This window comes from Oxyura jamaicensis, chromosome 4 (assembly GCF_011077185.1).
Source record: "Oxyura jamaicensis isolate SHBP4307 breed ruddy duck chromosome 4, BPBGC_Ojam_1.0, whole genome shotgun sequence".
Classification (NCBI taxonomy): Eukaryota; Metazoa; Chordata; class Aves; order Anseriformes; family Anatidae; genus Oxyura; species Oxyura jamaicensis.
Genome location: NC_048896.1, coordinates 89254588 through 89321075, shown reverse-complemented (window position 1 = coordinate 89321075; position 66488 = coordinate 89254588). Strand labels below are relative to the sequence as shown.

The 66488-nt window shown below is 41.1% G+C and overlaps 2 protein-coding genes across 3 annotated transcripts in view; one reads left to right on the top strand and one right to left on the bottom strand.

Moving 5' to 3' along the window:
• Nucleotides 1–756, bottom strand: part of CTBP1 (C-terminal binding protein 1) — a 226608-nt gene extending 225852 nt beyond the window's left edge. Inside the window, exon 1 of one of the 2 annotated variants that reach the window (XM_035326460.1) lies at nt 671–756. The gene's annotated coding sequence lies outside the window, so the exon portion shown is untranslated. The remainder of the gene's footprint in view (nt 1–670) is intronic. The other variant, XM_035326464.1, reaches the window with a different exon arrangement.
• A 5201-nt stretch (nt 757–5957) lies between these two features.
• On the top strand, nt 5958–55440 carry MAEA (macrophage erythroblast attacher, E3 ubiquitin ligase). Its single transcript, XM_035324838.1, has 9 exons — nt 5958–6112; nt 21451–21633; nt 25158–25361; nt 39545–39667; nt 42521–42597; nt 48963–49071; nt 52815–52948; nt 53610–53805; nt 54224–55440. The coding sequence occupies exons 1-9, from the start codon at nt 6044–6046 to the stop codon at nt 54317–54319; spliced, it is 1191 nt and encodes a 396-aa protein (XP_035180729.1). The 5' UTR covers nt 5958–6043; the 3' UTR covers nt 54320–55440.
• Nucleotides 55441–66488: the final 11048 nt, after the last annotated feature.

Here is a 66488-nt window from a genome sequence, read left to right as displayed (position 1 = left end):
AAAAAAAAAAACAGTAGCAAACAAATGAGATCTGGACCAGCCACACTGCACCGGGAACGTGCTCACTTCATCTGTTTATGCGAAAATTCAAGTTACAATGGGCACATTTTGAAATTACAAGCTCGCTAGTTAAAGCAGATGCTTCCTTACGTTCCTTCATATGCACCGTATCCCTCTGCCAATATCGGCGAGCCCAAGAACTAAAGTATAAACATCTGCACCACCTCGCTGTTTTGTTAACATTCTTTCACACATTTTCTCACTAACTCCAAAAAGGCACAACAGTGTAAAAACGGGGAAATGGGAAACATCTGTGCGATAGCTACAGCAAAGGGAATGAAACATGAATAAACAAAAACATGGCGAAAGTGGCCTGGGGTTGTTACACTGTCAGATCATTTTTCCAAGCCCAACATCAAGGCTTTTGTTACAACCAAAGCGGTCATTTGCATGGAGAACCAACAGGGTTTCTTCTTCTTCAGCGTTTCCCCGCTCGCAACACACACTCGCTCTCGCCGGCATACACACACACAGAGGCAAATCTTCTCTCTGGCAAACCACCCCCGCCGCTAAACATACACGTATCGAAGCCACAGATCGCCAGCAACGCTCCGCACGCCGAATACTTCGCGACTAAGGCGTAATTTTGGTATAAAAATAACAGACAAACCTTTGGAGCGCTGCCCCAGCCGGAGTTCCTCTCCCTCTCCCTGTGCTCTGCTGCTACTGACAAGATCAGGCTGAGATGAACAAGTCCATGCTCCTCCAGCCCCGCTCCTCGGCGCTGCCCACCCGCTCCGGGCTTTAAATAATCGCAAACTTTCACAAAGTTAAAAATGCACCCAGTTGAAGGAAGGCGAAGCACAAGGCCAGGGGAGCAGGCAGCGCTGCCTGGGCAGTTGCTGCGGCAGCACCGAGGGCACCGCTCTGGAGCTGGGGCTGTGTCAGCGCTTTCTTTTTAAGCCCCCCCATTTTTCAGCAGGCTGCAACTCGAAGTGAAAAGAAATCCCTCCTGGCTTTAAAAAAAAAAAAAAAAAAGCCCCCCCTCCCCTCGGGATTTTAAACCACCCATTTAGACCACTCTGAAAGTTGCTGCGCTCTGGCAGCACAGCACGTCCCACATGCTTCTGGGGGGTGGAGGGTGTAATGTAAACAGAGCCCTATTCAAAATATAATTTCATAAAATTGATCTGTATTGTGTATTTTGACCCCCCTTTTTCATTAATTTGTGGGAGCAAACTAACAATGAGGCTGCTTTGAGTGACACCACAGAGCAGCAGGCACCGCGCGGCCCGGGGCGGCCCAGGGCCTGCTCACGCCGCTGACTCGGCCCAGGCCAGGGCCTGTGCTGAGCGCCTGGCCACAGCTCCTGAGGGCAATGAGGTCCTGTCCTGGGACCCCACTGCTGAGCCCATAGCCAGGTAGCTCTCAGAAGTGTCCTTATAATCATTCTGACTCAAGAAAACAACATGCATTTGCCCTCAGTTAGTGCTTGATGCGGTGCCACAGCAGCGCAACCTCTCCCAGTGATCACCCAATGGTGCAACCGGAGTGGGGTCTGCTGGCTGTGGGATTTTGGGGGTCTGCTCATCATGTTTTTTTTGTGGTCTGCTGGGGTTTTTACACGAAAGGGGTGTAAAATTTCCTGTCAGGTACAGAAATAAAACCACCTTCTCCCACCTGTTTACACAACCAATACACAATTATAAGCTCAACAGGTACAATACCAAAACAAGTGGTACAGACATATTAATTTCTTTTAAAGTAAAGATGTGCATTTAATGTAAAAGCATTCAACAGGCTAAGTCTGCTGGGCAAGAAACCAAAGCCCAAGTTTTGCCCCTTGTGACTGAAAAATATCTAAGGCAACAGGCAGCTCATTTGATCCTGACAAAAGCCAGCCCATCAACACTTGTTCATTGAAAGGAGTTTCTCTGCTCTCTATGAATATCTGACTCTGCAGTTCTGTTTCACATCTATTCTATAAAACCAAACAATATCCATTTACATGGAGCAATCCCTTCAAAATGCTTTGTTGCTGTGAATAACTCAGTAAAGCAACAATTTTCCCAGTAGGGTTGGTCTCAAAATACTCGAGGCAAGCATTTCCCAAATCCTCATTCATCTTCTAAAAATTGTAACACTTTACAAATATCTAAAGGTATCTGAGATTAGTATAGGTCATCTCACATTCCTGTCTTACTAACACAAATTAACTGCTATGCATATTTTTGAAGATGAGCTACCTTGATATTAACACTGTGTACAACAGACCAAAAAAAAAAAATATTCCATCTTCAAAAGAAGAGAGTAACAGACATGAAAAGTGAGGTCTTCAATATATCATAACTCACCAAAAGAATACAATGAAGGCTTCTACTTCTACATTATAACATGGACAGTCACACCACCACCCATGGAAAAGATAGCTCTTCCTTGCCCATGGGGCAAGGAAACACATGCTCCTACCCTGCCCAGCACAACACAACTTCCTACCACTGGCTTACACCAGCCTCATGTGCTATAAGTGATGGGGGCATACATTCCTTTCTGCCACCCTGCTATAGAGGCTATGATGTCCACAACAAGGAAAGACAGGCAAGTGTAATAAGCCTCAATCCACAGGAGTATTCACAGCACTCAGGTTTCCACTTTGCTCTACCAAATAACATACAGAGTATTTAAAATTTTGATAAACACATAATTTGCAAAAAAAAGCTTAACAGTAGACATCTACCTCTTACCCTTAACCTGGAACAAAGTGGAAAAAAGCAACTGGAAACACTGAAGATACCTTCACACAAGTAAAGCTCTCCTGAAGGTTTGGAGGAATCTGTACAAATTGCTCAACTGTAACTAATACACATTAAAATACTAAGCAAGGACAAACAACATAAGTCATGATTCAACTGGACAACAGCAATAAATACAAAATGGAAGCTGATTTTGATTCTGTTTACACCACTAGGGGACATTGGAAAAATAATGTTATCTTACACAAGCCTTTAGTAAATGCAATTTTCTCTTTCCTATTTAAGAGTGGATCAGTAGAATTTACAAGAACTGTAAAAGTGAAGTTGCATTAGTAATTAAACTAAAGTTAATTAAATTAAACCTGGGCTTTATAACTTTGTAAGGTAGGTTAAGCAGAAGACATTTATTAACCTAATACGAAAGAACAAAGTACAACCTCCATATATGAATAACCATACCCTTGAATAACAATAGCCATAAATATTTTGTTAAATTCAGCAGGAATCTACAGATTTTAACAAGTTTGAAAGATCATCAGTGTAGTTTTCATCTCCACATTTACCAGGCCAGCATTCGTATTACAAATCAACAGCTACAACCTGAAGTTGAAAACATGCCAGAAATACGGATAGGTTGTATCAATATTTGCACACGGAGCCTAGAACATAAATTAGCTGACACTCAACAATTAAAGCTTCCTCTCTGAAGTTGCAATATTTAAAGGTTAAAGATTAGACATGCTCCCTCTTGTGTTAAACTAAGAATACATGGAATACATGCTGTTTTCTCTGACATGATGGTTGCTTGGCCATCTGTTCCATTCAGCAAGCCCTCTACCTTTGGCTACTAACATCTGACAAACCATTGCCAATAATTTCCCGGTGCTAAGACAGGTACAGTCTGAGCACATAACCTATATTCACAAAATATCTGTGTAACACCACAAATGCTAGTGTATTAATCAATAAGGACCACTGACATTTTACCTCTCAAAAATCTGTGTAAATGCGATTTTTGTACAAATACATACGCAACTCAGCGAGCTACACACAAGTCACAGTCATGTTCCTTCAGTCCCTGCACGTGCCATACACAGTCCTAAGAGAGTTCAGTGCTAGTTCAAGCTGTTCAGTAACATCAATGGCAAGGAACACTAGACAGCAGATTCCTCTGTAAATATTAACCTACAGAATATGTAAAGCAGACAGGAACAACAGGAAGAATGCACAGCGCTCCATAATTAAGTCTGTAAATACAGCAACAACGGAGCTTTTCCATCCTCCCCTCGATGAGCCCAGGTGAACCATTCCCCGTGCAGAGCCTTCGTGGAGGCAAAATCCTCCTTACACAAATCCTCTTGCAGAATCTGGCCCCAAGATCATGCCTAGACATGAACGTTAATCCCAGGTGTAACTAATGCAAACGTTTTCACTAATACACCTTTTAAACCAAGACTTCGCACCTGGTGCAGGCTTGGCAAATTAGGTTTAGGCATAAGTCTGCTGATTACGGGCAGTGGGAGCCTGAAGGCCAGCTGAGAGTAAACACAAATAGTTTGCAGGCAAAAACTGAAGAGATCTAACACCCAGCTGTACGACTGCACACATTTTCTTTTATTTACCACCAGCCCTTTTGTGTGGGATAGATGTGCTCAGTGCAATCAGGCCTATGGTAACAGGTGACGCTACCAAAGACCCTAAAAAAGCCACACCTCTGCTAAAACAACTTGCTTTTTCCAACCATAAAAGTTAAATGCGCTTTATCCTCCTAGATACACTTGTGGTCATCTTTCTCGCTTCCTGCAGCCTGGAAATTGCATCACAGAAACTTAGGAAATAGCAGAACCACGGTGACTGCACCTGCATCCAGCTCTGGGGCTCTTCATGGCCCCAAACCCCAAAAGGACACAACCTGAAACATCTCTGCTGGGCACAGCAAAGAGCCTGCAAAGAACCAAGTGAACACCTGGCGCTCCCCATGCTGTTTGCCACCAGCAACTTCACACTTTTTTTTATTATTTTTCCTCATACGAGCAGCTCCCGTGGGACACCGAGGAGGGCACACTGCCACGCGTCTCCCCTACAACACCACGCGAGCAGCCTTTACACCAACCACAGGGACTCCAAGGGGGCTTTACTCCCCCTTTACACCAACCACGGGGACTCCAAGGGGGCTTTACTCCCCCTTTACACCAACCACGGGGACTCCAGGGGGGCTTTACTCCCTCTTTACACCAACCACGGGGACTCCAGGGGGGCCTTGCTCCCCCTTTACACCAACCACGGGGACTCCGGGTGCTTTACTCCCCCTTTACACCAATCACGGGGACTCCAAGGGGGCTTTACTCCCCCTTTACGCCAACCACCGCCACTCCGGGTGCTTTACTCCCCGGACGCCCCGCAGGATCGGGCCCCTTCCTGCCTGCAGGGGGTTCTGTGGGGTCTCGGGCGGCCCGGGGAAGGGGAGAAGAAGCCGAGGGGAAGGGGACTCACGCTATTTAAACCTCCTCCTCCCGCCGCCTCACCGCCTCTCACCCGCTCCCTCCTCCCCGCGGGACCAGGGGCGGCCCCCTCCCTCCATCCCCTCCCATATACACACCGCCGCCCGCCGCCCCGCCCTCTCCCCTCAACCGCGCCGCCCCATTCGCTCAGACGTCTGCCCGTCGGAGGGACGGCGCCACGTCATTGGTCGGATGGCCCGACCGTCAAGGGCCCTGCCCCGCTTCGCCCCGCCCCTCCCCTTCCCGGACACCTCATGGGGGTGTTCAAACGGCCGTTTCAAGTCACCAGGAAAATTTACTTTTAGGCGCCGCCCTCTCCTTTCCACGGCTTATTCTGGTTGGGTGGGGAGTGCGCACTGCTTATTCCGATTGGGCAGCTCGCTGTCCGTCACCGCCCAAAATCCCGCCTATCCTAGTGCCGTAACCCTCATCTCAGACATTTGATTTGTCCGCGTTTCCGCGCAGCCCCGCCCTCTTCCACAACGCCACCCAACCAGCCGCGCTTTCTCATCCCGGAAGGCGGCGCCAACGAGCATCCGAAAGGCCCGCCCCCATTGGCTCTCCCCACTCCGCCTCCTCTCTCCACCCCTCCCAGCGGAGCGTACCACCTCACCGCGGCTGTGGGGGGGGGGTGCGGGAGGAGGGGGGGGGGATCGGCGTTGGTTCGTCTCTCCCGTGCGGGAGGGGGCGGCGGGCGGCCGCTGTTACCCGGCATGCTCCGCGCGCCGGGGGGAGGCGGGCGGGAGGGAGGAGGAGGAGGAGGAGGGGGCGGCTGGTGCCTGCTCCAAGATGGCGGTGCAGGAATCAGCTGCTCAGCTCTCAATGACTTTGAAGGTGCAGGAGTACCCCACTCTCAAGGTGGGTGGCCGGCCTCCCCCCCTTTCTTCCTCCTCCTTCCCTTAGTTAAGAAGGGGAGGGCGAAGCTTGCCCGGTTGGAGCGGCTGTGAGGGGGCAGAGGAAGGCTCCAGGCGAACGGCGGTGCCCCCCCCTCCCCTACATCTCCTCACAGAACCCCCGGGGGGGAGGCAGGGAGGCTCCAGCCTCGGCTCCAGCCTCAGCCCCGGCCTCCGTCGGCCTCCAGCTCGCTGCCACCGCCGCTTCTCCCCGTCCCCTCCCCCTGCGGCGGGGCTGAGGGACGTGCCCGGAATATTCAGCCCTCCCCGAGAGCTCCCAGGGGACGGGAGAGGTCCTCCGGTGTTCCCCCCCCTTGTCCCTATCCTTCTCCGTGTCCCCCAAATTGTCCCCATCCTCCCCCCAGTCCCCTCCCCGTGTCCCGTCCCCGTCCCCCCGAGTGACGGCGGGGACAAAATGGGCGCCGGGAGCCCCCCGGGAGGCCGTTGGGGTCTGTGGGGGGAAATCTGGGCGCTGTGGGGTTTATCTGGGGGGACCGAGGGGGTGCGGTTGGGCTGGGGAGGCTGCTGGGGACGGGGGGGGAGCGAGGGAGGGAGGGCGGCGGGAGAGGGCGTGCTGCTTTGGGGTTGGGGGGGGGGGGGGAAGATGGATCCTTGGCTCCTCGGCTCCCCGAAGGTGGGGATGAGCTGAAAGACAAAAAGGGACGGACGTGCTGCAGGCCTGGGGAGGCGGCTGAGCACAGGGAGCGAGGATCTGAGAGCTCGGAGGGTTCCTTGAGGTGCTGAGCAACATCCGAGGGCCGGTAGGTTCCCCTGGCTGCTCCCCGGCTCTCCCTAGGTGTTGTGAGGCGAATGAAGGACTCGGTGCTGAGCGCTAAGGTCATCGCCTCCGAGAACTGTCGAACTGGAAGGAAGATGCTCGCAGGAATCAATGGAAACCTTTGTTTGAAGTCTGGTGTCGTCTGTGCTGGAGGTCTACCAAATTAATAGCTCTGGCTGTGGGAGGGAGCTAGGAGAAGGCTCTGTACTGCAAAATGCTTATTTAAGCATCTCCCAGGTTGGCATATCAACGCTTTTTTTTCATGCATAGAAGGTGCTTTGCAGACTAAACTTTGTTATGCTGAGCTCATGCTGCACTTTCACACAGTAAGTGCTGTGTGCTTTCTGCAGTGTTTGTTTTGCAGGCTTTTTAGCCATGTTCTTCCTGTGCATGTCCTCATTCTCCACCCTCCTGGCTTTCTACTTAGTTCCAAGAAGCAGGACAACGACAAAATCTCGATTCTCGTTTTCTCACGTGAAGGCTTCTTTCTGTTGTTCCTTAAAGCTGACACTGTCAGACTTAAGATTTAAATTAGGTTTAGAGACCACTGTAGCACCTTCCACGGCCAGAACAATGTGAAGGCCTTTAAAGTTAAGATCGTTTTATGGCCGCGTTTCAGATGTGTTCCAGTTGTTATCACAGCTTTTCTTGTTACATTCCTGAAAAATTACTGGCAGTGAGGATCAGCGAGTTCTTGTTTTCTTGGTTATGACTTAAGATGAGTTGTCAAGGTGCCAGCCATTTAAAAGCTGGCTAATATTTTGGACTAATTCTTACGTTTCCCCAAGCATGCTTTCCCCCCGAAAAGAAATCTTAACAAAAATATACATCAGAGAATGGAATGTTGTTTGTAATGTGGGGAGGCTGAATAGTAGAAGGGTGAGACACCCTTGCACTGAAACTTTTCTTTCCTAGAAAAGCTGATGTTTGTTGATTCTTCCCAGCACCCATTCAACTTCTGGGTTGTTTCTGTAATCTTTAGTAACGTTTTTCATGGTTTTTAAAGAAATCTGCGAGAATAGTGTCTTCTGAAATCCCTTGAATATGTCCTCTTAAGTGTTATTAACGGTGAGTCATGTATCTAGGTATTTTAGTGGCGGAGGTGAAAAAGCAGCAGGGAGAAATGAGCGTTACAGGCTAAAGTCTACTGAAGTACGTTGATCCCAAATTCCATTTTGTTCAGGAGGAGCTAGGTGCCTAAAAGTTTCTGTAGGACTGAGCCTCTGTGAATTTTTATTTCCAGTGATGTGAAATGAATACGTACCTTTTTTTTTTTAATTACGGTCACCAACACAGTGGCTCAGATATTTTTCTTGGAGCTCTGGACGCTGGTGATTTTCCCTGATGTAAGTGAAATACGAAAGATTGTAGACTTGTATTTATATCTTTCCTGTTTCCTCCCTCTAGCTTCCTCATGCCAGCATCACTAGATGATGGTTGTGTAATAGCTCTGCATTTACAGCACGTTCTCCAGAGTGCCTTTCATGTGAAAGAGTGCTTAAAACTGCAAAGGGAAATCCCTTTGCCATGGCTAAATTGTGGTTGCTGCAGAAGTGGAAACGCTTCAGCTGTTCTTCAGCGGTTCAGCTCAGGAGAAATAAATTGGCTTCTTCAGATGAATCTAGGCAAGCTATTTAAGTGTACAAAATAATGTTTGAATATTTCCCCCACATCTCCCTTGTCAAGGACGAGGAGGTTGCCAGCTATTCTTCCTTCAAAGTGCTGTGGCATTGTGAGGGGGGTGGGAGGGGGAGCCTGCTCCTAGAGAACTACGCTAGCCTCCTCTGAGAGGATATAATGTGAAAGCCGGCAATTTAGAAAAGGAATGAATGCGAACACTGTTACCGTAGTTCTTTGCTGAAACTAATAAACAAGTGATGACAGGAAACCAGATAATGCGTTCGTATCCTTAGAAGTGTGAATAATTGTCAGACCAAACCAGCAAATGGAGTGCAGTAAGACCCCAAAACTGCACGATGGAAGACCCGAAAGAAAGGGATGATCACGTGTCAATTTTTTTTTATCTGGGCTGTTTGTTGGCAGCAGTTTAGGGTTAGCTGTGCTGTAACTGCTTCAAGAAAAAGATCAAAATGAGAGCTGTGGAAGCGCAGAATACTTGAGCATCGTCTCAGTGCTGCTGATTGGGTTCTTTTGTTGGCAGCTGTGGCAGGGGAATTCTGGCAGCAGACTTAATAAGATGTGAATTTCTCATGGAAATACTGTGTTTATCTGATTGCTAAGCAGGGGGACAGATAGCAGAACAGGATTACGAAGTACATGCTGTTTCTGTCCTGGGTTCGCAGGCTTGCAGAGTAACTGTGGTTGGAAAGGGTCTTTGAAGAGGTGACTCCAGCATCCTCTGTATGTGTCAGGCTCAGCTGGAATGGGTCACTCGGGACCGTATCTGGTGTGGCCTTGAATATCTCCAAGGTGGAGACTGCAGCTTCTCTGGGCAAACCTGTTCCAGTGTTTGACCCTGTCATGGCTTAAAAACAAAAACCTTTGTTCACATGGAATTTTTCTGTATTTCAGTTTGTGCCCGTTACCTCTTGTCCCTTCTCTGGCCACTGCTGAGAGTAGTCAGGCTCTGCCTTCTTTCCCCATCAGGTATTTATACATACAGATAAGATTCCCCTCTGAGCCTTTTCTTCTCAAGGCTAACCAATACCAGCTTTCTCATCCTCTCTTCATATGTCAGATGCTCCAGCCTCTTGGGGTTCTCTGTGGCCTGACTCACTGCGGTGCGTCCATGTCCATACTGGAGGCCCAGCAGCAGGCACAGCACTGCGGAGGAGTTGCCCTCGTGCTGAGCAGAGGGGAAGGCTCACCTTTCTCAACGGCCTGCTGGCCACAATCTTCCTAACACAACCTGGGTGCTCTTGCTGCAAGGATTTACTGTTGTCTCGTGGTCAGTTTGTCCACCAGGCTCCCCAGATTCTCTTCTGCCAAGCTGCTTTCCACCACGTTTAACCAACATGTGGTTGTTCCTTCACAAAGTGCAGGATTTGGCATTTCCCTCAAACTCATGATGTTTGTGTTTGCTCACTTCCCCAGCCTGTTGAGGTCCCTCTGAATGGCAGCATAACCATTTCACCTATTAACTCCTTTAAGTTTTGTGTCACAGACTTTGGAGGTGTGCTCTGAACCATCGTCTAGGTCAGTAGTGAGGACTGGCAAACTTTTCGTGTCGACCTCTTCCTGCAGGAGCAGAGAAGGTGCAAGATTCATTTTTGCGTAATCGGTCACGCTACATCTTTTTCCTGCCTTCATAAGCTGGACTGGAATTTGTTGTTTTTAAACGTGGCTTTGTTCTTTGACAGAAGTATTCAACAGCTCGTAATATCGAAGCTTTGAACGTACAACAGCAGAAGTTGTTCAGTGAGAGTGGTGTAGGTGGAACAAGAGGACAGAAGTAATACAACTCCAACACCCAGTGCCCTTTCAATATAGCGGTGCATAAAAAAGTGAACACTTCTCAGGTGGGAAGTTGAAGCTGGCTGTAGCAGTAAGTCACCACCTCTGTACTAACTCAGCGTGAACACTTGTATCTCACACTGAATCAGTCTTCAGGCTGGGTGCTCTGACTCACGTAGCGTGCATTAACCGTCCATACCAAGCATTCGCATGTTGCTGAATAATGCACTTCCTGTTTCGACACACCAGGAGCATGCCAGCAAACAAGCGTGACATCTTGTGTGTGCTGTTCTCCTGCACTGGGCTCCACGTGCCTCCGGTCAATGAGAAGTCTGAAACTCTGGGACTTCGGAGGAAGCTTAACATCGGAAGGCAGCTAAAGTAGGAGTTGGCTCCTGTGGGAATTGGTCTCTTTCCCACCCCTGCCCTCAGCTTATAAACTACATTTGCAAGTGATTAATGAAGGAAGAAAACAGTAAAATGCAGTAAGTAGCAGTCTAGGCCATGAGCTAGAAGTGTTGCTTGATTTTTTTCCTGGAGGCACAATAGTGTACTGATAATACTTCAAGGAAAATCCTCGCAAACATTTTGCAGAAGACCTCCTGTTAGTATCGTCAATGTGAATTCTAATCTGATGCTGCAGTTCACAGTTGCCGCATACTTGATTTGTAGTGTTTTCACAGGACAGCGCCCTGTGATCTTACGAGTTTTGTTTGTGTAAGTTTTAGAAGCAGAACTAATGTTTGTATGGTAGCTAACATGTTGGGGTCTTCAAATGTTGATGTAAAGCGAGAATATCTGTGAAATCCGTGGGTCTTTGAACAGTGAATGCTTTCAGAAGCTGGAAAACAGTAGTGAAGATGAGCTAGCAAATGTTTGAAGCTATCATAGTAAGAGGAAAATGTACGGTGGTAGGAGTGGAGCTCTTACAGGATGTTACGGACCGTCCGGTGCCATCAGTCTTTGTGAAATTACGAAGCTACCATCATGGTGTGCTTGGCCTCCCATAGTTTACTTCCACGTAGCACATCTTCAGGCTGTATTTGCTGACACAGAATGTGAAATATGCTGTATGGATGCTTACCTAATCCAATCTAATTTACGTTATTGCTCATTTAAATAAAGCAGGGTTAGACTGTCGGGTTATCTTTATTATGGTACCGATGATTTAACCGATTCATAGTCTGCTCTTGATTTACTTCGGTTTTGGTTTCGACCCTTCTGTGGATTGCCTTGGGTTGTACGCTGCAACAAGAACTAAAGTAATACAGATAATATATGGAGAAGAACTTTGGTCGTTCATATTTCCTGATACAGATCTACTGAACCAATAATTCTTAATTGTGGGTTGGGTGCAATGCTGTCACTTGAGCTGGAACCAGTTATTTTGGGAGCAATCGGAGCAGAAATAGGATCCCTCGCCTTAAAGCTCCAGCCAGTAGCATGGTGGTGCACACACACAGGAGGACAGCGACAACTGCTATTATTTAAAGAGGTGATACTGTGATTGAAACGAAGAAATATCTGGAGAATAAAGGATCTAAACAAGGTGTGAGGCCAAGGTGGCAGCTGTCAACATGTGTCATGAGAGCGACCGGTCTGTGATGCCCTTAGTGTGGCTCTAGGCAGGACTCTGAAATGGCCGTCAACCTGCTCACACGAGGATGTGAGCCGTTTCTGTATACCCACATAGTGGCTTTGTAAAACACTAGGCTAAGTTGTTGGAAACTTAAACTGTTTAAAAAAAATAATACTAAAAAAAAAAAAAAAGTGATCTACAACTGCATTTAGGCTCATGCAATTATTTTTTTTTGTTTTGATCTGTCTCTTCAAGGATTCATATTCATGCTTGTATCTAATTAAACCTAAATCTAACCATTATTCTAAGCCTCTCCTTTCATATATACACTACTTCTCCTTTCTTTTAATTTTCTCTTCCTTTTCCAATTTTGCCTAGAACAAGGAAAAAATATTACTACAAGGGACTGATAAGAGCTATGAATCAGAAGAATCCATTCTGTGAATAAGTGATGATGAGAAATAGTGATGCCATCTCAGCTCTAAAACAATCCACGAGTTAGAGGAAGAAGTATAAATGTTCAGCATTTTAGTAATTCTGCGTAGAAATGCTGATTTTTATTGGCTTGGGGGGGAAATCGCAGGCTTATTGTACTGTCATTTTTCACCTGGCATCATTTGTAATAGTTGTCCTGGACTTTTTCAGTTTAGTTGTAGGTAAGCATGGTGACCTAATAGGGTCTCAAAGATGCAGCTGAATGCTCAAAGGTGTTTTCTTGCGCAGTTTACCTGTTCTTACGATGCCGTCTATTTTCAAACTATTTAGGAGAGGTTTCTTTTTTTTTTTCTATATTCTCATACTTCCTCTTCCCCTTGCATAAAGTAGGACTAAGTTCTCTTTGCTTCTGTGGTTTGTTTGTTTGTTTTCGTGGTTTGAGAGCTTCATCACTCTTCCTTTCTTTTCCCTATCTAGCTATGGCTAAGCTTAATGTCATGTAAGGGCACAATATACAGTATTGGACAAAGCTCTTTTATCCTCAGAAAGGCTTCTATTGGATTAACTTGGAAATGTGTAGATTCGTACAACTCTCGAGTGCTTTGCAGGTCTTGTAAGCTAAGACAAGTGAGAGAAAGCACATTGTTTTCCTCTCCCTTGAAAAGAGAGCACAGTTCTGTAATGTTTTCCCCCACCTAATCTGGTAGGACTCTTATTTTATTTTTATTAAATACTTTTTCTCCCCCTCCCACCAATTAACTGACTTCATGTACCTGGTAAGACTTAAAAATCCATTTTGAATTCCCTCGTGCCCAAGACTGGGTTCACTTGAAAGGACAGACAGTATAGATATTTTTGTCTCTAAACAGTTGGACGCTTCATGGCAAGGAGTTACATCTGCATCCAGCTGTGGGACTGTAATGGTAAGGAAGGATGATTCATACAGATGTCCATGAAGTCAAGATTTATAGTTATCAGTCCCCTGCCTGTGAGTGGGTACTGTGGTCAAGTTGCACCTGAGTAACTTCTTTTCACCAAATCCAGGGGAAAATTGGATGTTCTTTTACAAAGATTTAGACCTATGTAAATTATGTTTATCTATGCTCTTTTTTTGGTGAAGAATGGCTTTTAGAAAATAAACCTTTGAGAACTCCAGTTGGCCAGAGGCTGGGAAATGATTAATGGGGCTTACTGTCATTTGGAAGTACCACCACATAGTTCTTCCTCCATTGTGATGACTTTTTTTGAAGTATCTATCACTCTTGCTCTGTCATTTCCAATAGCTGAATGGTAGCTATGCAAAGTGTTTTTTCTGCTGCGATTGAAGTAGCTTCCTATATGCAATCACCGTGGGACAGAGTTGGTTTTTAGTGTTCTGGTCAGATGGAGATTGGTTGGGCTTTACTTTCTGCTTTTATTTGGAGCTCTTGAAGCTTCAATCTGCATAAGTGAAGGAGGAGTCTGGTCTGTATTGTGGGGTGGGACCTGATCAGTTTGGGAACTGGTGTGCCAAAGGACTGGTGGTGTAAGACTTGTGGGATGATAAAGACTCCTTTTTGCTCTAACTTAGGTTTTTCACAAAACATTAGCTAGGAAAGGAACATGTGCAATTTAATCTTTCAGTATTAATGTAGGCCAGCTGGGAAAACTTGGGGGCAACATCAGGCTGGTGTTTGACATTTCATGCAGTAACATTATGCTCTGGTTCAACATCCTACATTCTAAAGGAACAGAAAGGATGTAACAGTTTCTGTAAATAAGCTTATTTCCCCTGGGGAGAATCCTTTCTTCATGTGTCCATGGTTTTCTGGAAATTCTGGTATATTTTCTTCTGGATTTTTATTTCTGGAAATTGTGATAAAGGCTGGTCAATACACTTTTTCCAGAAGTAGTCTGAGGAATTTTTTTTTAGGATAGCAATGAAGGAAGAAGTAGAAGCATTTGTTTCGGTGCTTGTGCTTCCTTAAGTAAAATTCTGGTGAGGTGCTCAGTACATGTAATTGATTTTCCTTTACAACCAAAGGTTTATTGATGCACATACACTATCCTGCCTAATCAAATATGTAATGAAGTACATTACTTCATAGGGCTTCAAAAGGAGAGTCAGACCATCCAGAGGCACCGGACTTCAGTGATTTATTTATGTTTTTTAAAGGGGGGGAAGCAATGACACATGGTTAATCTGTTAGTATTACTGATTGCTTTTTGGAATTATCCCTTACCAGGAACTCTTGAAGGAAGAAAGAGGGAAGTTCTTATGTGGGTGGGTAAGTGGGGGAAAGACAGGAGCTAAAACTCAAGGTTTCCTAGCCAGCTGCTGTTTGGCAGAAGGTTAACATGAGCATCCTGCTGGGGTCTCTGCCAGTACTGCTGATACTCAGCTTTTCGACCAGCTTGGAGGAGTGAATGAGTACTGAGATGATCTTGTTTCCTTGATTATAGTAAAGTAATTAATGTATTACAGGCTGAACTCAAGTGTGAAGCACTGCTGAAGACCAACGAGAGATTTAAGGGGTATTAAAATCGTAGATGAAATTCAGTGTAGGTAAGTGTAGTGCAATACAGTTGTTCATGATAGGGGAAGGAAAGAGTCCTGATCTTATACCTGACTCTGAAGTGATCGTTATCCATTAGGGAGATCTTGGGGTTATAGTGAATGATTTCTGGGAACACTCGGGGTACTATTGATCAAGTTAAGACACGCGTTGGGAAAGGGCGTAATGGAGACCCTCACTGCGTGGTAGTAAAAATCCAGAGTTTCATCTTCTCCAGAGCAGTATGAGTTAGCCTGTTTTTCTCTCTTGTCTCATCTTGAAAAAGGATGTAGTAGGACTGGAAAATGTCCACAAAAGGGCAAGAGTGATTAGAGATGCAGAATGGCTGTATTCAAAGAATGAAGGGCCTCTTCAATCTCAAACAGCAACATGAGAGGTGTGGAGACAGTGAATGCTCCTTTTTTTTCTTCCAAAACAAGAATGAAAAGGTTTCAGATGAGGCTAGCAGATGACAAGTCAAAACCCAGAAGTGTTTCTTCACACAATGCAAGAGGCTGTGAAATGCCTCACCACAGGACGTTGGATTGCTCAAGTTCTGCAGGTCAACAACAACCAGCAGGGTTTGTGGATGAGAAATGTTCTCACTATAAAACCTCTACCTTCTGCTCAGGTAGTTCTAATGAACTGTTTGGGATTAGTAACTTCTTGTTCTTGCCTCATGAAGTGCCATGCCCTTTCTGGATGCTGTCAGGGGAAGGGGTAGTGGCAGAGGGACTTGTGGTCTTACTTGGTATGCCACTCATATCTTTATGTGCCAGTTGTCGGCTATGCCTCCTTCCTCCTTGCTCTGTAACTCAGAAAAGTCTGGCTAGCTCTTATCTGTGCCCTTCACCTTTAGGTAGCAGAGGGCTGCTATCAGCTCCCAGCTCCCTGTAGCCTTCTCTTCTGCAGGTGAAGCACGGCTGCCCCTCTCAGCCTCTTTGGATGCTGTGTTCACCATCTTGGTGGCCTTCTTCCAGACTCATCTCCTCTGTGTGCAGTGGGGAAGGGCCTGAAAACCAGGCGTAATGTTCCCAGTGAGTCTGCTTGAGTGCTGAGCATAGGGAATAATCACTTCTCTCAAGCCACTGCCTCCAGCCTTGCTAATGCAGCCCAGTATGTGGTTAGCATTCATTTCCACAAGCCTGTTGCTCGCTTCAGTCCAACCTGGAGTCCATCAGGACCTCTACATCTTTTTCTGCAGAGGAGGTGTTAGCCAGTTACTCTGTAGCCTGTGCCAGTGTCTGGAGTTGTCTTGTACCGGGTCCAGGGCTCTGGTTTTTGCCTTGATTGAATTTCATGAAGTCCTCGGTGCATTTCTCCAGCTTTGGTCAGGCATATTCTCAGTGGCAGCTCTAACATCCAGCGTTTTCAAGCCCTTCGAGTTTGTTGTCCTCTGTGAACTTGCTGATCCAGCCCCATTCTGCAGAGCATTGCTGAAGGCGTTTGTGTGAGAGCTGATCACGCTCCTTGGGAGTCAGGCAGTCTTTGTTACCCATCAGGTGGATTTTGAATTGCTGACCATTGTTCTTTGGATCCTGGCTGTCCAGTCAGTCCCTAAACCATGCAGTGTTCCACCCAGTTGGTTTGCATCTCCCCAGTCTGGCTCTGAGGGTACTGTGGGAAGACCACAATCTTACTAAACTTGGCATGAAGACCACCAGGGCAGGCTTTCATTCAAAAGTAGTGGTTTCATCACTGAAAGCAGACAGTGCCAAGCATGATTTCCTCATGGCAAATCCAGGCTGGCTGTTCCTAGTCACATTTGTGAACTTGGAAATGGCTTCCATTGGAATCTTTTCATAAGTTTCCCAAGAGCTGAGATGTAGGAAACTACAAGCTGGTCTTCCTCATCTTCCAGCTTCTCATCTGGAAGTGAGGCAATAAGCTTGCCCCTTCTGGTCATTGAGGACTCTTCGTGTTGATGGTGACCTTTCAGAGATGACAGCAGCTTTGCAGAGTCATCTCCTGCTGTCTCTAAGACTCCTGTGAACAGTACCTCTTCCCCAGACTCAGTTGCTTGGTGCAGGAGCTGGAAAGCTTGGGAAAAGCCCTTGCAAGTCAAGACAAAGGCGGCATTTAGTGCTGAGGCTTTCTGTTGTCCTTTGTTGCTAGGTCACACAGCCAGTTCTGTAGACTTCATCTTCCTTATGCTGCTGATGTGTCTATAAAGCTTTTGTCATGATAACTGCTTATTAGTTAGAGCTCTGGTTGAATAAAATGGGTGTATGTGTTGGCCGTGCCAGCAATGAGTGCTGGATTTCCAGCTGTGACTCAGCACGCTTTGTCCCTTGGGACAGGATGAGTTAACACCTCCACAAAGGTCTGGCCACGATTCATCTTCCTCTTTCTCACATCTGGTTGAAGGGTTCTGTGCTTGGGAGAAAGTACGTTTGGAAACCCCAGTGCTTAAGAACAGAGAGTGACTGTGTTTGTCATGGAAGGTGGGGGTTTGTGTTAGGGCTAAAACATCGCAGTGACTCTGACTCCCACCGGTGTTCAATGCCTTTGAGACACTGGAGTTTTGTGAGATTTGATCGGTAATAATTAAGGAACTTGGGAAAGGGGGATTTGCATTTTACGCTCCCTTTCTGTAGAGTTAATGGCTAAAGATGGTAACTCCTCATGGCATGGTTTTTGAAGCCAATTTTCTCTGAGCCTGTAGAGAGGTTTGCGGTGAGGTAAAAACATTTATGGGCAGCCCATTTCTGTATTTTCAATTTATAGGTGGGGTGCTAAAGGTGTGAATGTAGATGTATTTAGAAAATGTTGAGAAGAGTGGAAAATCCCATTAAAATCTTATACTATTAATGCAGAATCAAAAGGTGGATATGCATTGTGTGATGTTGTGTAGAGAATTGCTTGTTTCAACTTTTTATTTCTGTACTGATTCTTTTTATAGTCTGATAATAACTACTTGGGAAATGTATACTGTTTGCAAACCCTTGGGACAGAATATATGCAAGCATTTAATACTGTTTCTTTCTAGTTTTAATATGTATTTAGAAAAAGTCAAGGAAATAGTCTCATTTAGTAAATGAATGGCTTGCTGCAAGATGTATTTTGATGGAAAGGTATTCTGTAGATAACTCAAAATACCCTTAAATATCATGAAGATTTGAAGTGGCTTATAAAAATATTATCTACAATTGCACAACTTGAACAGTTTTAGCTGTTCTTCATGATTTTGGAACTAGTCAGTCTTATTGGCATTCACGGGCTGGAAGGGGACCACGTTTGGGCTGAAGGCCAGGCAGTTAACGTCACAGCTGAGTTCCTAAGTCTAAGCTTAAAAACTGCTACTGTCATTCTAAGCTCTGCTGTTTTCCTTCCACTCAACTGAACCCAGGTATAGGTCTCAAGGCTGCTTTTAGACCCAGAAGGATCATCTCCTAATTCTTATCTCGAGTTAGAGGTGGTAGTGCTGTCCCAAAACATGCTCCACCAAAGTTTTCTGGCTTACAAAAACTGCAGTGAAGTAACTCTGAAATGAGAAAAACACTTGGATCAGATTAGTCAGTTGTGGTTATCTCTCTGTTAGTAGTTAGCACCTAGAAACAGTCATGCACAACACCCGTGGAAGTCTCCAGCCAAGCAGACTGTCCTTAAAACTTGAGAAGAAAAAAATTGATTTTGGAAAGAACTTTCCCTCTGTATTTTACCCTTGTGTAGGCTGTTCTGACTTAAACCTTCAGAGCAATCTGCCTGAAGTTGTACCCAGCTCAGTGCATGCTTCAGTTGGTGTGTTTGCAGCTGTGGAAGTTGAAGAAAAGATGTAGAATTGATTTAGTGACACCGAGTTCAGATGTGTTTCCTGCTAATACTTTCCATCTGTCCTTTGTATCCTCCTGTGCACTCATGGTGCAAGGCAGCTGTGGTGTGGCTTTTCAAGCTTTAATGACTAGGACAAATTGGCGTTGAGCTTCTCCAAAATACTTTCTGCTCTAAAGCTCTATAGTAAGAAACAACTACCCAAGAAAGCCATGAAAAACTTTGGTAAAGAGCATTTACTACCAGTTTATCAGTTGTGCAAATTTTCTTTTACTCTTAAAGTCGTTCCCCCGGGTATGTTACATTAAATTGTTTAGCAATATATTTGATTTTACTTGTAGAGGATATAGTAAACCACTTCAACTCCTAGTCTCTTCCACGTAAGATATTAAAAAGTCTTGGGAGTTAGAGGGGAAGTTAATAAAACAAGATGCAAAAACCTTTTGTACCAAGACACAATATGAACGGTGTATGAGGATGCCAGCTGAAATTGAAAGTCCAGTTGTTCTAAATGTCATAGGACCAGGGACTGTGCCAGAAACGTACATGCAACGGAGACAGGGCATGGGAAACGGGAAGTGTTACTGCTCTTGCGTGCCGATAAGAAACTAAGGAAAAAGGAGATTAAGGGTAAGACTTTCAAAGTGACTAGGTCTGTGTCCAGTTCAATTGCTTGTTGAGAATTTAACAAAACACTTTGGTAGTCAAAGAAAGGTGCCTCAGATCAAGAGTAACTTCTGTGGGTGCTGACTGAAGCACCTTTTTGGTGTGCTGCAGAAAGCTGATTAGCAAAGTACTGGAAGAAATTAAGCCCAATAAATACAGGTAACTGAATAAAACACATTTTTTATAAAATACTAAGAACAAGGCAAAAAAAGGGGGGGGACCAAGTAGTCTTAATGCTGTTTGGCATCAAGTTGTGGAGTTTAAAACAAGATCTCATACTCCAAAACATGAAATATATTCAAAATAATGTGCCCTTATGCCCCACCTGCTGTCTGTGGAGGAGCTCTAAAACTTCTATTACTTGTTTGTGTGTGGAAAGGGAGAAGGAAAGAAAGGGCTAAAGGTGGAATAACAGGTGGTTGTATAGGCGAGCAGGCATTAACGAGCCCATCACGATGTTTTATTTTGTGGCTTCAGTTCGGGGAGGGGAGGGATTGTGGTGCTGGGGTTTCAGAGGAGCTTATATCAAGATAAAACATTAATTTGCCTCATACTTCCTGTGGTAAAGGTTCGTTCTATCTTTTGTTCAGGTCTTAAGTGTGAGATGGTAAAAACCAGTAAATAGATCATTTCAGTCTTTTTAGAGAAAGAGGAGCCCTTTCATATCTCACCAGGATACTTTTAATACTCCTGCAAATCAGAACAACCTGTTGTAGGACATGCGGAGTGTTAGCAAGCCAGTATCGTGGCTCATCTCCATCATGCTGAACCTAAACCCTTTCTCAGCACGTTTCTAATGGTAAATTGCGATGGTTATGTAGGATCCTCTCTAATAGGGTCTGGAAAGAGAGTGGGCCCTGGGGACACTTCTTGCATGCAGCTAGTTAGAAGGAAGAAAATGGAGGCAAACCTGATATAAGTGATTAGTGAGGATCAACTTGAAAGATTTGTGATCAAACATATACACGGTATGTACCAACCACAACGCTGACCTGCATTTCCTGCTTTACTCTCGCTATCTAATCTGGTCATTTGCTAAATTACGCCTTTGATCAATGGAAAAGCAATCAAGACAATAGTAACTACCTGAAAGAACTTCTCCTGGGCTATTTTTTTTTTCAAGATAAGATAGAGATGAATTATGCAGAGAGCGCTGGAATGTTTAGTTCTGAAACTCCTGTTGCCGTTGGAGCTCTGAAGTAACAGGGCTTCGTGTCTCAAGTCGTGGTGCCGTTGTGGAAGCAACATGCTGGGAGCAGCTGAATACTTGTTGTAAGCTCTGTCCAAATCTTTAATACCCTAAAATTTGACCAAGCTGTAAGCTACTCACTCCCGTGTGTGTTTGTGATGGCCATCAGTAGCAGCTTCGGTATGGCTGCTTCGTAAAAGCATAGGACAAATAAAGGACGGGACCTCCAAGAGCATTTTGTCTTCAAGCCAAGGATGGAGTTTTAAGGGGATTTATCAAACTTAGGCATACAACATGGGCTTTTTCACCAAGAGGAAACTTGCCTGAAATTCCTCTTACCATTATAGTAATCCAAGAGCTAATATTAAAAGTAGTACTTTGAGGAAAGAAACAAGTAAGGTACCTATTAAATTTCCTGTGTTACTGCTGGTGTACTATGTATGACTTTGTCAGAAGCCAACGTGCTTAACACATGCTTTTTTATACATAATTTGTGTTTATTTTCTGAACTCCTGCAGGAAAGAAAGTTACACTTCAAAATCATGTTCTGAAGGGTGATCTCTTGTAGTTTAGTTGTAGCTTTCCTTTAAATACACATTTGCCTTTGCTTTCTGTTCTCCCTGATCTGTTTTTATCAGTGCTTGCTAAAGTCAAGGCAGGATAGGTGAAATTGGTATCAGAAAAGAATCTACAAGCTTTTATTTCCTGTCACTGTTCTCCATAATCTTTGAAGTGCCTTTGAATCTTTGAAGTCTCCTTGCTGAGAGAGCTTAAATAAGGGCTTTGATATGGGAACTCAAGTTCAGCTCGTGACCTCCAGTGTCCTGGAACCTAGGTGTTTTTCTAAATGCATCAAATAAAATCATCCGCTTCTCTAAACTCTAGAAGACCTTTTCTTTAATACAGAAATTCTAATTAGGTTGTTTTGCTCCTTCAGGTGCCATATGAAACGCTGAACAAACGGTTTCGAGCCGCACAGAAAAACATCGATCGAGAGACAAGTCACGTTACGATGGTTGTGGCAGAGCTGGAGAAGACGCTGAGCAGTTGTCCTGCCGTGGATTCAGTTGTTAGTCTCCTGGATGGAGTAGTTGAAAAACTCAGCGTTCTGAAACGAAAGGTAAGTGGTGTTTTACCTCATTATTGTTTTGTCTTTACAGAGTTAACAAAAGTGTTTTTCTGCAATGCTGTTTGCTTAGATTCTCTTTTCAAGGTATAGGTATTAATGGCACTGTAAACAAAGGCCTTAAAATGCACGGCAGAACATCAGAACGTGCTGAATCTTGCTTCACTGTGCTTATGAAATGTCTTAGTGTACATGACTGAATAGGAGGAGAAAAAAAAACAACCCTGAGAGGTAAAATTGATGTGTTTGCAGTCCTGAAAATGAATTTCTCTCTCCCCAGAAAAGAAAAGGCAGCAAAATAAATAGATATATATCAACTCGTGCTCATTTAATGGGAATGTTTGTGTGGTTGCTTTAGTTCCTTGCTTGAGGAGAATGAGGCAGAAGATAAGTCTGGAAAACATGTAAACCCCAGTAGAGATAATTGCATGTGATGTAAGGGTTCTTCGCAGAAAAAAAAGTGCAAGTTTTTTTGGATTTGTTACTGAGCGCTTTTTGTAGACAGTTACCTTGCAAGTTGGAAGGTTCCTGGGTAATATTAAAAGCATTTTAAATTTTAGCAAGGTAACTATGAGTGGTTAAGCTTGGAACACTTACCTGAAATGCAACTGAGTTTCCATGCCTTTAAAGCATCTTTCTAAGAATGAGTTAAAAACAAAATATAGTGTAGGGCATCCCTATTTTCGATGAGAATATTATTCATGCTGAGATTCATCAGAAAACTTACTTGAAATAAATCTTGCAGAAGAATGAAAATAGCTCTCTTGCCAGGCGTTCGAGTAGTGCTTCTACAAAAATAAATAGACAAAACAAGTGGTAGCAGAGGCATTTCATTAAAACTTAAATGAAATAACCAACAGATATAAATCTTGAAACTATTAAGTGAAGCGTCAAAATACCTTGGAGGTTTGTGACATAAAAACACTGTCGTGTATGTTGATTTTGGGGTTTTCTGCTTGAACAGGTTACTTCGGCACTGAAAACCTGGTCTGCAAAAGACTTCATAAATCTAATCGCTGTTTTCATCTTTGGGTTGTGAGACTCAGAGGGTTTTTTTTTCCACTTGTCTGTTACTTACAAAAAGAAATTACTGCTGTTTCTGAGGTGTTAGATTTTACTTGTAGGTGTATAGTAATGATGTGGAGGAGTAAGTTATTTACTTGTTAAATCTTTGCTGACTGCAGGGGTGTGTCTGAAGACATCGTTGGATGTTTTGGGTGTAAGGCTTCATTTTAGTGTAATTGCTCACTTGGTTTTGACTGTCTGAAAGACTGGGGGGAATCTTGTATCTTTTCAGCAAGGACAATGGGCAAAAAATAAATAAATCTGTTTAATGGTAAAAATTTTCTGAAATACAAAGGTCTTGCCTCTGCTCCAGATTCTTTACTCGGTCTTCTCTGTAATCTGTCCAGAGCAAAACAATTGTTTTCTTTAGTGTCGTTGGACCCAAGCGAGATCTCTGTTTCCTACTGTGTTTAGGCAAGGATCTGAGAAACTGCTGAGATGACTGCCGTAGACGTAGATGAGCCCTTTATTTAACACCTTACTCTCCCTTAGAGCTTTTTAGCACAGCAGGTTTCTTGGGTTCTGAAAATGATCCTGAGGAAACCTAGGCCTTTGTGTTTTCCCTTCTGTATCCTTTTTAATAGGCTTGTTCCCTCAAGTTCTATTAATGCCCAGCAGGGCAATTCCACATAGACTTGCTGCAGAGGATTTTGAAGAGGATCTGTACCCTTTCTGAATGCATTAAAGGGACAAAGGGGGGAGGGATATAAATACAGGTACAAAACCATATAGAGAGAGCCCTTTGGAATGAGAAGGTTGCCTTGAATTCTCCTGTTTGTGTTGAGAATAATTCTTGTGGTTGTCTTCACATCTGATAACGCCGCAGAATAAAAGTGAGAGTGTGTTTTGGCCCGAGTTAGTGTTTGCTTGCTGAGTAGGAAAAGACTCAGTTTATAACTTAAACAAAATACTGATCTCCAAACCATATGTTACAAAATAAAGCTAAATTTAGTAATAAAAATAACTCAGCCTACAGAACTGTATATGAATTACAGTAAAACATCTTGTACAGTGATCAGGGGTTTAGATGTCGAATTTTATATGAAGGGCCAGATCAGAGGCAGGCTTAATGGGGGCAAATGCTTGGCAGCATTTTATTGCACAGGTTTTTATTTCAGCTTGCTTTTCAGATATTAACTCTTCCATAAGAAGTCTGTAAATGAACATATGTGGTAAAAGCAAGTAGAATGAGCCTGTACTTCTGGGGCTGCAGGTGTTATCTAAGGATGATGCTGCAGCCTGAATAGTTTGAGTACTAAGGAGGGAGCCATGTCAGTATGGAGTGCAATGTGGGCTGCCAAAAGCTACCCACTTTTTTTAGTCTGTGCCTGATTGACAAACCTACCTTTTTTTCCCCGTTGTCATAGCCATGCAGGTATACAAACACAAGTTTAAAGTCATCGTGAGTCAGGTAACCCAACGTGAAGCTGCACTACTGGTGATATATCACAGATGGGAAAGGCAGTAAGCCTCCATCTTCTGGTGTGCTTTTACCTTAGAGGCATAGAAGTACTGCGAGCCTTCTTGTGTTGCGTTGTCAAATGTGGCTCCCAGCTCTCATGTGCCATGTATGGAGTCAGCTAGCTTTAAATTACAAATATGGCTGTAATAAAATTGCCTGGTAAAATTTGCAGCATAACTAACCAACCATGTAACTTTAAGGCTAAAGGAGAACAAGTATGACCACAGTATTTCTTTTCTTAAACAAAGTTATGGGAATATCGTTGTATGTGTTTTGCCCTAGGCATGCCAATATGTAGATTTTAAATTTAAAAAGTTAGAATAGATGCTTTCCAACTGAAACTATTCTCAATAGATCAAGTCCAACCGTTTTTCCTCTGGATAAATTTATTTTTCCCAAGTAAGTAACAGTAGATTCATATTTCCAGAGTAGTAGAGGTAAATAAAACAGTACAGCTTTAACAAAGCTGATTAGAAGACTTACTCTAAGACCTTTGAATTAAAGGTGCTAAAAGGCCAAATGTTTATATAATTTTCATTATTACAGGGACTGATTAAAATGGCTCCAGTGTATTAGAAGTAATGTGGTTTACTCTGCATCGCTCTCCAGCAGAACTAATCCAGTAGGACAGCTGCTTGAGGAAGAAGCCATGCATAGGTTAGAGGTGGAAATTCATGAGTTTCAGATGTTTGGACAAGATGACTGTGAACCTCCATGGATGTCTTTGCAGGGCATTCCAGCAGTTTCTGCTGTAGTTGGTATCTTGCATTTTTCAGACCAGCTGAATGTTAATCAGAAAAAAAACATTGGTTAGAAGTGCATATGCTCATAAGTAATTGTGTTATGCTAAATCTGCTGGTTATTAATATGCAAGAGTGTTTCGAAACTGGGCCAGTCATGCTGAAACCTCCACGTTAGCATGGGAAATGTCTTTCTGAATGACAAACACTATTGGTAGTAACTTTTTTTTTATTTAATTATTTCTTTTTAGGCAGTTGAGTCAATCCAGGCTGAAGATGAGAGCGCAAAACTTTGCAAACGTAGGATTGAGCATCTGAAAGAACATAGTAGTGACCAGCCAGCGGCTGCAAACATGTGGAAGAAGAAACGTATGGATCGTATGATGGTGGAACATCTTTTACGCTGTGGCTACTACAATACGGCTGTAAAGCTAGCGAGACAAAGTGGTATTGAGGTTGGTAGCAATGTGCACTAACTTAGGAAAAACAAAATGGTAGGAAAGGTGACACTAGCTAATATAAACTAGCTATTTTAGCCTTATAGCAGCTTTTTTATACATAAGAATGCCTTTATCATTAATCTTGGTCTATTTAGGCCTGCGTGTGTTCTCCTTCACATAAATTGTATTTTTGTGTTTAATAAGCCAAAATTGAAGGCATAACTTTTAGTCACAAATGAAATGCTTTTAGACAAACTCTTTGCCCTTTAAAAACTTTAAATTATTCTCAAATGTCACGGTGAATTTCTTGTTAAAGTCCTTCAGGCTGCTGACTAAGCAGTTGGTGGAGCTTCCCATCTGTCTAGCTACATTCAGATGACTTGTGTAGGTGAGCAGATTGAGTAGGATGACATATGCTGGTTGCAGGGACAACTGTTTTATTGTATCATCCTACTATTTAATACATTGAGAGAAAAGCTGACTTACACTTGGGAAAATAAATCTTGATATAACTTGGATTTATTAGTAGCCAGTATGTCTTCAATTTATGCTGTTTAGTTTATTTCAACATCTAGAATCCTGAGGTTATTATTTTCCTTTCCATTTGGTATCTAGTTGGTGCTGCTTTAATCCCATAAATAACCTCTGCAGTATTTGAAATATGTTGTTCAGTAATAGTTTGGAGTTCATGTGCCTTGACATAGCTTCTTTATGCAGTAATGAATCCATGCTGTTGTCTTCTGACAGCCACAATGACATGAAGACTGTTATGTTTTGTTCTTTTAACAACTTGCTGTTTATTTAGAGAAACCTTGTTTTGCTTATTTTCAGGTAGCACTTGCTATTTGATCCTTAGTGATTCTTGAACCTTAAGTTCTTTTGATGTTCCTGATTCCAGAAGACATCCACCTCATCTGGTTAAAATCCAGCTTTTGTGGTGATAGTTTGCAATAGTGGTGTCTTGAGTTATGTATTTTGCCTTTCATAGGTGACATAGCTGAACACCTCAACTAGCTCAGAGAAACTTGAAGAGATTGTAGTTCCTGGTGTCAAATCACAGTCTAAGGATCCGTTCTTTGTCTTACACAAAGAACATTATCTGCTGCATGTCCCTCTTGTTCCTTGGCTGCCTTACCAGTCTGATTCTGTTCAAACTGCAGTGATGTTGGTAAATTCCAATGAGGAAGCATCAGGTAGATGTTGAATACAAGGGAGAGGGGGAAAAAATGGATTACAGACTGTTGGTAGGAAATAATTTTGCTTATACTCACTGAAGAGTTTGCTGTGCCTCGCTAAAGATAACCCATGCATGTGGATCAATAAAACAGGGCGAGACAGTTATTCAGGGATCCTGTAATTACAGATGAATGGTCAGCAGCTCTTCCACTTTTGGTAGATGTCTCCCTCTGTTTGAAGCAGGAGCTTCTCTCCTGCTGAATCATCATGCTGTCACACTTGCTAGTTGTGCTGAAAAAGCACTGTGGAAATATTTTTTCACTTTTATTGTAAGTTCTATTATGCCTGACTAAGTAATGCTTAGCTCTGGTTTAGATATGCACGTGGAAGTCCATTGTGATACACTGCAAGACTGTGGTACAAAGCAGTGCACTTGTGGAGCCTTGTAACTCCTCACTCTGCTGAAGAGGAGCTTTTGTTTTTGTTTTGAATGTATTAAATAAGCTTATTTAACTTCTGCCTCCAAGCTGAAGTATTTATATTTGCATAACATCAAAGTATACAACCATTTAGTTGCGCATGTTGAATGCAGCGAGACTATTTCTTCCAGCTTGCTAAAACCAGCATTTTAGGCAACATCCGAGTTTACTTTTTGGCTGAGGATAGGCTTCCCTCAGTCTCAACATTGCACTCAGTCTTTCTTACTGTAGGACGATATACAGCAGTAGGTTTTGCAGCAGTAGGATAATGAGACCTGATGGTTGCACAGAATTTGTGGTGTTATGGGTTTAGTAACAGACAACTTCGTTGTTCTTTGTTCCTCCCTTGCTGAAGGATATGAGCATTGAATCGCTCTCTAATGCTTAATAATGTAGTTCTGCTGTGGAGATTACAAAATATCATGGTATTTTTCCTTCATCCAAAGTAATCTCTTTCTGTTTACTGTAGTCTTAACTGTAATTTTGATAAATGTCTCTACCACTGCAGGCTTCAGGAGTGCATTTCTGTGTAGTGAATCTGGTTACATCTATTACCTGATTTTTTTGATATATCAAGACAATCTTGTTTCCACTGAGTAGGTTCTGTACCCTAAGCAGGAACTTGGAAAAGAGACCACAAAATCTGCATAACTAAGAGCAACTTTTCTTTTCTGAAAGTTCAGCTTTGTGCTTGATTTTTTTTTTTTTGCACGTTCTGAGAGGCAGCACTTGAGTTTCCTCGAATCCTGAACTGTTACAAGTTGATGAAAGGTAGGTCCTTTTAGCACAATTGTTAGGATCAAAGGGTTGTGGAGAAGAAGTGGGGAGAGGAACAAACCTTTTGTTTTTGTGAAGGGGGGGGGGGAAGTCCAGCTGGAGGCCAGCCATGAGTGTTATAGCCCAGTCACTATTTGATCCAGACCTGTTCAACATCATTGTTAATGACCTAGCTGATGGAAGTGTCCACAGGAAGTCTGCAGGTGATAAAAACCAGGGTGTGTGGCTGGTACAGCAGGGGGTTGTGGTGCCCTCAGAGGCACTCCCAATAGCTGGAGAAATGAGCAAATGGGAACCTTGTGAAGTTCAGCAAAGAAAAGCAAGAGCCCTGCACCTAGGGAAGAATAACTCCATACACCAGAACATGCTGAGGGCTCACTGACTGGAAGGCAGCTTCCCAGAAAGGGAAGGGAACAAGAGGTGAGGATGGTAGACAAGTTGAATATAACCAAGCAATGCACCCTTGTGGCTAAGAAGAGTCAACAGCACTCGGGTTGCATTGAGATGCACATTGGCAGCAGGTGTGTAGGGTGGTGCTCCATCCTCTCTAACACTGGTTAGATACATCTGGTGTCCTGCATCTAGCTCTGGGCTCCCCAGCAGACATGCTGGGGGTGTGGAGTCTGTCTGTCCTTGGAGATGTTCAAGACCAGACTGACCTGGACACGGTCCGGAGTAATGTCTACTGGTCAACCCTACTTTGACCAAGGGAATTGGACAGAACCTCCAGAAGTTCCAACCATGAACATTCTGGGATTGTTTCTGTGATTGCAGGGCAAATGTCCGAAAATACTGCCACTGTTTTGAAAGGCTGAAGGAAAGAACTTTCCCCCTTTCAGATGAAGCTCACGGATCCTCCATTAAGCAGCATCCCCCAGTAGCTGTTAGACCAGTCTTGGGAGCAAGTCTCAGCCTGCGTGTTTTAAGTTCCTTGCATGGCTTCTGAATGCTAAGAGACCTGAAGAGCTGCCAAGGTACTTCATGGGTGGAAACGGTTCAGAAGTTATTCTGCCTCAGTGGCCAATAGCAAACTATTAAATCAGTCATATATTTACCAATAAATAGCAACAGACATTTGCTTGGAGATTCACTATGCACCAGTGTCCAATATTAATAATTGTTGATGGGCTAAGGCAAATTCTGGTCTGATTTCCAAAATAAGTATCTTAATAAGAATGATATTCTTGAATTCTTGTCATGGAAGATAAGCACTTAAGAGCTGTGGTTATAAACTAGGAAGCAAACAGCTATGAAAAAGAAGTGCTCTGTGAAAATCACAAAGGAAGTTTAAACTAGTTAACTAGCTCCAGGTAGAAAAGAGTTTTGGTGTGCAGCATATATAATGTTATATGTTAACACAGAAATAAATGACTAACATGCATGGTGTGAGTTATGTCTTTAAGGAACAGTAACGCTGCTTGGGAAAGTAAACCAAAATCTGAGAATCAAAATAGGAGAGCTGACAGTCAAGGACAGAAATGTCACACTTGTGCCAAAATAAATACGGGGGGGAAGGGATTCCAGTGCAGGTTTTTTCTTCATGTCTTCTGGCTCACTAATGATGTGAAAAATGGTTTGAGTTGAAGATATAAACTAGATGTTAAGGGTGGATTTTTTTATTGCATATAAATGAAGCTCATCAGTATCAGCTTGTTACGCTTTATAATGATCTTATTTTGACTCTACTGTGACCTTGTAGTGCAACACCAATATAAAAATGCATATTTTCATTTGCAGATTCATATGTTCAGCTAGCTGGTTGTCTATTAACTTACTTTGCTATTCCATGTTCTGCTACATTAAATGCTATCGTATTTCTGTGCCATTATTTGGTAGGAAAATCTAGTTTTAGAAACGTGGTGTCCCAGTAGGAAGTTGGTTGCTGTTTGTAGGGTAAGCTTTATGGTTAAGTTAGGTATGTAACCTTTTGGTTTGTGTTCTTTGGGGTGGTTGTCTTTTCAATTGGGTGCTTTTTCAATAGGGTTGGGGAAAAAATCATCCATATGTTCACTGATTATGTAATAAAAGTAGTGATTTTGCCAATACCATTAGAAACAAACCTAGATTGTGAAGCTACCAGTCTCTTTATCATGTGCTGTAAATCCTCTCTGTCTTTGCTTAGTTTATTATACTAGAATAAATTTCCTTGCCTTATTGCACATATTGTGCAAGTTGTACAATCACTTTTTTTTTTGTGTGTGAAATGATGTAAATTTAAACCAAGCATCTCTGTTAGGTCAGGGAGCAAATGATTCAAAAATCTTTAAACCAATGGACAGAAGAACTCCCGCACCCAAGAGCGTATGTCTTGCAGGAGTAGTAGCACTGTAAAGTTGCAGGTATAAGAGAGCACTTAATTTGAAATAACTTTTTTAATGGCTTATAACTATTTAACATGACCTTGCTTTTTATAGATTCTACAAGCCAATCAGTTTTGCACGTTGGTGGTCTTAAATCAGTGGTTAAGTAGGTGCATGATCCTTCAAAGACACTTGACTACCCATTTGCATTAATACCACAGTGTGCTTTTTGCTTTTGAGAATTACCGGAAAAAAAGCTGAGTATGTCGCTGACTTCAAAAGTTCTGTGACTCTTGTAAATGTTAGCCTGTATTAGAAAGGCTTCTTGATGTATAAAGTAGTGTTAAACTAATTAACAACAGGAGATACCAATTTTCTTGAAGTGGAGATTCAGATCTTCACTGTCTCTTTTTGTCAATGCGTTCCTTCTCCAGCAGAACTTAAAAAATTTTGGTCACTGTTACCTCCTGTAGAATATCAAAGCAGAGCAGACATTTTGAAAACCATTCTTAAAACACTCTATCTTTCAAACCAGTTTAGCAAATATTTTTTTTTAAATAGATTTTGATAAGCATAAATGACAACACTCGCTGTATCAAAAAGCTGATTATCCTCTGTTCTTCCTTCTCTCCATTTTAGTCCAGTTTTTCCTCCTTTCTGTGCATAGATGCAGCTTTGGTTTTAATTATTTAGAAACAACTTTGAATGGATTAACCAATTCCAAATATTTGGAAAGATGCCTGCAGGCAAACTCAGGTGTTCCATCATCTAATTTGGTTAAGGCAAGTCATAAAAGCTTATTTTCATGTCCTTTGGAATAAGAGAAACTTGTATTTTTCAAGTCAGGTTGCATGGCTCTTGACCAAGTACCTGATCTCTTCATGAAGTATCCCACTGTTCTTTTCCCCCACCCTAAAGCTAAAGACTCTCTCTTCACTTTATTTTTAAAAAAGCTCCTCAAAACTGTGAAATTGTCTTCTGAAGCCTCAGCTGAACATCTGCTAAACGATTTGTGTGTGTTACGCAGTTTTGGCATCAGGTTTTGCTCCAACTTGTGAAATCAACCTTTCACTGAGTAACTTGATCTTCCCACTGATGACTTTTAATAAAAAAAATAAAATAAAAATAATAAAAAAGAAAATAAAAGAAGTGCATGCCATTTTAAGTAAGACTTAATGCTCAAAAGTGGATGCTCTCCAACAATAAACTTCTGGTCAAAATGTGATAGGCTTCAGTTTGTTTAGGGCTTTGAAGCTCACTTCCTGGTTGTTAACAAAGAGCAGATAGTGTTGAACTTAGAGCTATGTGGATTTCTAAAGAAAGTTTCATATTTAAGAAGCTAATAGTTGGCACCTCTGGTCTGACAATTACATATTTGACCTTGCATAGATGGTGTTCTTGCTTTGAGGTATGAGCAGAATAAAGGCATTCTGTGGGCAATGAACTGCAGGCAGATGTGCACACCAGGAGCAATGTGCAGGTAACCTGTTGCTTCTGTTCTTCTGGAAGATGATCTCTGCTCCCTTGGGCCTCCTTGCACTGCTAAAACTGCCTTCCACTTTCTGCATTAGTAGTATATTGTCATAGACTTGTAGTATATATACATACAAGAAGTAAATGCTGTTTGGTACAGCTGTTTTTCTACCCTAAAGTCTGAAATGGCTTCACCCCAAAAGCCTGAAATGGCTGTTGTCATTTAATTTACATGGTCAGGTAAAGTAAGAGTGAAATTCAAGTCAGAAATGGTCACAACAAATAAGAAACATAATAAAAATGCAGTTCAAGAACATTGGATCAGTAAACTTTCTACTGGAGTAGGATGGATAGCAGTAATAACGATGTGATTTGTATCTATTTTCACTGCAGCAGTGTTTAGGAATACCAGAGTTTGAGTGGAGGAGGCTGTATGTTAAAAGCTGATACTGCTGTACCCTTAGAAATCTTTAAGGTACATAGTTCAGGAACGGCTTGTAGGCAAACTCATGAGTATGTATTAATTCATCAAAACAAGTTTATATTCATAACGCTTCCATTTTACATAGGTAAATAAAACTCAGCATAATACTTGCATGTATTCTTTGCTTCACTGTCATGCAGAACAGACGACCTGAATTTCTAAATGCAGAATGGCAAAAGCCATTAAATGGCTTTGTCTGAAGCCAGTTACCATGTCCCTCTCCTACAGCTCCACACTGGGGAGGTTTGAGACTGCTACCTGTAAAACAGTTGCTGGTGTCCAGGACGTTACCTTAAAGTACTAGGCTATGAGCAACTCAGAAGCTGCTTTAAATGTTTTTAGTTTAGGCATGGCAACTTTCAGTAGATTGATATAATGACTGTTTGGGTGTGTTCATCTGAATTTCAAAGTGCTGTAATTCCTGCACAGCCTTACATCTGCTGTTTGTCTCAAGCATCTGTGGGAATTAGAATTATGTAAATGTGAGATAGGCGAGATCGATTCAAAATAACAAACTTCCTCATTACAAATCATTTGACACTTCAAAGGCAGCAATGTGAAGTATGCTGTGATGCTGAATGTCTGTTTTTTTAGTCATCTTTTAGACAAAATGGGTTAGTTAATTGTAAATATATCTAGCAGCTATTTAAGTACAAAATACTTAGTCTGAAAGGCTAGCACAATGTACTGTCATTCAAGATCTTCAATTGAAGTTTTATCAAGTTATCAACTGGAGATTGTCTAGGTGCGTTAGACTTTTCTCATTGTACATTCTTCCTGCCAGACGTTTCCTTAAAAATGTAGATGTTACTCTACATGTCACGCTTTCTCCTATTACTGTTCCAGTGACAGGAGTTCATTATCTGTCAGAAAAAGCATAACTGCTGGTACAGACAGATCCTGCTTGGACAAGAGCCGCAGGGCTCATGCTCACCTGGCAGAGGATTAGTCTTCTTTCCTCTACCACAAGTGCCTACTACAGAAAACAGTCAAAGCAAAGCTGTGACCAGAGGCTTTTTCCTGCCCACTGATGCATCTAAAAAGCTTTGGAGGCTTTGTTGCAGTCCCCTGGTGTACATACTTGTTACTGTGTACTGCTGGGTGAAGTGCAGCTATTTGCTGAGCTGCAGAAGTTGCTGGGACAGGAGTACAGGACGCAAAAAGTAGGCAGATAAAACACTTCTCTTTATTTGGCCCTGCAGCAGTCGGTACCAGAATGTGTGCATTTTGGTGACTATGTAATAGTAAAGCTGTTGGAAAAATTGGAGGGAGATGATGATTGGAAAATGTGAGGTGCTGGTCTGGGACAGGCTTGTTGAGAGAACTGCTGGGTACAGGAGCAAAAGTCATAATCCACGGGGTTTCTTAATCTAGTGAGGAAATGCTTAGGGAAAAAATAGCACTTGGAATCAGAAGTCCTAAAAAAAAAATCAAACCTGAAATAAGACACAAGGTTAGAACAGGATTTAATTCTTAGAACCACTTGCCAGAAGAAGCAGCAGATCTCTTCGTGCCAAAAACCAGTAATCAGTTGGGGTAAGTTACTGGGGCCTGTCAAAAATAACCAGGTAAGATTCAAAGCTCTGTGCTACACAGAGCTCACAGAAGATGCTCTCATGTGAAGGTTTGACTGTGTACAGCAAGGAGTACCGTGTTTACTTTGCAGACAAACTTTTCTGGCTTGTCTGTTGAATCTGTGGTTTGGCCGTCGCCTTGCTTCTTTCAAACAGCTAGTTCTGCAGCTGGCTTTTGAGTGGGACATTCCATCAATTACTGTGTTTATTTTTTCTGTAGTGATGTTAATGTGTAGCATTATAACACTTAATAGTAGCTTAATGAACTTCAGACAGCATTATTTTACGAGCAGAGAGTAAGGAGGCCTCTTAATGTTAATTTGCCACATTTTTAAATGAACTTCATTAACTGTGATGCTGCTGTTTTGTTACCACCTATAGCATGGTTTATTATTTTTCTCCCTTCTATCTCAGTGTCATTTTTACATAGTCTGAATTTACTTTGAAGGATCGGTTCTTGGGAACAAGAGAACAGGGACAAAGGAATGGAGACCATAATCAGTTCATGTTACTGCCATCAAAGCCTATTGTGCTGTCCCATTTTATCCCTGAAATTCAATTTTTCTTTCCACACACGTTTCCAAGTAGGTAGCATCACTGTGGCCTGTTCTAGTCCCCTACTTCTGATGGCTGAGGTGGTTTTCACTGATTCCCTGTTGCAGAAATATGCCAACCTCCTTCTTCCCCAGGTGATCCTTGTTGTCTGCCTTTGTAGCTGTTTGCATACGCCTTCTTCCCAAGCTGTGCAATGGTAATCGTGGCATCTAGGTAATCCCTGGACTTGCGTACTCATCACAGAGGAAAATTTAACAAATTAGTGTATAAATATGGAAGACTGATGCAACCATTTTGTTTGTAATTGTTCATTATTTGACCCTAAATTCTGTGGGAGGTCAGGTTGCAAGTTGGGTCTTCGTAGTTCAGTGTGTGAGCAGTCACCGAAAGATTAACGCAGCTTTTTTAGAGTTGTTGTTTTAGAGCGATCCAAGTGTTTAATGTATTTCATATACAAATAGTTTAAATGAATGTTTACTGTACTACTGAATGCTGAAGTGCATCAGCAAAAAATTAATATGAGAATGGTGCTCTTATGCATCTAGTATCTGTAGTCAATCTTATTAACGCTTGGCATCAAGCCCCTGATAGCTTGAGGCATCTTGGCCTGTTTTCAACTTTGCATTGATGCTAGCAAGCAATGAAAAAAACATTTTGCATGTTCAAAAAATGTATAAACATTATCATATGATATTATGATTCACCTGTCTTATACAAATAGCTTAAATAGCCTAGTTAATAACTGTTGTTGGCTTTTTCACACTAAGTTAAACTTACTTTCTACAAAATGCTACGTTTTTCTACCTGAATCAAGCCTTTTTTTTCCAAACTTGTCATAAGCCTAACTCTTTAGGTGAATTATCTTACTTTGAGGGAGAGTTTGGAGGGCGATATGAGAACATAAAGTATTGTTTATTAAATTAGTACTTTTTGTTAGGTTTTGAGCCTTGTGAAATGACCATAGTTCATATGTTTTTATTTTCCAAAACCTATAAATGTTCGTGTGAATTATAAGGGACTTTATCACACATTTTTTCCTGACAGTTTTCTGGAGTTGTGGCTGGAGATAGCATAAAATAACTGACTTCAACTCATGCATGGAGTGGAGACCAGTGGAGATAAATAACTGTTGACCTGAGTGCTCCAAGTCTTAAAATGTGTTAAATAAACTAAAACCCTCATATAAACACTACAGAGCCTTTGAGCAAAAGCTGTATTGCTACCAGAGAAATGTTGTTCTTTTTTAAATCTGTTTTTGGCGTAAGAACAGCTGCAGAGTTGATGTTTTGAGATATTTGGTGCTGAAATGTATGAGTAGTTTTCTTGGCAAACTTGAGGCCGTGCATCTAGATCTGAAACTATTGAAGAGTTTGGTTTTTATACTTGGGAATGAGTTTATCAAAACAGTGTTACATATTGGAGAGAGAACCATTGCTGGCTTCTCAAAAAGTTGTAGGGAAGTGCAGAATTTTACTAGCTATGAAACAAACGTTGCTATCTTTTAGTTATAACTGTGGAAGGAATGTATAACTTGTAACTTAATCATAAAGCTTTAATGTGCTCAGTGCGTGGTTACAATGTAAAGATGTTTCACTCTGAGGATAAACAAGTTCCCATTCTAAAAAATGGATGAGGATTTCTGCATCTGGGCTGGTCTTGAAATAGAAAGTCAGAGCTTTCTAAAGACATCCCAGGGGAGCTCCTGCATTGCCACGTTTGAAGAGGTCACTGTTGTGTCAGTAAAACAAAACTCTTGGATGGAGTGGTTGCTGTTGAACCTTGTCTTACTTCGACTGCGGAGATGCAGTTGGTTCACAGTTGGTGAATAAAGTTTGCTTAAGGTCTTCTGGAGTAAAGGAATTTTGCTCAGATACTGGAGCATATTGTTAGCTGTTGCACAAGTCCTGCAGAAGAGGAACAGGTTTGATAGCCTTTCATTTTTCTTAGCAAGAGTTCTTTTTTGTATGTACTTAATTCCTCTAAGTATGTGTAACTACTGTTTTATTTCCAATTTACTACTGAATTCTAATTCACTATAGGACCTTAACATTACAAACCTTATTTAGATTTAAATTAAAAGTAGTCCACACTTGAATATGTGCTTACTAGTTTCTTACTTGGTTCACAACTTTGTTACAGACATATAGCTAGCTGTTTTTAATTTCAAACTTATGTGAAGTGAAAATAGCCACCGGTTAAAGACAAATTATCCTACTACCTTTTGTATGCACCATTTCACTTCACAGCTGTTATTCTTCTTACAACGTTCACTGTATCTTTGTGAATCACTTATTTCTAGTACAGCCATGTGAATTCATGAAACTGAGCCCACTTTCATGTTCCACTTAGTTTAGATGCCTGAAACTGGTATTGAAATAGGTGATTATTTTCCATCCCAAGGCAGTTACTCAATGACTTGTTGAACTCCTGCAGCCTGGCTTCCTGCAGGTTTGTCCTCCAGCTGATATAAGCTTAATTCTAAACACCTGCTCCGTGGAGAAAAGCTTCAGTAGATGCTTCCCGTGGTGGCCATTTGATATCCAGTAACTAGTGAGCGTTTGCTGCAGCCTGTCCCTCCCGTCAGGGCAGGTGCTGGAGTCTCCTGAAAACAGGGTGCTGCTCAGCAGAGAAACCAGGAGTGAGGAGGTCAGAGCTGAACCCCGATCATCTCCTGCTTGCGGTGATCGGAGCCCAAGATGTGCTCGAAGGAGGGGACGTGCACATACATGCTTGGGATGTTCTTACAAAGGAAAAGAAAACAGAAATGCAGCGTAGGGCTGTAGCTTTTATGTTGGCCAGGGGTAGAGGTAGTAATAATCAGAGTAAAGGACTCCTCGTTCTTCAGAGTGTTTTCTACCTTAATTATTGGAGTTCTGTGCAGAATCATAGGGCTGGTAGCCTCCCTCCCTGTAGGCACTTGCAGCTTAAAAAGCAGTGATGTTTTAAAAGCTATATGTATGTAAATGGAGCAGAGCACAGGATGATGGGTGGATGTACTCATCTGTGCCCGATGGAGTTGGAATACAGAACACTGGAACACAAGGAGTTCTCCAGAGTGTGGTACTGACTGGCGTGGAAGAGCTGTGCTGTTTCTGATGAAGCCAAGTGCTCTTGCTACTCATTTCTTCCATTTCCTTAGTCCTAACTAATGAAATATGCCGTGGAGAAGCATGAAGAGTAGAGTAGGCACAACCACAACAGGGAATTGTGATCAGATTAGAAATAAAAAAGAGAAAGCAAAACCCAAAAACATGGGTCACAAGAGCATATGCAGGTTTTTTTCCAAAGGTTTATTGCGTGATTGTATCTTAGTATTTCCTTCTATCAATCTGCATGATTAAGGCTTAACTGTTTGTTATCAACTGCATAAGCTGTTTCTTTCCCTACAGATGGACTTCTTAATGCTTTTTTGAGATTGTTCCCTAACTTTCTATTTAGTCAGCAGAGAAGAAAAATCTGTTTATTGGTGCAATTTAAATGTGATTGTAGTTCTGAAAGGAAATCTTTTAATTAAAAATGTTCTCCTCTGTTTTCTGGTTACATACTGTCTATTTAATGGAGATGACTGCCAAGCTTTGACTTCTTTTGGCAAATACGTCCAATTAGCATTTCTGTACCAAATAGAACCTTTTTATTTTGAATTTGCAAAAGGAACGTAGGAATTCTTCTTGCTTACAAGGGATTTTTTCTGCCTCAGCAGCAACTACCGTCTTTTCTGCTCATAGCTGAGGATTGCCACATTAACACCTCATTGATAAATTCGTTCAGTTGGGATTCTCTCACTAGCTCGTTGACCTAAAACACTGCCTATATGCTTCTTTAAAAAATAAATAAGTCTGGTTTTTGATGAGGCTTAAGCTAGGAAAAGCTAACAGATCAGTGTTTTATTAACAAACCAGCAATTTATTGTCTGCATAGCATATTCAGATCTTTTTTTTTAAAAAAAAAAAAAGTAGGCAGATGAAAATGTTTTTGTTTTAATTTGGTGTAAAATCCAATGCTGCTCATTAGGAGGATGCATATAGCACAAATAAGTGTGGGGAGATGTATGAAGATGTTATTTTTAACTTGAATCATCTTTCCATTCAGAGCTGTATGGAAAAATATGTAGACAAGATAATGAATGTGGTGGCATCAGATATCAAATGACTTATACAGATGAATGACATGGGCAAGAGGTTTTTAGGTGGTCATATTATCAGGCACAGGGGAACAATGCACTTTTTTAACCTGAGAATATAATTGGAAGTGCTTCGAACTATCAAAAAGCAAAATTATATTTTTTTATGGAGTTAACTGCCATACTTCGAGTTGCTTTGAGAAGGCATTGATTACCAAAAAAAAATAATAGACAAAAAGGGGGGCATAGGGAGGGGTCAATATTTGTCTAATTTTAATTTAATTCTGTAAACTTGCAACTAGCTGGGGTCTGACATCAGTGTGACATACCTGGGTCTGATAGCACTAGAGCTGTGTGAGACCCTTTGTTCTTCTCCCTTTGTTCTTCTGATACAGCGCTGTGGTCATATATTCTGTAAAATGTAGTTGCATGTAAACTACCCTTAATATTTTGGGGTTTAAAGTCACATGAATGAAAGCTTCAGGAAAAGTCCATACTTAACCACTTATGCTATGATTTAGAAATACATGGAGCGTGTCTACACTTCTGTAAACAAGAATTCTGACAAATCTAGTGCAATCGGGTGTGTTTTTCTAATAACAGGGAATTCCTGTATTTAAAAGGAAAAAATGGCAAATGAAGTGCAAAACGTGAATGTGATAAGTTTGCTGCTGCTTCTGTTTCTTTATCTTTGTCACGGGAAGGTCTTAGACTAAGTATTTTCAGCTGTCCTAACAGCTGAAAATGCCACCTATTTGAATGGTTTAGTTCGCTGCAGCTCCTACAACGTCTGTCACTTAGCAATTCAGTTGTATAATTTTCAGCACTTTGCTGTGAAGACTACATAAAAATGAACTTATTCAAAATTGAAGTGTGTGCTAATCAAATATTTTAGTACTGGATTACTGTTTGTGTATTGAATTATGGTATCCCACAGTGTATTTTCTGCAGGAAAGTATGAACTGTCACAGCATGATGTGTTTGTGCAGCTCGGAAATAACTTCTGGCAGTGTCCATTCAGAATGGGCCTCGTTCACATCGTTTGGAAACATCTGAGTCTTTTTTTTTAAGAAAAAAATATGGGAAAAAATCTTTGATAACCTGGGAGATCTGTACTTTTTTAGGAAAGTATTGTCCTAAAAAAGAGGTCTCTAGAACAATGTCTTTTGTATCTGTCTTTTGGTTCTGTTACATGGACTGCTGTGTGAAGTGTCAGTACAATTTAACAAGCCCTACTTTCCTTTTGCTTTGCTTTTGAAGGACTTAGTAAATATTGAGATGTTTTTGACTGCTAAAGAAGTGGAAGAGTCATTGGAAAGACAAGAGACTATGACTTGCTTGGCTTGGTGTCACGATAACAAATCCAGGCTCAGGAAAATGAAGGTATGAAAATGTAGTGTTGTTAATGTTTTGCTTAAGTAGTGGTTTTCTAAACTACTTGGATATTTGATGCGGTCAATTTGGTTTAAATTATAGGTCTTGAATGAGGCTTTGTATAAAAGTAAGGACAGTAAGTACAAAATCCATCTTTTAAGGTGTAGGTTACTGGCTCTGAACTAGCTCACTTGAATGCCAAACCTGAATGCAAATGTGCTTAGTGTCTTGATGCATGTGAGTCTGTGTGTATAGCTCTTCTTGCATCCTGCTGAGAATATAGTTCCTAGTTTATATATGAAGGTATCTTAAGAGTGAGATGAGTTGGTAAACATATGTCCTGAAGCTTATCACTGAGAGAAATTTAATACAGATTTGTCTTAGTATTTTTGAAGTGTATATATTAAATGTTAAAAAACACACACACACACACACCTTGAGTAAAAAAATAACCTTCTGTAAGAAACTGGTGAAGTTTCTTGAAAAATAGGAGTCTAATCAAGGAATAAGTGCATTAATTTGTCTGCCGTTGAATACTGTGACCTGAACATGCTGTATATTCATTCCTGCAGTAGGTTTAAATTTCCTTATCCCTTAAATTCTGCATTTTACAATGTCCTGTAATCGTTTATAGGGCTTGCAGAAATCTGTTTTTTAACTATATTAACCAAAACCCCTGCCTCCTTCAGAGATGTCTTTTTCTAAAACTAAGCACTTTCTTTAACCAAAAAATGTTTAAGTGCAGTTAAAGGTAAGCAAAGAGTGATGTTCCATGTCACTCAGGGATGCCAATGTGAGAATGAATGGAAGATGGGACACAAAAGTAAAATGGCCAGTGATTACTCTAAAGAAAATGATGATCTTGTTATGGAAACGATTAAAGGAAAACCAGAATTGGTATGTAAACACGATTGCATAATTATATTGCTGGGGAAAAACAAAATAAATTATAGTCTTAATATGCTAAGCAATATAAGAAATAAAAATCTCAATGTCCTATTTTTTTCATCACCAATCTTCAACAAGCAAGGAAGGAAAAATCTTCCCCATCCCTCTTCTTGGAAAAAAAAATATATATATATATTTCTGCAAGCCCTTCTATATATTTAAAAACCTAAGGCTGTGAGAGATCAGAGTTGGAAGAAAAGAAGTCCCCATGCTTCTTTCGGAAACACAGACATTTCTTCTGTTTCTGGTTGCTTAGCTACTCATCAGTGTTACTGTTCTAAAACCCAAGCCACCATCTAAAAATGAGCAAAATCAAAAAGTCAAATGATGTTGGCCTGGGAAAACACGTAGTCCTGTGGTCTTTACACATGTGAGCCAGCTAAACTCTTGTGAATAGCTGCTGTGGAATTGTTTGAAGGTATGCAAAGCTGAAATATGTGCATCATCTGACTGTTCAGGACTTTTTTCTTTCAGTTACACTTGTCTACAGAACTGATAGAGCCACTGACTTGTGGCTTGCTTGAAGATTTGTTTAAAAACAAAAAGACTGAAGATTTTTTCTTGGGCTGTGGGGTTTTTTACCGCTGAAATAGTAAAAAGGAAATACCAAGCCCTAGGATTTGGTATTTAAGCCATTTAAACGTTTGATTAATTTTATTAATAGAAACAAACTTAGCTAAAATTCTAAATGAGGCTTTTGTGTGGATCTCAACAAAAGGGAATTTTAACGTAATTCTGTTTGAAAATTCCAAATAAAATAGAGAAGAAATTTTTATTCTTTGCTAAATGTAGGTACAAGTACAGAAAAATGTGTAGATGGAAAATAATTCATCTGTTCCTTAAACAACTATATTTTATTGAGTAACAGAATGTATCACACTCAAACGGCTACGTTTCTAATCTTAAAACAAATCGTTGAAATATGTGCATTAGTCACCCTAGGCAGTTAGCTGATACAAATTTGGAGTTGCTCAAATTCCTCATGAAGTCACTGAGGAATTTTGATATTATTGTGCTGATGGACAATAAACAGAGGGCAACTATTCAGTACAAGCATGGGGGAAGAGAAAATAAACTGGGCAGATGGGGCAGGGTAACTGAAGGAATCGTTATTTTTTTAAGATTTAAAGGACTTGGGGTTTTGGTTGTAAGGTAATAAAACAGTTGACTGTGTCCCTATAAAGAAGGATAATGACTTGTTCTTTTTAATGGGGGTGGGTGGGGAGAATCTGTTTAATTCCATATATTCAAAGTTTTTTATAGATTTTGTGAACTGGTGATGGAATTTGATTTAAAGGGGCACTGTCAACTTCATTAGGCTTCAAATTTTACCCTTGTCCCAAAACAGGTAAATGGCACTTGGTTTTCTTGTTTGAGATTTGTCTTCAGCATGGCTTTTAGATGTTTGACAACAGCAGCAGGATAGTAGTTTGAAGAAAGGGAGGGGGAGAGATGACCGCAGTAAGCTAAACTCCGTGCTGCTTTTTGTTAATAGAAGGGGTTCAAAGACTTGTTTCTTCATTGCAGTCTTCTGGGGAACACCTCTCTTGTTTAAATTATCATATAGCCCCAGACTTCTGCTCAATCTACTACTTTAAACTGTAAGATAGTTTAAAATCCCTGTTGTTCTCACTTGCATCCCAGATAATGATGGTTTCAGTCATTAGGAAGAAGTTTATCCCTGCTAAACACTGAAATTCTGAAGGAGGCAGGAGGAGTTTTGTTTGCTTTTGGGGGATTCTGTGCTGACGTCTTGTCCACAAATCAGCATTTCAATTTTTTTCATGAATACCTAAAAGCAAGGAAACAAGGTTGCATGTTATTAACACTTTTTGTTGTGCACACATAGTATTTAACATACTGTGCAGTGCAGTTGTGGCACCATCTAAGACCCTGTCTTGTCTTTAATCTCAGAGTTGTCTGGAGTTCAGCCTAAGGATTCAGGAGTTCATTGAACTCATTCGACAGAACAAGAGACTGGATGCTGTGAGGTATGAAATTAGGATGCTTACCAAACAAATTTCTTAATAAGATGCTATAAGATGCTATAATGCTTCCTTAGTAACATGTGACTATTACTGCAGTACCCAGAAACCCCACTGCTGCAAAGGATCTTACTAGCACTGTTGTGATCAGGTTTTGCATTTAAGTTGGGGTTGAAATTTTTGAAGGTGCATCTGGGAGGACACCATACCTTTTTAACAACTTACTGTTGTCATTTGAACTCTGCATTTTTTCTACTCTTCAATCAAGGGCTAGGAAGCATCTGTTTGTAAAACAACTGTGTATTCTGGTGACGTGTAATGAACGTGTTTACCTTAAACCCATTTTCAAGAGGAACAGCTAGCATCTTACAGAAATTCATTGCAATTTTATCATAAAAATACAAAAATTTTATCATCACACTTTATTATAAAAAATACTAAAAAAGATTAATGAAATGCCTATCTCAACTTTTCATACATCTCTGCATTGTTACGTGAGGATAACAAGCTATGTTATCCTCTCCCACTCCCTTCCCTTAGTCCTGAATAAAGGAACAATCTCAATATCCTTTTTTACCTCTTTTGAACTTATTCAGTGTTAGGACTTTGAGAACAAGACAACACTGCCCAAGGTGGTGTGAATGAGTCAGACTAGTTAGACCTAATCACAATCTGACTTCAACCATTAAGATGATCTTTCTGGCAATTTCAGTACATAAGGCAATTTATGCTTTTAAGTTATTGCTAAACCCTAAAAATCAGGACCACTAACACCCCAGGATAATGCAGGAAACCAGTTCTGCTGAAATGAGTGGAAGGTTGGTAGTGGGACTATAAAACGTGTTGATAATTCTTAAAAGCAGTGATCTTGCCAGCACCATAAAGTATGATGCAGGTGGCAGAGCTACTGAAGCTTAGACTTGGACAAAGGGGAAAGGAAGTCACAGCAGGTTCTGTTTTATAAGAACTTTTAAACCTAGGGTGAAATGACAAGCTTTAATGGCCAGACTTCATGCTTCTTTAATGCATCACGATGATAACACTGCACCTGAACATTTCCATGAAGTTTGATATTTAGGGAGTTGCAAGTCTTCCTGCCTTTAAAGCTGTACTGGAAATGGAAACTGGCAGGAGGTTTGTATTTTGTGGAAAAGCTCCTTTTTGGTCAGAGGAGTGCAGAGGTATAGGAAACATATAAAGTGTCATAACATAGCCATAGACTGGAAGTGTTCTAGCTCAGCTGTCTGCTTTAGATGGAGAAATTCCTCCGCAGGGTGAACTGGATGACTTTTGAATAAAATGGGTGAGAGAGTCTTAATTGTTTAAAAATGTAAAAAGGAAAACACAGTACAATGTTGTTGAGAGGTCAGTCTAATGCTAACACCTACACCAAAATGACTTGCCTTTTCTTTTTGGGGGTTATTACAGATTGTTCTAATTTTGTTCATACTTCATGTTTGCTTTGAGATACTTCACATCATTACTACTTTGCCCTACTTGCACCTAAACGATCATTGTTTTGGTCGCACCCAAATGTGCAATCGGATAGAACTGCAGCTAATTTTAGCATGTTAATAATTCGGAGGGGAGGATCTACGTGCTGTCACTTAGAGGTGTGCACATACCCTTTGATAGAGCTCTCGATTCTAAGGAATTAAGTCAGGTACAGTTGAAAAGGGTGAAAGACTCAACTGCCTGGTCTGTTTTCTGAAGCCCATTGTGCTCTTTATCCAACAAATACTGTGCCTCTGTGCCTTTAGCTTTACTCCCTTTTTGCCTCTTTGCCAAATGTGCAGTCATGCATCTTAACAATAAATAGTCCATGCTCTAAAACTATTTTCTTTGAACTGCAACTTCCTTATGTAGCTTGGAAACCAGAGCTGAAATAAGGAGATGGGCTGAGAATTAGGACAAGGAATTAAGGTCATTCCGTATTGTATTGTTATTACTGAAAATTTGTTTCCTTCTGATTTTTTTTCCTCGTAGAACGAGTAAAAGTTTGCAAGTTGTCACCCTCAGCATTTTAGGATCCACTGCTCTTGACATGGGATAACTTGTACAAGCATAGGCTGTTATTGTTTTATAGTTCCTCCTTTTTACCTTCGTGTCTTTCTTTCCAAATGTCTATTAAAATATACCTAGGTCCTCTGAGATTTAAAACCTACAGGTCCTATCTACATTGCAAGTAAGCTTCCATACGTTGTGTCAGTAGGGCTAAGGCATTCCATATATCTATAGAATTTCAGGGTCAACAAATATTTTATACTTGGCAGTTATAACTTGGCAGTGGTAATAACGCTGCTTTAACTTTTTAATTTCTCCTAAATGTAAAAGGAGCTGCTGAAGGCCTTCTCAGTTCACTCTTTAACAGGATAAGTTTTGATAATTTTGTACTTTGAGTTCAGCTTCTCGATGCTGTCCTTTTAAAGAATGTGGCTGAAAAATGTCAGCTTTTGCCATTACATTCTACTTCGCTTCAAAATAAATGTCTAATGAGTAAGGCAACATATATTTGAGGAAGGGGTAGCATAAATCTTGCTGCTTATAGCAAACTGTTGCAACTGGTGTTTTTATTAGCTTGCTTCTCTTAAGTGCCTGCAGCGGGATTCTTTCAGTATTGTGTCCGAGGTGCAATAAATAGGTCAGGCATCCATTAGAAAGCAGAGAAAGAGGCTGTTTACCAAGTAGTTTCCTGTATGAGTGGAACTCGGAGAGCTGACATTTTGTTGAAACGCAGCTGGTGTTTAAATAAGTTTGAAAGCTTTGCTTACTGCCTGCTGAGAACCTCTAAAGTGGCATCCTGCTTTTAGGATAAAATGGATGTGAGCCTTAAAAATATATGTTTTATATAATAAGTGTTTGAATTTCTGTAGCTTTTTAGAATATATCTACAAACCGACCTTGCTCTAAGGTAGCTTAGCAGAGTGGTCTTGAGTTTGTTTTGAGAATATACAAAAACTACTACTTCAATACAAAGAGTAAATCACTTCTGCTTAAGTACATCACGAAGGTTTTTCTTAGCCTCGTGTGATCAGCTTTTAAGTCCTACAGTCTCTCCAGGTTTTTGGAAGCTCGTACCTATTGCGGTAGCAGCGACTGGCCGATGATGCTAATTGCACGCTTTCAGGGCTTTCACTAGCCTCAGTCGGGAAAATGTGAGAGCATTCTGCTACTTTGCTTTCATGGGAGGCTAGAGATGCACATTCTTAGCCAAGGCTTAACAAAAACATCCTGCACACTTTTTCTTAGGACATCAAGGAGAAAAGTAGTAAAAGAAAAAAAAAAGCTGGTGATGTACAGAGAAAGAGAAAATGGCCACAGTCTACTAATTTCAGTGTCCTTATCTCCTGCAAGAGTGTATATACACAGCTTGTTCCTCATCTCCATCTCCTTGAAGGGAGAGGGGATGTGGTTTGAACAGTTGCATAAAAATAGTTACCAAATAAAAAAACACTTTTGAGTGTTTTGATTATAAATTTTGCTAGCAGTCACAGTGGTCTCTGAGATAAAGGCATTCAGGCATGGGTCAAAAAGATTGAGCAGAAAGGACAAGTCCTTTCTTGAAAATACCCTACGTTTGTGTTCAGTTATTGATTCTTCCTGATAAATGCATTAATTCAAGTATTCAGGCATCTATAGATACATACTCCATAGTTTAAAAGCTTTTTAAAAATCACGGTACCCTTACTAGACAAACCGTAAGTCTTAGCCCTCGTAAATACCCTTTCAGTTTGGGATTTGTCAAGTACACTGCTAGCTGTTCCTGCAGCCCAAGGAGGCGCTGCAATTTCAAACAAGCAGAAGATGACTTTGTCTCTATAGCGTTTACAGAATCGCTCTGGGATTTGAGGAAAGGAAAAAAACTTCCTGCCTATTACTTTGATCTGTCACAAGAATTCAGTTAGTGGTTTCAACGAAGGTCCACTGATAACCATTAAAAAAAAAAAAAAGCCCACTGCTGTAGCTATACTGACTAATATGTGCTAGTGGTGCTAAAATCATTGTCAAAAAGTACTCTGAGGTTCATATACACCTCCAAGAGCATGACGTTTGGATAGAGGGAGAAAAGGAGAACAACAGAACAAAAAGGGAAGGGGGTAAATAATGGCACGAGAGCAAATAAGGCGTTATTTATACATTCTGCAGTTACAAGTACTCATAGTACTGCTTCTTGCTGCCTGCTTCTTGCTTCCCAATGTTAAAAAATGAGCACTGTGAATTAACAAACTTGCTTTTCTTTCTAAAGGGTATCTTACTTTACTTCTGCTTCTGTTTGCTGGCAGTCAGAGGATAAAGTCAGTCCCGACATCAGCATCTCAAGCATAATGGGAAGACTTCCTTGTTTTCTTAAGGGGCAGAGACAGCAGGGAAAGTCAGGAGGTGACAACTAACAGAAGGTCACTTTAGAAAACCTGATTCCTTCTGGCTGAACCCCAGAAGGCCTCCACACCACAATTTGTTCAGTATTTTTCAAACAATTGAAGTGTTGGCTTGCCGGGCACTTCTCACTTGAAAGGCTAGCACCCATGTAGTGTTTTTTTTTTTTATATATATACACAGCAAAATATTTATTCTAGCCCTTCTTGAACATGTGCATTGTGTGGCCAGTATTTGCGTGTTGCAGCTTGTAGCCCTCCAGGAAGGGAGATGTGAGAGCAAGTTGTCGAGGCCTGACAGGGAGAATGACCACAGTGCTAACAAGGACGGTGCAAAGCCAAAGTACCACTTCTGTTTTAACAGCACGGAGCACAAGTGCACAGTGGTCATTTAAAAATGACTTTTCTTCTTCCTCATGAGTGTACACACAGAAATTTAGTTCAACTGGTAGGTCTGAATTTTTGCTTTCCCTAAGCTCTCTTTAAATGGCTCTTGCTTTTAGCTGCGGGTCTGCACAAATGCTTTAGCTCTCTTCCAGCATGTTCACCCTGCCTCGGCTCTACTCTCAAGCCACGAATTTTGTACTTCTGCTCTCATACCAGTAATCACCTGGGGAGCAATATTTACATTCCTGAATTGCTCACCCAAAATAGGAAGCTGAGTGGAAACAGTCTGTCCTGCATAACTTCCCCTGCTTCCTGCCTTGGGTGGGAGAGGAAGTAGGAGCTCTGAAACACTGCTCAACAGCCTGTTCGTGTGCTATTGGTGACCCAGTCACAGTGAGTGGAAGACAGCTTTCTAAGTTCTATCTAGATCTTTCTTTTTTAAAATTCAGCCCATGAATTGGACAATTAAGGAACACCATATGCTTCTAAAATAATTTGTACTCTTCTAAAAGATCTTAAAAGATTTTTTAACAAGTTTAAAAGGAACGAACACTCACCAGAGCGCTTCAGAGATGACTTTGTGGCTTTGCTGTAATACAAACTAGGGAGACATGCAGCACAGAGAAGACTTTTCTGCACTTAGGCAATGCCAGAAATTCAATACGGAGCTGGTTCTGTACTCAGTCTACTATGCAGCGTCTGCGCAGCACTGAAAACAGGCTTTTGGCAGAAAAGCTGAACTAATTATCCAGTTTAAAGGCTGGAGGGTTCGCCCGCAGACTTAAACTCCAGCTTGAAAGTTGATGATGTTGAGAAGACTGCATAGGGAAGTTTCCATACAGCATTTTGAAGTAGTCAGATATCCCTACCTGATAATCCTCTAGTTTCTTGGTATTAGTTTTGTGGAATATCTTAATTTCTTTTTGCTTTAAAGATATTGATAGTAATTCTGTCACTTCCCTCAAATATCCAAGGTTTCAGTCTTGTGCATCTCTTAAGAACAAGTTCACACTGATTATAGGTTACGCTTGTATTTCCCTGGCAAAAAGTAAGAGGCTGTTACTAAGAAGCTTTTTTTGTTGCATTACCCTACAATTTCTAGTGGTCTGTACAGAAAGTGACACTGCCTTCAGCCTGTACCAAAAAATCACTTACTCAAAAGCAAGCGTTCTCCCAAATGCCCGCATAAACAAGATAAAATCAGAAGTGTTTAAAATTTTAGTGGTTTGTAATACCTGGTAACCAGACCACATTCCTTTTTGCAAGTGTTTGCAAAAGGAGTGTGATGCATTGAGCTTGCATAAATGGAGACGTTTCTTCGAATGGTCACGGACATGTCATTCTGGGTGTAGGTGAGGTTAGACTTCATGCTACAGTAGAAAGTTCTGGTTTCTAAAAAAAAAATTACAGTATAAAATTGCTAATGTTTAAAGTCGTTCTTGCATCCCCATTTACAGGACGTTTTTAAAGCCCTTTAAGTGCACCACCTTTTTGATTGTGTGTATTGGGAGTAGGATCTAGAGTTTTTCTCTGAACTCTAACGTAACTATATTAATTTACTTGATTTAGGAGCAAATGTATCTAAAAGGACTAAATTCTGTGTTTCAGACATGCAAGGAAGCATTTCAGTCAGGCTGAGGGAAGCCAGCTGGATGAGGTTCGACAAGTGATGGGAATGTTGGCCTTTCCTTCAGACACTCATATCTCCCCCTATAAGGTAATATTATGCTTGAAATTCACTGATACAGCAGAATACTAAAACATGCTTGTAATTCTTTCCTCACAGGAGAATGCAGTGATAATCTGTAGATAAAATAGTTTTTTTTTTAGTTTTTCTTTCTAAAATCTGTCTTTATAGTCCTTAATGTTAAAATCAATCCTTGCCTTTATATTAATACAGATAGTACTTGTATGGTTGCAGTTGGATCTTAATAGTAACACAATCTCGGCACTAAAGATTTGGGACCGGAAGCATGACATGCAAATATACAGCAAGAGACAGAAGATGGGGAAGTAAAAGGAAAAAAGAAAAAAGATATTAGGCTGTAGCCTTAATACACTAGCAGTGGTTCTTTATTGAACTCAAATTAATGTTCTTGTGGTTGGGATGAAGAAGGATCATTTGGATGATCTGAAAAGAGTATTTGTAATGCTTAAAGGGGTTCGTTTATTTGAGTTATACAAATTAATATTGGTATTAGTGGTAATAACTACATCTAAATTTAAATTAAATGAAATTCATAGGCAATTACTGTTCTTACAGATGGCAAGTTTATTCTGTGCTCATGTGCTAATTCTCTGCAATTTCTTTTAACGTCGTATTGGAGGAAGAAGGTAGACAAGAGTAGAGCTGGCTAAGCAAGACAATCCTGTGAAATGCCATGCCAATACGTGGCAATGTCAATATAAACATGGTTTTTAAACAATTGATGCTGAAATCAATGGTTTAAAACCAAGCAGAATTAAAGTCAATTTCTTTGCTAATCCTGGAGTCCCTGAAGGATCCTGGTATTTCTTATTCTGCATAAGATATAAGAACATAAATGGTGTAAAAGACTGGATTTAAGACAGTTTTAATTGCTTTGCTAGCTAAAGAAATATGCAGGAAATTGACAGCACTTGAAGCAAAATAGAGGATTTTAGATGGAATGTTTCAGTGAGAGAGAGCAAGGAAAAAAGCTAGTATTGTTTCACATACAGCCATCCTTTTGGAACAAATTCCCTGTTCTTTGTGAATCTGATGTAAAAATTCTAGTTTATGGAAGTGATGGTTTTGGTCCTCTAATAAGTACCTAGATAAACCAGAATCAGTCTAAGCTTGTTTGGAGGTAACTTTTAGCATGTTGAGTGCGAGTTGTGTGCGTAAATGGCTCCTTAAAATAGCTTTAAGTTGAATTACTTTTAAATCAATGAAAAGACATCTCTAACGAATTGATTTTTGTTAACCCAGGGGAAGAAGGTTCTTTACAACCAATTAAATGAACTTTCTCCAGCTTGTTGTCCTGGCTTTTAGTACTTGAGGAAAACTTGTAGAAAGGTGGACATTTTAGTGTTGTGGAAAAACAAGCTAGTTTCTTTTGGTATTTTGTGAACACACTTGTGTAGCTCTGGCTAGAATTATTCCATCTGGGCATTTAGTAACTGCTTTTGTGTCCAATCACCTAGGCTGTCAGTCGTAGGATTTTCTTGATCGTTTGTGGTACTTTTGCTCTTAATTAGGGATCTACTTTAGACTCTTCTCAGAAATTGCCTTAAGGTCAGAACAAAAGCTAGAACTCTGGGAACATTCCGGTCCTAGATGGGGCATTTGATAGAGCAAACAGTTATGCGGTCTGGTGGTAGAAATAATGCTTTTTGCTTTACTAAATGCATACACATTTCTTGCCTTAACTCTTGCCTGCATCTGTATGAGTTCTCAGCCATTTTCCTTGTAGATTTGGAGCATTTGGAGTCAGGCAAATATTTCCTTACAGATTCTACAGGATTCTTTCCTTCCCCATGCATTTACATCTGGATGTTTTTCTGCTGCTTCCTCGTGTCACATCACCTCTTTCTTTGTGCTGTTTGTTTTTTTTTTTTCACTGTAGACCCACAGTTGGTCCAACTATTTCTACTGGGAGACATTTTCCTTTTATCTCTCATCTAGTATTCCTGGTGGTTCTGCATCTTCGGTGTAGTTCCACTCTCCAAATGCTTGTCAGAAAAACAAACCAGGACTGGTTTGAGCTGCATCTGGTCTCTAGTTTTTTTTTAAAACCAGGAACATTTTTAGATAAAAATAAAACCCCAAAAATGGCAACTTTGCAGATCCTGTCTCTGGTCCAATAGTCATTCTGCCTCTGTTCATGGAGACACAATTTCATTCTGTATTAACAGTTACGAGTTATATGTAAACTATTTCTCCACGCTATTCAGATAGCTCTGTTGTTAGTTACAGTTAAGGGATGGAGAAACTTCTGCACTTAGGTCATTCCAAATCCACTCTAGCACTTCTCTAAAAGCTGGCCTTTTGCAGTTCTGCAATGTATTTCCTAAGTTTCTTTCAAATGTAGTTCTTTGAACATGTAACTTTAAAGTAATGATGAAAGACTTATTCATAAAATACTTTGAAATATATATGTCTCAGGCCAGTCTGATCTTTCTGGGGTGGGGGAATTCAAGAGTACAGGTTACAAGAGAAGGTGGTGCTGGAGTTCATCCTTCTTCAGTCTCTCTTCTGGTGTGAGCAGCTAACTGGGGAGAGGTAGGGAGGGCTGAGGTGGTACGGAGTGAAGCATGAAGACTGACGTCTGCATCACACTAATGTCACTGCCTAGTTACTTTTGGTATAACGTGTTTTGAATTTGCTGCTGCTCTCTGTGTGTTGTCTGTCATTAAGTCTTTAAATAACTTTCTCTAAAAGCATGCTTAATAAACTAAAAACACTTTCTTCTAGCTGCCTCCAAGTGTAGAATGTGCAGTTGATAATACTGAACTTATTTCTAAGAGTGGTCAGCACTGCCATTTCTCATAACAAAAGCTGCAGGTTATGGATACGAAGGAGGAAAGGACAAGGTCTTTACCTTTATATAGGAAATATCATAAGTATATCTTCAGTCTTCACTTCCTACTTGATTCTCTCACGCCATTATCTTTAGGGTTCAAAATATTCTTCTGTGGGCTTCTTTTTTTTTAATGGAAGCCACGTTAACTACTGTTCCCTGTCCTCTAACCTGGAGTTGTGCCCCCTCTTCAATTTAAAACCCTTCTTCCCCTCAGAACTGATAGGAAATTCTGTAAATATACATATATATATATTACATCACAAAGGGGTATCAGTAGAATTAGCCCAAGTTGAGGTAAAAAAATAAAAAAGCTTCTAATTATTCAACAGATGTTTGTCCAGTATGATGTTGGTTCAGAGGTTGTAGAGCAAACATCCACATGCTAATGTTGCTTCATAAGCAGACTGGCATTCTAGAAAGGAATAAAGAAAGCCTTCCCGGGATTTACATACCTTAATTAGAGCATTGGATAGGTGGGGAAGTGGAGGAGGGTGGACATAACACGTAAATCTGCAGTTAGGTCGCTTTTGATAGAGCAAAGAGCATAGGTACAGAACGCTTACCGCAGAATCACTTATTTTGAACATAGTTGTGTTTGCTCTAAAAGCTGAAGCGTTTTCTTTGAGCTAAGATCCGATAGCGTTAGAAGCTCACGTGCACAAGTATAATGAAAAGTAAGTTTGGTGGAATATCAGTCATCTATTTTATGTAATAATCAATCTAAATTTCTAAAAGTCAGTGTTAAAAGGTCCTTTCTAAACAAGTACCCTCATGCTGTGCGTTAACGTGTATACTTTTAGTCTGTAATGGATTCAGTCTAGTGAGTTCTGTACAATTCACCCCTCCCAGACTCCCTTCCAGGACAACTAGATTAAAAACAACTTATAGCTGTGGTGTTGTTTTTTTTTTTTAACAGGATCTCTTGGACCCTGCTCGATGGAGAATGCTGATCCAGCAGTTCAGATATGATAACTACAGACTACATCAGCTGGGAAACAATTCTGTTTTTACTATAACACTCCAGGCAGGCCTTTCAGCTATAAAAACACCGTATCCTTTAATGCACATGCTGCCAGCAAGCACAAAAATGTTTTTTCTTCTACAAATGCTTTGCAGAGAACTCAAAGAGGAAATCCGGCATTTAAATATTTTTATTCATGAGTTTAAGTGAAGTGTGAATTGGCCTCTATTAAATTAAGGGCAGAGAGTAATAAATTGCATTACAGGTTAAAGAAAAGGGGCAGTGGGGGGCGGAGGGGAAAAAAGAAAAAGGTGTAATCTATGCTGTTTTCATACTAGGCCATCTTTCCATCTGTCCTAATATGCTTGCTGGAGTTAGTGAGCTGGATCAGAACTATGATTTCTTTTAAATACTTAGAATTTTATCCTGTTTCATTTTGATATGAATATTCAAATATATCTGTCCTTGGAAACTGAGATTTCCTACACACCGTAGTGTATTAGAGAAGTACTGATGCGTGGCAGGTCCTTTTTGCTCACTCGTGTTCTTTTTTGAAACCAAGCACTTGATTTTTATATGTATATATTAAACTTGAATAGTTCAGTACATTCTGTAATGTATATTATGCAATATATAATTCTATAATGTCTAGTATGCTATATTTGCACAATTTACTACCTTTCTCTAATGTATTTCATTAAACTAATTCATGTTGCATCTTTGGTTGTGCCTTAACTTGCTGTTAAATAGACAGTGTTATAAAGAGGACGGGAGTTCAAAAAACCCAGACTGCCCTGTGTGTAGCAAATCCCTGAACAAGCTGGCTCAGCCCCTGCCTATGGCACATTGTGCCAACTCCCGACTAGTCTGCAAGATTTCGGGGGATGTAATGAATGAAAATAATCCTCCTATGATGTTACCAAATGGATATGTCTATGGATACAATGTAAGTGTTGAAATCAAGGACTTTCTGAAGTCTAAAATAGCAGCGGTCGCGGGAACTTCCTAATAAAAATAAGCTTTTAAATTTTGTTAGGCAGACAGAAGCATCATCTTTATTGGCAGAAGAGAAGTAACTTCTAACAGTAATTTTTAAGGGACTATATGCTATAAAATTGGTTTTTAAAGAAACTAATGTATGGCTGAATGCAGGAGTTGATAGCATGAAATCAGATGGCAATGGAAATTCTCTCCTCTGGAGTGTGTTAATACAGAGTAAGTAGCTTTTGTCGACAAAGATATTTTGACCTCAGAGTATAACTTTTTTTTAAATGTTATCTAGTAAAGAGTTAAGTCATGTTTTGAATTACTAATGTTTTGGTTTTCTGTTGTGAATGTTATCTTTTGATTTCAATCTTTTCTAGTCTCTGCTTTCTATTCGTCAAGATGACAAAGTAATTTGCCCAAGAACCAAAGAAGTCTTCAACTTCTCACAAGCTGAGAAAGTCTACATCATGTAGGTCCGTAGAACACACGCTGAAGTGCCGCTGGAATTTTGACACAGTGTATATTGGCATACCCTGCAAAGGGGGGGGCCTTAATGTGTGGCAAAGAAGCAAAAGCTGCCACCTTGGCGATCAGACCTGTCGGTGGCATTATTGTTTCTTGCGACCAAAGATCAATGAGCAACAATAAACACTCGTTTAAAAAAAAAAAGAGAGAGGAATTATGACTTAAGTTTGTACTTGAATAAAAACAAAAACAAATTTTGATTGTTAAGGTTTTGTAACATAAGGTCAAAAATTGGACTCTTCTCAAAAGTACTTTCATCTTCTAAAGGATAACTTTCTTTAAAGATGGACACTTGCACTGGGGGAAAAGTTGCAACAGATTTGAAACTAAATCCTTTTTTCTTCCCTCTTCTTCACAATTGTCCAAGACCCTTTTGTTATGAAAGATTTCAGTACCACAAATATGTTCTCCTTTAAGCTCCTCTTTGCCTTCTTTATGATCCTCTCGTGAAGTAATCATGAACATGAATCATGTAACTTATTTCCATGGGAAGATGTTGATGTCATTGACACAAGACTGGCTTCTCTGGAGGATCAACTAGGGACTGGTTTGAAGGAGTATGAAGTCTTTTTCCAAACCCAAATATTCTAAGGAGGTTGCATAAGTATCAAGAGGAACCGAGAACATTTCAGGCAAAATCCAATGCTTGTTTAAATGTTCTTTTTCCAGTCTACCATAGTGTTAAAGTCCTTCTAAAGTTATTAGTTATGTGCATAGGGTTCAATATGAAATCATTAGTGCTACTGCCTTATTTCTTGCTTTGAGAATGTACTCACATGAAAATGAGCTGGTATTCTTAAGTGTTGGGCGAAGTTTTCTGAAGATGCCTTGCAGGATGATTACATAATTTTAGGGTCTAAATAGTATTCATTACTGAAACTAATAGTTCAATTTTACTGACTACAGAACACATCCTTATGACTTTTGAAAAGAATTAAACCATTGTAGTTTAAACAAAACCATATTGTAGAGGTTTGTATTTAGCGCTTATTTTTGCATGTTGATGTTGATTAGCTAATAAAAGATTGTAAATGTAAAACATGTTAATAAAAATTGTTTTCCATTCCTTGATTATATAAAATAAGAAAGTTGCTTTGTATTTAAACATAAACAAAAATCTTTATAAGGGTCTCAAAAGGAGTACAACTGACACGTGTCTCTTACTGTTCTGCAAGATACATTATAAATAAGAGCACCTCAGTCAAATACCTGTTTTTGGTTTCAACTTCTCATGAACCATCCACTGTAGTCTACGTTCCTGTCAATTCTCTCACTTCCTACAAGATTCCCTAATGTCCTGGAGATCTTCTGCTAAAATGATGTTGTGGGAGATGCTAGATATGAGGTTTTGATGCATCACTGATTGCTTTAAAGAAAGCTACCAAAGAATACTGGGGAGAGACCACAATTTTACTTACAGATTACAAATATATAAACAGATTGTATGTAGCTGCTACTCTCAATCTGTAAATCCCTCCAGTGAGGTATGTCTTCAAAGGTCCCCTTTTCAATAAGCATACATTATTGATGCTTCTGAACTGGTAGATCTGGAATGCTGCAGAGCTGTCAGTTTGGTAGAGGCCAGCTTTTCTTGCGGTTGTTGCTGGAAGTGTCTCGTTTCCCTCTTCGTTTTCAGAAGTGGCAGATACAGGTGACTCCTGCTTTGTTTTTCTTCTTAGATGGAGACAGATGATGGGAGCTTACATCAGTAATCGGAGTAATTGGCTATCAGTTAAGCACTAACTGATTTCTTCCTTCCTGTTGATGCAAGAGCAGAAGCATCATCAACTCAAACGTGCCCCGGGGAGCAGCATTGCTGAAATCCAAATGGAGCAGCATCCATTTTTCCCTTGGTTGGCTCTGCACAGCATCATAGCAGGAGAAGGGCGAGGAGAACTGTTGAGAGTGGCAAGCTCGCTTCTCCCCACTTTACAGAAATGCATAGAAGCCCAAGGGAGCAGGGAGGAAGGGGTTGATTTTTATTTTTTAGTAAGTCCTGGGGAAATGCATATGGTAACTGCACAACAATTATAGGGCATGGAAATTGTTCCTTTTGCTTAAGTACTAGTTAGAACTGTGGTTTCCTGAGAAATCCAGACTCCCAAAAAACTAGTTTGGGAAGCGAAGGGAGGAGAGCTTCTGTCCTGCAATAGGAGGCCCTCCATTTACAGAAAATACTTCAGCAGGCCAGGTGCCAGCCTGAGGTTTGTGTCCCTGGTGGTGGTTTAGAAAGAAGGCTCCCCGGAAGAAGCTGTTAGCTGTGATTGCTTGCATCAGAAATCTGCACTCAAACCACCTGCTTTGACTACAGCAAGCCCAGTTTGTTCCAGGCAACTGTAGCCTCCTGGCTGACCCCCGTGGACAGGGTCCAGTAAATGCACTATAGGCTGGTTTTCATTCTCTGGCTTGCTCCAGCATGGCTCCAGAAGCCTTCCAGCCTTATGGGGGTCAGAAATGATTGCAGGGGAGGATTGCTGTGCTGCAGCTTGGATTTCTGCTTTGTATTCCGACTGCTCTCTGCAGCCTGGAGCTCAGAGTCCAGCAGAGGTGTTAGTTCAGAGTTCTGATCTCTGGTGCCTTTAAGTATGAAACCAAGAGTGGTGTGTGATTCACAGCAAGCATAAGCTTGTTGCCTGTAAACAGTATTTTAATAACTTTATACTCTGCTTTGCTATTCTGCATCTTGTTTTTTGTGTGTCAACCAAGGGGATATCCCGTGTATGCTCAGATTTCATCATCTTTTTGGCTGTAAGTATAGTTTGGGTACGTTCTGTCAACAGCCTGGGTCAACACGGCATTGATTCCTGCTTCTGTGTACAGTGGGAAGAGGGCTTCGGAAGTACCATTTGTGTAGCACTGAAAGTAGGGCAGAGTTACAGAGATGTTGTCCTCAACAGATGAAAGTTTGGGTAAAGGTTTGCAAAGCCTGTCTCATTCTAGCAGTATCTTACATAGCACTAAGATCAAATTTTATAGTGAGGAGTCTGTCATACAACTTGACTGTCAGCGTACGTGGAAACTCCACAAGTATTGTCCTATCCTGTCTGAAAACCGGACCTGTTCTGCCAATTGTATGTATGTGTCACCAGCCATGCCTGCGTTTCACATCAGTCAAAAAATGGCCATCAGCTGCTTTAGATGACATTCGCAGTCTCTTTTATGGATGACCTGCATCATCTAAATGCCTGGCAGTATGCTGAGGCAGAAGACCTAAGACAATTCATTTGTTCCCTTAAGGGAACAAGTTACTGCCTGCGTGATGAAGGGCATCCTTTGGAAATGGAAGAGGTTAATTAGTAAAGTGAATGCTATCTCCTCTCAGGATCTGGCTGAGCTGGAAATGAGCTCTATCCTTTATGACACTGGGAAGTGCTGTGACCTTTTCTCGCTCTTGCCAGCCTTTGTGAGACTTGGGGCTCTGGGTTTTAGTTGTGGTGCTTGTGTTAGAGTGGCAACAGTTTGTCCCGGATGTGCTCAAAACAGATTTATCTCTGTAGTTATGCAGAGGTTGAGAATTGCCTTAACCTTTTTTGTTTCTTGTGGATCAAATCACTTGTCAGAGCTGAAGGTTGCAAACGGGGGGAGAGGTAATGGTACTATTTGTCACACCAGGTGACTTGACCCATGGGTTTCTTCAATGTGTTTGAGCTTGAAGTGTTCCATTACCCATCAGGGTACAGAAGGTTCAAGATGCTGAGATGGCAATGCTTTCTGTGGTGAGAAATAACGAAGCTGGTATGTTCAGGCAAAATGCTTTGCAGGAAGTATTATAGACTCATGGGCTGCTATGTTTGGTTGGTTTTGGTTTGTTTTTAATCCTCTAAGTGTATCCATTCTTGTTCTATTAGTGAGATCACTTTGAGGAGAGGGGAGAGGATTGATTTGGGAGAGGGGGAATGAAAAGGTTACGGGACAGTTGGTAATCTGTCAAAAGAAAGCCTTTTTAACATTCTTAACATTTTTTAACATTGTTGAGAGGAGGAAAGTATATATATATATATATATGGCTTTTTTTCTCCTTTCCTGTATGAGGTTGCTTGGGCAGAGTATGTTGGGAGAGCTAGGCCAAGTACTTCGTCAAGGCAGGTTTGGGGACCCATGATTGCATTGTGATGTGCATTTGTCTTCTGTAGCACCGTACAGAGCTCACTTTGTGTAAGAACATCAGTACCTGTAGCTGTAATCAGATCTCTGCTCTTCTTCCTTGCTGTAACGAGGTGTCAGATTCTGCTCAGCATGTTGCTTCTTCCTGCTCTATCCTAAGTCTGCAAAGTAATTATGCTCTGTCCCGGAGGCAGGCCGATGGGCCTTTCTGCCACCTCTGCTTTAATCTTGTACCCCTTAGGCCAGAATTCGTGGTTGTATTCTCCAACATACTCCACTTGAGGGCCGTTTTTCCTGGTTTACCTGGCTCTGAACAGTAGCTCTTCTGTGGCATGACTTTCCAGCATTTGGTACCAATTACCTGCATCTTTAAAGGCAAAACCAGGTATTAGTGACCATATGCTGCTCCGGCTGTCTCGCTCCACGCTTTCTGAACTAGCACACCAAATAAGTACAGATCCCCAGGACAGCTGATAAAATCTGATCCTTAGCTGATCCTTGGATCAAGTAAGCTGCGAGTCATTTCTTCTGATTACTGAATGCTGCAGGAACAGTTTGTTTTTATTTGGTGACAAGAGGCATCTGCAGGTTCAATGCTGAAAGGGATCCCCCTGCCCTTTTGTTTTTTAAAGACTCCGTGTCAGGTTGGTTGTGCAGCATGTGTAGCTCCCAGCCAGGCTGGAAGGCAGCATTTTTCGTAAAGAGTTGGCCTGGTTAAACTAAGCTTGCTTGGGAAAGGAAATGCAGCTCATCTTTGTTTGCTTTAGGAAAAGAGTGAGGCAGAGACGGACAGCAGGATCTGTTCTTAGCTCTTCACTAACACATCTCCTCATGGCCAGGTAGGCTCTGTAAGTAGAAAACCCTTCTGGCAAATAGCCAGGGAAAGACAACTTGCACTCGTGCCCAGCAAGAGGGAGGAGGAAGCTCTAGGGCCCCGCTGTTTTTGGAGGTGAGGACAAGATTGGATTTTGGCACGATAGCTATGGAGCCAACAGAAAGTAGTTCTCAATTACAGCTGACTTTTGTAAGAGGTTCAACATGGATGTGAGCTACTTGTTGAAAAAACTCTAGGTCTAATCCTGACTTTAGTCTGAACTCAAGTTTTAGGACTCCGTAAAAGGAAGTTCTTCATTTCAATGAAATTTTACCTTACTGCTAACTAGCGATGATAATTTCACTGAGGAGCTCATGGATTTGAAGAAGGTATTTCAAACTCCACCACAAAATTCTATTTGACCATGTTAAAATTGCCAGAGATCTGTATCTTAAGCCAGAGAAAACCAGCTGCAGGAGTGTTAGTACCACAAAAAGAACATTAGGAAATAGCAGAACAAGAAATCAGAAAGGATGATGAAGAACAGTTTTGTTCTGACTTACTGAAAATGAGCGCAGGGTGTCAAGGTGGAGTTCATGATGGCTAAAAGCCAGTTATCTTTCACGGAGATTAACTGCAAAAAAAAAGTTTTTGAAAGTGCAAGTAAGAGCAAAAACAACATGAAACTACTGCATAATCGCATCATAGAGAACCAGACTTAATTACAAAACTGCACCCTCGCTTCCGATAAAGGTGATGATCAACGTTGGTGGATGGGGTTGAAATAATTTAGCAATGTGGAAGTGGGGAAAACCAAAATGTGTGCAAATTGTAGAAAACAATCTCTCTCCTGGAGTTCTTGATTGCTTAGTTTTAACGGGAAGAAGCTGTTACAGTGTCCAGCCAGGGTATGGTATCACCTGCATGGAGAGCAGCTACTGGAGTAGATCCATCTTAAGGGGAAGGGAGCAGAAAAAGAGTAACCTGGAGCTGCCCAGATATTCTCAAAATGCGCTGCACTTAAGAAAGCAGTTGTGTGATAACTGCAAGAGAAGGGGAGATGTTTACTGGGGATATTTTATGCCATACAGCTGTGATGATCGCTGCTGTTAGGATCAGTCTTCTCAAACAAAGCACAGATGTAACGCAGCATTACGTGGGATGGCATTGCCTAATAGCTGGAGAAGATGGGAATTAGGAATTGCATGAGGATCTGGCTCAGAGATGAGAAAAGGTGGTGTGAAGGGCAAAGTGACTGATGGGGTTCCTGGGATGTCTGTCATGGAGCTGATACTCTTTGTCATTACTGATGCTGCACAAAAAACAGGAACGTGCTCATAACAAAAATAACCTCCGTCCAGAGGATGCTAGAATATTACCTGGGAAGTACAACAGATAAGCTGGAGGAGTGGGATAACAAACAGAGGAGATGGTTTTAGCACTGGAGTTCATTCAGCTGTTGATTAGGACTTCACATGAAAGAGTCTTCATTAACTATCACGACCGTGGAGGGCTTTGAGCCTCCAAGGTCTTGAATCTTTGAAACAGAAATGCAAACACAAAATGATTGCATAAATGGCTCTCTTACACTGAAGCTGGAGCAGAGGGAGATTGCTACGGTGGTCAGTGGGGTGAACCAAAAATCCCTTTCTGTCCCAGCCGGCTCTGCATAAGACGTTTCCTTTATTCCCAAATTCCTGTGGAAAACCAAGGCTGGTTAAGTGGGTGATAACACCCAAGGGTGTACTACAACTGGATTTGTTCCTTGGATCCTGTTTCCTATCTCATGAGAATAACGTTTATGTTGTACATTCCTTAAGGCAATAGTTTTATCTACCCTGCAGAGGAGCAGTTTTTCCCACGGAGCTCCTCCTGATTTCCCAGCCAGGACCTTTTCCTAATGGAGCCAGAAGGAAGAATGAGAGAAAGATGATAAAAGCCTATTCAATTCAGGACAAAAAGATCATTAACTAACTTAAATATTTTGTTCCCCACCCATGGACATTAAGCAGGATCGTATAGACAAATCCCCAAAGGAAATAAACAGATAATAGAATCAGCAATTTCCTTTTCCTCCTTTGCAAACCGCAGCAAGACAAATTGCTCAGAAGAGGCAAGACCAGAGATGAGGGCAGTTCTTCAGGGTGCCTGTGCGTGCCCCATGTGGAGATGTCTCCTCTGTTTAAGGAGGCAGTTTTAGGGACTAGAACAATAGAAATACTTTGCTAAAAACTGAAGGGGTGGGGAATTAGGTTTAGGAAGGCTCAAGTCACCCTGGATGTAATCATTAACGACACCATTATATAAAGCGTTTTTTGTAGCTCTGATCCAGTTAATCTGCTGGGTGGCTTCTAATCTCCTATAGCACTTTGGAAGAAGCTGGGAGTCTGTAAGTGGGTCTTGCCCTCAGAGCATCTGCAATTTAACATCCTGTGGGTTTGGAGGTGCTTTGAGCAGCTACACAGCTCACCTGGGTGCATGTGAACTGAGCCACGTCCGGCTCCGGGAGCCATGGCCCTGGTACCAGCTGAATGCCATCGGGGCACAACCTCGTCTAGCTGGGTGGTCACACGGTGAAGAATAGAAGGGAACTGATGTTGCTGATACAGTGTATTATTATTATTATTATTATTATTATGAGCAATTTGTCAGTATTGGTCTCAGGTACACATACGCTGACGATCCAGTCTTTGTGATACCTCTTTACTTTGAATTTCACTGTCATACCCATTGCAAAGCTCCAGCTTCAGTGATGCAGTCCCCACTTCTAAAAACAGTGAATAAATAGTGTGATATTTTTGTAGGACAACAAATTATTCAGTTTGCTAAGCAAAGGAAAAAAAAACACTGTAGGCACAGCTGAAACATTTCTAAATAAATTTTGCCTGTTCAGTGAATACCAGACCTTCTTCAACATAACACCTATCATGTCTTCGCTTTTATAATAATTGGGAAGAATGTCATCTGCCCTGTTAGACAGATGATCCTGCCCTTGGCTACAGTGCATTACCTACCTCTATATTTAGAGCCCTCCACTTGTGGGTAAAATGAAAAATTCCTCACTGAAGTAAGATTAGCAGATGCTGGTTCCAGAAATACCTGTCTTATTCTAAACCAATTAACAAAGGATAACAACTGGTTTCCTTGCATCAGGGAACCATAAATAACATAGCCTGGGATCTCCATGTTTGAAGATGTGAGACGCTGGATGAAATGCTGAATCTGAATGCAGGGTTTGTCTTCATTGCTTCTATCCAGCAGTCTCTTTCCAGGAACAGCATACAAAGAAATCACTGCTGGTACCATTTTTGTGTTCTTGGTTGAAAAAAAGTTATGACCTTTGGGTCAACAAACCTTGTCTTGTATCTTCAGGTGCCTATTTAAAAAATGTTGCAAAATAATTCCTTTACCTAGGATGTGATGAGCTTAAAATGAATCATTATTTTCCTGATTTCACACCATAAGAAGAAACAAAGCATCAGAATATTTAGAACACAGATTATGCCTGGTTACACATTGTAAGTAGTTGAACAGAGCTTTGGGCTCCTATCAAAAGTCTCACATTAAATGTTAAACTAAAATGTCTAGGCTAAAGCTTAGTCTTGTAGTTCAGTGGTTTCTTGAACATTATAAGAAAGGCTTTGTGCAAATCCCACTAAGTGTACCAGTATGGATCAACTTTGTTAAAATCCAAAAGATTAAAAATGCAACCTCACAACTTCATCTTCTCCAACCAGTCCTCCCTGCGAGCACTTAGAGGAGATGCTCTTAGGGCTTCTAGCCAGTAGAGGAACCTTCCTGCCACCCTTTTATGTCCTCACGTGTCTTGAAATTGAGAACATTCTCTGAATGTGTTGCATTTAACTCAGGGACTCTTCAAAGTGTTGTAATACCCTTTAAAATATATATAAATGTATATATGTTTGCAAAATACTCTCCCTCTATCCTGTCCTCTCTTTAGGAGGAGACCTGAACCACAGGAGTAGCCAAGGCTCCTGCTTTAAGATTTACTGTGTAACTAAGTCACCATAATTTCCTAGTCCTGCCTCCTCTGTTTTGTGGACAATTAATCTTCTCCAAAACTCATCGCCTTACAGAAGAGCCAGGAGCTATGTATCTACAGTCTCCTGATTTCAGATGACCACTCTCAAACTTTTTACAGTCCAGAGCTGTGTTCAGTTAGAGCACATCTGTCAGAAAAACATCATCAAGAGAGCAAGAATGTGTTTTCTCACTGGTAAAATATGTGCCTTGTTTCCAGTTTGAATTCATCGTTTGTTTGTTTGTCAGTGCTTTATTAAAGCTTCTTTCATATAATACATCTTTCCCTGAAGATCCTTTTATTTTTTGAAAAGTTACCTTTGTTTCTTAGAGAATCAGAAGTGATTTAAATCTTTATAGACATTTTATCAGCTGTTTCTTTTCTGGATTTCTCAGCATTTCCATTTGTTCCTGCAAGGCCATGGACTCTGGCAACTTGTAACACTACAGATAGGGCTGGAATATCCTGTAAGAAAACGAGCTGCTTTAACCCACCTGTGCCCATGCAGCATTCTTACAACTCAGTGGTGTTTTCAGTTCATCACCGGTGCCCTTTCAAGAAAGAGCCACTATTCTACCAGGTCCTATTCTATTCACTATTCTTTAATGCAAAAGAGAGAAAAGTTAAGTTTCTTCATCGACTTTTTGATGCAATTGAGCTTTCTTCCTATCTTCCAAACTATCTTCTGTGCTGTTGTTATTGGCTGAAGGGTTTTTGTACTGTTGTTGTTTTCTCCTTTTCATATAAAAGGTGACATGTGCCACTAGAAATTTTTAATATTTCTATGTTTTTCCAAAAATTTTAATCCATCCACTGTTGCACAGGGACATACACATTTAATACCTCCCTGTTGCACAGGGACAGTGGTGTTTGGGAAATGTCTCCACATTTGGCTATTCCTAAGAGAGAAGTGTTCTCTTTTTAATTGTCATTAAAAGTAGTTTCCTTGATGAAAAGGTAGTTTCCCTGAACCCAGGAATGAGTTTTTCAAATCATTTCCTACATATTTTATTGCAAGTCTCTGATCACATTAAGGATTGATCCAATTAAAGACTAATTCCTGGCCTGGAAACAGCGTAGCCTTATGGAGGGATGGAAGGTAGAGCAAGAGAATGTGTTGTGAGTGGAGTCCATAAGCAACATTTATAGATGAACACGTGTTTGTGTATATATGGATATACATTTGTAATATGCTAAATACATATCTGTGTCACGTGCATTTATGTATTTACGTGTGCACTTACGTGTGTTTTAGAATGGTAATTTCCACCTTTGGTTGCTGAAAGCTCCTGGGCTCCCAGCTATGCCCGCAGGTCACCCCGAGGCTTCATCTCTGGGACGCCAAGCCTGTTGCCACAAGCCGATGCTCCGAGCCTGTAGAGGTTCAAATCCTGCAAAACAAAATTAAAACATACGAGAGCGAAAATGATCTGCAGGAACGACAGTGGCAGCATCCCGTGCGGGACGCGGCAACACCCCGGGCGGGATCTCGCTGAGGCGGCGCTCGCCTCACCACCAGGCCCGAGGCCCTGCCGCGGCTTTCCCTGCACCGCCACCTGCCGGCCCCGGCCCCGAAACGCCGCGGAAATTTGATTTGTGCTTATAATTCACCCTAAACAATCGTACACTAAAAACATATAGTTTTAAGCCCCCTGCCATGGGCAGGGACACCTCCCTCCAGCCCAGACTGCCCAAAGCCCCGTCCAGCCTGGCCTTAAACGCCTCAAGGGATGGGGCACCCACAGCTCCTCTGGGCAGCCTGTTCAGTGCCCTACCGCCCTCAGAGCGAAGAATTTCTTCCTAATACCTTATCTAAACCTACCCTCTTTTAGTTTAAAGCTGTTACACCTTGTCCTATCAAGCACTATGCATGCCTTTGCCAAAGGGCAAAGAAGTCAAGGGCTTTATAAAGTTCATTTTGACTCTTATCTGAAAATGTAAAGCCCTTTATACTTCCTGTAGCTTTGTGAGCTTAAACAATCACAACTTTTTCTTTCATAGCTTAGGAAGTCATGGTTCTCAGTGGTTGTGCTTCCTTCGTGGCACTTAGGAAAGTGGTGACAGAATATTTTCTGTGATTTAAGAGGTGAGAATGCTGTCAGTCATCCTGCTCAAGGCTATCGGCAGTGCTGTTTCCTGCCTGCACTGTCCCTATAAGTGTATCTTGTCCACCTGAAATTACTGAGTGCCAGGTTTGCATTTAGCTTTAAAAAAAAAAAAAATAGAAAAAGGAAAAATGTTTCCCAGAATTCAAGCTCCATGACCTGGGGCAGTGCCGAGCCCTGCCAGCAGCTGATGAATGACTGTTCCAGAGCAGCCTTGTACATATCCATAGATCACAGATCCACACAGACTCCGTTGGAAAAAAAAAGCCTCTCACCTTAGCTACATGTTACTGATGTGTCAATACCTGGTAAATTTTTATGCAGGAAATTATTAGAGTAGCAAAAATTTTGGTCATTGTTCTACTGTCTCTCTTGGAAATGTTGACCTTCTTAATAGGAAGTCAAGAAAACTTCGTGTATGTTTTACCCACGTGTATTCATCACAACTGCTTTTTTATTACTTTATATCAATTCTACTGTTAAGACTTGTACAATGATGAAAAGTAGCAATGAATCATTTAAGAGGCCTTGTAACACTTGAGCGAAACAAGCTGAAACACAGGGCTGTGAGAGTGATGCTGCTGAGGGATGTGTGACTGGAGGTGCTGCAAGTCAGGGAATGGGGCCAGCCTCCAAACTCTGTGCTCAGCTTTTCTGGGAGGCTTTTTGTCAGCTTAGTCTTTGTATATGTAGACTGCATCTATAGTTCATGTTCTGCATTGTATTGAGGTTCAATTGCCTGAAAGTTTGTGAAATAGTTCGGGAGTCTCAGCAATCCACAGTGTAAAAGAACAGCTCTGTGTTGGTCAGTGGCACTGTCACCATGCACTTGCTGCAAAAAATGAGGGTGCAAATACAAGAAAACTTGAATAAATATCATTTTGCATTTTGTTCCCACTTAAATAAATATTTAGCCATGGGAGTGTAAAACATCTCTTTAAAAGCATAAATATAAATCACAGAATAGTTTGGGCTGGAAGGGACCTTAAAGATCATCTAAATCTATCCAAATGATTGGCTCCAGACACTTCACAAGACTTGCTGCCTTCTTC

What these genes read in the sequence shown, in the direction of transcription:
- MAEA (XM_035324838.1), top strand. Translation starts at nt 6,044, where the DNA reads ATGGCGGTGCAGGAATCAGCTGCTCAGCTCTCAATGACTTTGAAGGTG. An exon ending in TCAGCGTTCTGAAACGAAAG is followed by an intron (nt 21,634 to 25,157) that starts GTAAGTGGTGTT and finishes ATTTCTTTTTAG; the next exon opens with GCAGTTGAGTCAATCCAGGC. An exon ending in CCAGGCTCAGGAAAATGAAG is followed by an intron (nt 39,668 to 42,520) that starts GTATGAAAATGT and finishes CTTTAATCTCAG; the next exon opens with AGTTGTCTGGAGTTCAGCCT.